A 55,405-nucleotide genomic window follows, 5' to 3' on the forward strand; every position below is an offset into this window, starting at 1 on the left:
TGGCCAGGTCACTTCTGCAAAAGAGCTACATAGCTCAGTGGGGCCTTACCTGGTTAAATAAAACATTGTTTAGTTTAGTTCTTAGGGGGGTTCTCCGCTGATCAATATACGAGCGGGGGCGGTTGTGGTCGTGGTGGTGGGGGGGACTGGAAGATGGTGTGCGTGGAGGGTTGGGGAGGCGATTAGCATGAGAGGCGTCGTGTGGGGTGCCCAGCGCGAGATAGCAGCTCGTTTACAACACGACCGACTGGTTTTACAAAAAAAACAATGGGGTTTTACATATAAACTAAAGAATAAATAACCAGATTAGAGTCCGTCTTGACGTTTCGTAGTTCCATTGGCCTTCTTGGAGGCTGTACCAATGTCCTTGGAACCCGTGTCCCGTGTTGACCAAGGGAATTGGAAATTATTGTTCCATGAGTCTCATATGGGACGACGGTCTAACATGTTAAAACGTGATGGGCAAAGACAAACCTTCGTCTCAAATTTTAATATTTTTTTACGCCAATAATTCCCCACGGCAGCGCACACATAATGGATAATCGTATTGTATTAGAAAAACAAAGTTTGGCTGGCTGGTTGGCTGGCGGGTGTGGGACGGACGGACGGTCGGTCACATCCAAAGGACCGTTCAGGTTGCTCGCTGTAATGATGTACGTTGAACTTCTTTCGCACCGTACGTAGCCAACCGTGCTAACGTCGTCAGGCGCGGGGAATTAACATATAGACTTAAGACAAATTCCAACTTGGTCAATTACATTGAGTTGCTTACTATGTTACGTAAGTTTTAGTTTGTTGTACTGCCCCCGCTCCTCCGATTTGCACGGTTGGCTGCATACGGTGATATTTAGACCGGTCACCGGACATACAATACCCCTTCAACCAACCCGCACTGACCACAGTGTGGTGAAGTATTGTCAGTGGATTTGCGAGCTGTACACGAATGTATGTGTGATGTGCTGGATGCTGTAACGTGGCGGCCTGCCTAGATGCGAGCTCACAGCACTTGACCCCAAGAGTCTGTCGGGCGTCATGGGGGGTCGTTGTCTTTATTGTGTTTGCGTGGTCAGTGTACGGCCTCTATCTGAACGTCTATGTCAGTCTGTTGTTTGTTTGATTCTCTATGCGTGTGTTGTTGTTGTGTTGTTGTTTTGTTGTTGTGGGTGAGTGGTAGTGCAGCGGTCAGCTTGCTGCGCTACGAACCCGGAGTTCGATTCCCGCTCAGGGCCAACACCAGTGGCAATTAACTGAACCGGTCCAGGGCCTCTCCTAGGTCGACTCAACCTTAACTTAATACCCGGTGCGATGTGTAAACAATCGCCACTGGGGAGACAAAGGCGGCCGGGCGTGGTGTTGGCCACCCACCCCCTCGTGTGCCATGCCGGCTTTCGTAGGTGCTGACTCGCCAACAACACTTGCCCCAACGGTCTGTTCAGGCTATACGGGGGACCTTTTTCTTTGTTTGTGTTGTTATTGTGTTCCTGTTATTGTCGTGCCACTCTACCTGTGACTGAACCGCCCGGAATGCGACCGCTGTCGTCAGAATTGGAAGTCGTGTAAAGTTAGAGCCTGCCCAGTGCTCGGATGGGTACCACCATCACCACCACACCATTCACCACCACACCATGCACCACCATCACCACCACACCATGCACCACCATCACCACCACACCATGCACCACCATCACCACCATGCATCACCACCACACCATGCACCACCACCACACCATACATCACCACCACACATCATTCACCACCACCACACTATGCACCACCACCACATCATTCACCACCACCACACCATGCATCACCACCACCACACTATGCACCACCACCACACCATGCACCACCACACCATGCACCACCACCCCATGCACCACCACCATACCACCACCACACCATGAACCACCATCAACACCATGAACCACCACCACACCATGCACCACCACCACACCATGCACCACCACACCATACATCACCACCACACCATGCACCACCACCACATCACCACCACACCATGTACCACCACACCATGCACCACCACCCCATGCACCACCACCATACCACCACCACACCATGCACCACCACCACACCATGCCCCACCACCACCACACCATGCACCACCACCACACCACCACCACACCATGTACCACCACCACATCACCACCACACCATGCACCACCACCACACTATGCCCCACCACCACACCACCACCACACCACCGCACCACCACCACACCATGCACCACCACCACACCATGCCCCACCACACATTGTGTTAGAAGCTGCTGCTGCTGCTGATGTGGGGCTGCGCGTGGCGAGTGGCAGAGGGCACTGACCAACCAGGGTGAAGTATGGTCAAATACACCCCACGACCCGTAACAGTGTGAGGATGCCCCCACCCAGCAGGGGATTGCACATGCCGTGCCACTGAATGGTTGCGAGGATGTTTGTCTCGAAACTCGTTGGTTCTTTCGGTAAAGTCACGTAGGTAGAAAATAAAATAAATCACGACGTTTCGGGCGCAACACAAGCGTCCGTCATCAGGTGGGAAAGCACGGTCTGCTGCAGAGGCAGACTGTTTTAAAAAGCTTTTAAAGCAAACTGTTTTAATAGCTGCACCTGATGATGGACGCTTGTGTTGCGCCCGAAACGTCGTGATTTATTTTATTTTCTACCTATGTGACTTTACCGAAAGAACGAAAGAGTATGGATTCCTGCAGCCACGAAACTTCAAATAAATTTGTTTTGTCTCTGTGAGTGGTGCGCACCAACTGTGTCTGTGTGAGTGTGTCTGTCTGTCTGCGTGCGTGTATGTCTATGTGTGAGTGAGTGTCTGTCTACGTGCGTGTATGTCTATGTGTGAGTGAGTGTCTGTCTGCGTGCGTGTATGTCTATGTGTGAGTGTATGTCTATGTGAGTGTATGGCTATGTGTGACTGGGGTGTATGTCTGTGTGAGTGAGTGAGTGTATGTCTATGTGAGTGTCTGTGTGAGTGAGTGTCTGTGTGAGTGTCTGTGTGAGTGTCTGTGTGTGTGTCTGTGTGAGTGTCTGTGTGTGTGTCTGTGTGAGTGTCTGTGTGAGTGTCTGTGCGAGTGTATATCTATGTGAGTATGTCTGTGTGAGTACCTGTGTGAGTGTCTGTGTGAGTGTATGTCTATGTGAGTATGAGTGTCTGTGTGAGTGTCTGTGTGAGTGTCTGTGTGAGTGTCTGTGTGAGTGTCTGTGTGAGTGTCTGAGTGAGTGTCTGTGTGTGAGTGTATATCTATGTGAGTGTCTGTGTGAGTGTGAGAGTGTATGTGTCTGAGTGAGTGTCTGTGTGAGTGTTTATGTGAGTGTCTGTGTGAGTGTCGAGACACACACCCACGCCACTGCTCGAGCAGTGACGCATCCGTGACGAGCGCTTCCCGCTCGTGATGCTGCCTGCAGCTGGGTCAGTGACGCGCTACCACAGGGGTGATGGGGGGGCTATGGGAGAGGAAGATGATGATGGTGGTGGTGATGATGGTGGTGGTGGTGATGGTGGTGGTGATGGTGGTGGTGATGATGGTGGTGATGATGATGATGGTGGTGGTGGTGATGGTGGTGGTGATGATGGTGGTGGTGATGATGGTGGTGGTGATGATGGTGGTGGTGGTGATGGTGGTGGTGATGATGGTGGTGGTGATGGTGGTGGTGATGATGATGATGGTGGTGATGATGATGATGGTGGTGATGATGGTGGTGGTGATGATGGTGGTGGTGTTGATGGTGGAGGTGATGATGGTGGTGGTGGTGATGATGATGGTGGTGATGATGGTGGTGGTGTTGATGGTGGAGGTGATGATGGTGGTGGTGATGATGATGGTGGTGGTGATGATGTGGTGGTGATGATGGTGGTGGTGATGATGGTGGTGGTGATGATGATGGTGGTGGTGATGATGGTGGGTGATGATGATGGTGGTGGTGATGATGGTGGTGGTGATGATGATGATGATGGTGGTGGTGTTGATGGTGAGCGGTAAGCCTAAGGGGTTAGCACGCCGCGCTACGAACCCGGCGCCCGAGAACCTCGTCCTGGGTTTCCCCTAGGGTCGACTCGGCTCAAATGGTGCGGTGCGTAAAAACATCGTCACTGGGAGACAAGGCGGCCGGGCGTGGTGTTTGCCCCCCCTCCCTCGTGTGTGCCACAGTGCCGGCCTGCATATGTGCTACACGCTAGCAGCACTTGCCCCAACAGTCTGTTACAGCCTACACGGGGATCTTTGTCTTTGCTGCTGCTGGTGATGTTGGTGGTGACCTCCTGCCAGCGGGCTTTCGACACTTCACGTGGCCTCAAGGTGCAACTTGGCCTGGCACAAGCATCGTGGTGACGTCACCGCCACTTAGTGGCGAATGGCGGTTGTTGTTGTTGTTGTTGTTGTTTGTCTCTGGGGGGGGCGGTGCATGGGAGGAGCTGGGCGAGGGGGGAGGGGCGAGGTGGGAGGGAGGGGGGAGGGGCGAGGTGGGAGGGAGGGGGGAGGGGCGAGGTGGGAGGGAGGGGGGAGGAGCTGGGCGAGGTGGGAGGGGGGGAGGGAGGGAGGGGGGGAGGAGCTGGGCGAGGTGGGAGGGAGGGGGGAGGGGCGAGGAGGGAGGGGGGGGGAGCTGGGCGAGGGGGGAGGGAGGGGGACGCGTGCGTGTGCCGGGGGAGGGCAATGTCCCGAGACCACTCGGGGCCGGGCGTTCAACCGGGGAGGACGCACGTCACTGGCCACTCGGTCGCCCCGGGATTCCCCCCCACCATCATCATCACCACCACCACATCACCACCATCATCACCAACACCACATCACCACCAACACCACCACATCACCACCATCACCACCACATCACCAACACCACCACATCACCACCACCACCACATCACCACATCACCACCACACCACATCATCACCACCACCACATCACCACCACACCACCACCACATCACCACCACCACATCACCACCACCACCACACCACATCATCACCACACCACCACCACATCACCACCACCACCACACCACCACCACCACATCACCATCCCCGCCGGCTTGGCGTGAAGCTCGCCCGAGCTCCTTCAGCAGAAGCGACGACTCCGGCGCCAACGCGGCTGCCGCACAGACCTGCGAACAGGCAGGTAACCCGGGACTTTGATACACACACACACCACCATGAACACTCACACAGACACACACGTGTGTGTGAGAGTGTTCATGGTAGGACTCGGAGGTGCTTGGGGCTCATAGGAACCATAGGAACCTGGGACTCGGATGTGCTTGGGATTCATAGGTTTACTGGGACTCGGAGGTTGAGCGAGACTCATGGGTACATGGAACTCGTAGGTGCTTAAGACTCCTAGGGACCTGGGTCTCGTAGGTACTTAAGACTCATAGGTACTTCAGACTCTCGTAGACACTTGGGACTCATCGGTCCATGGAACTCGTAGGTACTTGAGACTTGTGGGTTACATGGTGCTCAAGTACTTGAGTCTCATAGGAACCTGGGTCTCGTAAGTGCTTGAGACTCATAGGGACCTGGGTCTCGTAGGTACTTGAGACTTGTGGGTTACACGGTGGTCAAGTACATGAGACTCATAGGAACCTGGGTCTCGTAGGTGCTTGAGACTCATAGGGATCTGGGTCTCGTAGGCGCTTGGGACTTGTGTAGGTGCTTGGGACTCATGGGTCCATGGAACTCAAGTACTTGAGACTCATAGGTACTTGTGGATTCACAGGTAATTGAGGATCAGATGTACTTTCGACTTAAACGTTCTTTAGAGCCTGGTACACTTGGAACCCACGGGTACCGAGTGCCTCGAAGAGAACTCAAATGTGCCAGCGACTCGATATACATCGTGATCATCGTGCTTGACGGGACCTGCGGTGCTCGAGACGACGAACGAGGCACTCGAGACTTTTGATTTAAAGCTTTCGTGACTGCAGGGATTCATATTCTTGGTTCATCCGGTAAAGTCACGTAGAAGGAAATAATAAAATAATATAAATATGAAACAATATTTTATATGTAATTTATATTTATTTTCTTATTTCCCTTCTACGTTACTTTACCAAAAGAACCAAGAATATAATCGAGACTTTTTTTGACCGCTTGCCAACTCAAAAGGGGGGAACTTTGGAAACTTTCCTGGCTGAATGAGTGGGTGACGATCTCCATGGAGAAGGGGGGGGGCGGTGGTGTTGGTGTTGAGGGGGGGGTACTACTCCATTGGGGGGCTGCCTAAGGAGGAGGAGGAGGGGGGGCTCCGAACAGGGGGGGGGGGGCGAGAGGCGCCGCCGATCAAGGGACTCGTTCGGACCCCACGGGGCTGGAGGTCAGTGGGGGGGGGGTGGGGGTCAAAGTTTCCAGGTATATTTATTGAATCCTAAAACCGGGCGCAACTCTTTATTTTATATTATTTGGATCTTTCGGTAAAGTCACGTAGATAGGTTCAAAGGAAATAAAATAATAATAATAAAAATTACCAAACAAATATGAATTCCAGCAGTCACGAAAGCTTTAAGTCAAGATTTAACTCCTTTGTTACCGCCCCCCCCATCTGAAAAGTTAGAAGGTTGTCGCCTGTGGGGAGGGGAGGTGTGCGAGAGTTCCACCACGGGCTTTTGTTTTGAAAAAACTCAATTGAGGCCACTGTCAAGGGGGAGGCGGGGGGGTCGTCAAATTCGCCACCGCCCGTGATTGATTGACAGGCCCTGTTGTTGTTGTTGTTGCTGCTGCTGTTGTTGTTGTTGCAAAGGGTACGTGTGCGTGTCACACGTGTCGTGTGTGCAGCAGCCCTTCCTTCAATCCACTGCCGGATGGGGACGGGGTTATCTCTTGCTTTGACCATACTTCACCGCGCCGGTCGCAATGCGCGAGGGTTATTTTGTTGAACGTGACCGGCGTGGTGAAGTATGGTGAAGTCAACCCTCGCGCCAATCGAGAGAAGGGTGTCTGGCTTGCTGTGCTGTGTGTGTGTTTATGCTGTTTCTATCCGTTTTACTGTGATACTATTTGTTTAATAGTTTGTGTATTGTTTTCTGTGTTGTTCGTTATTGCACGTTGTGTGTTGTGCTGTGTGTTTATGCTGTACACGTGTTGTGCCATTTGATGTGTGTGTGTTATGCTGTGCGTTGCAGTGCTGTTGTAGAGCATTCTCTTGTGTGCTGTGTGCTCGTACTGTGTTTGTTGTGTACGTGTGTTTGCTAAGGGCGTTATGTCTGTTTCATGCTTTGCCTGTATGCGTGTTGCTTGTGCACGTGTGGTGTAACTTGTGTTGTGTATGCTGTGTGAAGTGTGTGTGCGTTGTATGCTGTATGTTAGGGTACATGATGCAGTGTGTATAGTGTAGGTATGCGTATGTTATGCTGTGTTGTTATTTGTGTCATTCTGTGTTACGCTCGGTGTTTGATGTTGTGTTTATTGTCCATTGTTATGTTACTTGCGTTATGCCGTGCGTTAAGTCTATGGAATGCAATGTTTACATATGGGTCACTGTAAGTTCTTTACGGGGGCCTGTATATTGGCCTCTGTATGAGTCTCTTGTAAGTGTGTGGATCTGTTTGTCAGTGGGTGTCTTTGTGTGGATATATGTGCAAGTCTCCATAGATCTTCTAGTCTGGGTATCTGGGTCTTTCTCAGTATGTGGATTCTTATGTATATAAGGCTATGGTCAGTCTGTGGGTACTGTGAAAGTCTCTGGGCGAAAAATCTACAATTCTCATTGTAATGATATGGATTTGTTTTAAGTCTGGTTTAATATTTGGCTGTGACTATTTAAACCCACGTCTACCTTTAACAATATACATTCTGGGCTCAGTGGGTTAACTGACTGTAACTGAAGCTCATATCTCTGTCTGTCTGTCTGCACCATCTGTGTCTGTTACAACGGTGGATATTTGGCTTGACATTTGCTCGGTATTGCAGAGAGAAAACCCCGTTTTGAAAATAACAAGGAAGTTCACTGCAATTTCAGCTGTAAATCATTCATCCAGGAGGCGCTTGTGCTTGTAGATTAGCTTATTATAACCCAAGAACATTTGCGTCTTAAAAGTCTGCTGATGGGACTCATAATGTCAAAAAAAGTCCCGGTGTTTACTGCTTCAATCAAATGCTGCTGTGGAAATCTTTGGTTCAGAGGGCACGTAGGGTGATGGACTAAACAAACATTATTTCGATATTACTTTAAACCCAAGGAACCTATGTTTTATACTTTCTGGTGAGACATACCACGAAAAAAACCCTGCCCAGGTTTTGCCCGTATAAACACACACGTCCGCTGAAGCAAAACTATTTGTTTGGAAAGCTCGTAGGCTGATGGGGGACGTAAGTTGTATTTCCGTGGTTGCGGTGAAACAGCCACCAACCCGTGTGTGTGTGTGTGTTGGCATTCGTTGTTGTGCGGTTCGACAACGGACACAGGGTCCGAGTTCGACAATCGTTGCGGCGACGAGAGCTTTTCTTCGCGGACGTATCGGGAAAAGTGAAATCCCGCGGCCCAATTTCCCACGCGTGGTCAAAAAGGAATTTAAGGGGGTGTCCTGTGGCAGCCGGTAGCGGTGAGGTCACCCCGACCAGCTCTGCGGGGAGGGGGGGGGAGATCCCTGTGTGAAGGGGATCTCCCCTATACCGAGGGGAAAACTCGCATGGTGACTGCTGAGAGCACTGGGAAGTTTTTGGGCACTGACAGAGGAGGGGGAGTTGATGGTTACCTGCTGAGTGCCCCCCTCCCACCCTGATTTCAAGGTGCCGATTCGGGCATCAATTGTGTTTTTGTAGTGTCCTTTGTGGTGTTGTTAAGTGTGCGTTGCGTCTCCTCTGCGTTGCATCTCTGTGTTGTCGCCTCTGCGTTGCGTCTCATTTGTGTATTTTCATTCGCTCTGTCTCGTTTGTATCGTCTCATTGCTCTGTGCTCATCTATGCCATCTGGTTGTGTTTTGTTTTACCGCATTAGTCTGAGCGTGTGACAGCGTTATCATATCATTGGCAAACATCCCTTGGCATCGTTTTTACGCTTTCGATTTGTTACACTTTATCATCGGCGTGAGAGTTTTTTGTTTATGAATCGCAGCATTTGCACTGTTCTTAATCAACATCCTCCCCTTGACACGGTCGTCTTCTTGCGAGTGACTGCATGAATGGCAACCCACAATGCTACGTCCAGATTAGCTCGGCCAGAAAACGGCTTCGGCTGATGTGGGGGGGGGGGGGATTTACTTTCGTGCCTCCGTTGAATGGTTGGAAGTTTATGGAGGTTCGCTACCACCCTGCGGTCGGTGTTTCTGCAGTCGCACGCGCCGCTCTGTCTTTCGCCACGGAGGTGGCTACGCAACGTGGCCTGCAATGCAGCGCTGCGGAGTTAGTGAGGGTCGGTGGCTCGCACGATTCTTTGTGGAACTCCCTCCCCAGGTGGGTGTCGGGGACGTGCAATACCCTGGCTCGCCAGGAGACGGCGGCACAGTGTTGCCCTCTGGCACGCGTGGGTTTTGCGCGACCGCTCCAGTTTCCTCCAACATGTATAAACGCTCATGCATAGGCTAAAGACATCTTGATATATAGTGAGCCGCAGAGCTTTGGGGGGGATTTGGCACTGGTTCACCCGCCTCGCTGTGGCTCCTCCTCGCACCTGAGTCGTCCCTTCATGAGCGATTAAATACCGTTTGGCACGTTATTGTGATAAACTGTGACGTGGTGGCGAGACGCCTATCGCGACGTTGAATCTGACCCCGGCATCCCTCTGACCGCCTCTTCATCGCCTGTCCACCTGTCCCCGCCCCCGCTGCTTGTCACGCAGGCCATCGAGGCAAAGCTGCTGAGCCGCTTTGCCAAACGCAAGCGCGCCGGGGACTCCTGGACCCGCGACGATCGCGGCCCGGGCCCCGCGGCGATGACGACATCGGCAGCGGATGACGACGACGACAACGACGACAACGAGATGGAGAACACCGAGGCGATGGAGGAGGAGGAAGAGGAGTGGTGGACGGTGGGCGAGGACTGGGCCGAGCAAGAGAGCCCCCCCCCGAAGCGGTGTCGCTTTGGGGGCGGCAGCGGCAGTGGGGGGGACCGCCCCCCGGACTCGGAGCTGATGCAGGGCGCCCTGTGCCTGTCGATCGCCAAGATGAACGCGTACCGCGCCCACCGCGAGCCCTGCCTCCGGCGCTCGGTGCTCGTAGCCAACATGACGCACCGGCTGAAGAAGGACATGCGTGCCAAACGGCGGAGGCGCCGCTGTGCCGTGACGGCGCCGACGGCGACGACGACGCCGGCGCAGTTCCTCGACGCGAGAGTGACGACACCGCCGATCGACCTCGCGACCCGCGGGCCGCTCGTGCCCGACACTCCGTCGAGGGCTGCGCCTGCCGAGATTGATGCCGCGGCAGCCGTGCGGTCACCGGCGCCGTGGAGCGGTGGCGAAGAGTCGCGGCGCGGCGCGTCGGCGGCGGCGGCAGCTGCGTCCGCTGCAGCGCCAGCAGAAGCGGCGGCACCTTTCGCGTGGCCTACAGAAGAGCTCTTCTGGAAGCCAAGTTGCAGCTGGGACGAGGGCACGGAGCTGTCGACGGTGTCGCTGACAGATTCCCTGCTGCAGGCGGCCGGGCTCAGCGGCCCTGATCCCACGTACCTCGCCATGGACCTCTCGCACACGCTCGACGACATCTTTGCCGAGATCGACACGGCGCTCTACGACTTTGACCTCTTCTCTCCGGGAGTGCTCGCGAGCTGCGCCGCTGGCAGCACCGGCGATGGCGGCGCAGCGCCGGTCTTGGCGGGCGGTTACGGCGGCGGAGAAAGCGATGGAAGCGGAGACCCGTGGCTGCGGTGCTTCCCGGTGGCGTGTGGCAGCGAGGCGTCGGGGACGCCCGCATCACAGTGGAAAGCGGAGCTCTCCGATTTGGAACACATCATGGAGGTGCTCGTGGGGTCATGACACCAGGCACAGGAGTTGTGACCCCCAGGCCCAATAAGTTCCGTCTTATTTATTAAATATGGAAGGTGTACTTTTTGCAGAAGAGAAACCCGAACCATTGACGGAAAACGCAGACGTTTGTGTGCGCGCGCCTGAAATGCGTTTTTTTATTTTATTGTTTTGTTACCGTAAACGTCGTTATTTTAAACCTACAAAGGCAAACGTAGGTAGACACTTTTAAACGGTGGCGCGAGATGATGGAACCTCAAGCAACGGAACTGAAGCCTGACCCAACATGCAACAGCACAACTTACTCCATTGCCATGTGATGTCAACAATGAGTTTTAATACACAAACCCCAAACTTGACGACAAATGCACTCGGGGCCGGCTTGTCAAGGGTTTAGCCGACACGAGCCGGGCTGTTGGGCCGAAGTGTTGGCAGCATTGCTGTCTTGTAACCCCCTCTCGCTGAAAATATTCCCCGTTGCCGCGTGCGTCTGCAATGCACGCTAATTTCGACTGTCAAAGAAACGCCAGTCTCAACAGATTTTATTGTTTGCGTGCACGATACACGATGTTACCTTCAGGGAAAAGGTAGAGGAGTCGAGCGCGATAACAACGATGCGAAGAATATTACACTAAAATCTCGAATATTGAGTTGAATTGTAGCCCCCGAATTTTAAAGATTCTTTGCGGACCTGTGGGAGTGCGAATCGCTCCACGCCTTCTTGCGGACCTGCTTGTGGACCTGCTTGTGGGAGTGCGAATCGCTCCACGCCTAGGTCACACAGTTGGCAAGGGATTCATCTTTTGCTGAAATTTTTTTCTGGGGTCCTCCAGAGGACTAGATTAAACCAGCGGGGGTGGCACGTGGTTAGCAATAGTAGCCGTAGCCAGACGTGTGTCTGTAGGTATATATTCTGGGTGTGGTGTGCCAGGGTACCGAAATGTTTTCTGGGTCGCCAACCTGAACCCTGGTCACGCACGGACGTGCACACATGGTAACCCGTGTTCATCGTCCTTGCACGGGTTCGACAAATGAACTGCAAGGGGTGCCAATGCCACCCGACTGAAAGTTTCCTGGAACCGTTGCCCGTGTGCGTGTTCACGCCGGCTGAGTGGGTGGGGGGCGTACTTACCCCCCCCCCCCCGCCCGATGAAGAGTGACTTTAACAGCCGGAATGTTGATCAAAATATGTATTTATACCGGAGGAATCGGATGAGCGATAAGGCTCTTTTTTCACTGATGTCCAGTAGATTTGTATAGTCCTGACCAAGAATGTAGTCGTGGTTGTGGGTGGATCTGGAGCGCAAAGGGGAAGGGAAGTGGGGCGAGTAGTTTTTGTGGTTGGTGGTAAAAACATCAGCACGACAGCGATTAATTTAATTGTCTTGAATTGAAGCTTTCATGACTGCAGGAATCCATACTCTTTGGTTATTTCGGTAAAGTCACGTAGGTAGAAAAAATAATAGATCACGACGTTTCGATCGCAACGCAACCAATCGTCGTCAGGCGGAAGAAAGAGGAGGTAAGCTGCTGATGCAGGCTGCTTGTAAAGGTTAGAGATTTGCGTAGCCCCAGAGTCATAAACGAAGTGGGGGGGGGGGGGGGGGCTAGTGATGTTAAAATGAGACATTTGCATGTAAATGTACTGTGTAAATGTGATTGGCATGTCAATGTAAGCTCGCAGCGCGTCGTCTACCTACCTGATGTTTCATTAATTAAAACAAAAATTCCAAATTTAGAACCCAGTCATAACTCGGTTATTGGCAGCTGTTTAACTGCAGCTAAGAGATGTGGTTCCCTGTCGATGTGTAGGAGTTAATCTACAGGTCTCGCGGCAAAACAAGTGTTCCCGCCATGCGTGCTTTGCGTTTTGGTATAAAACTGAACTGAATTAAAATGGCGACCAAGCCACCACATTCCTCTGGCTGCTAATCCAATGCCGTGGTGAGAGCAGCTATGAGGTCATCTACCATTATAATGGTTTATCTAACAGGCCTTGGTGTGGCCAGGTTGCCATGGGCCATTCATGCAAAGAGTGAAATGTGGGGCCTCCTGCAATATCTCACCCTCACCCCCCACCTCCTGACTACGTAGGCCGGAGCTTGGTGCTTCTGGTCCAGTTACACCTTCTGCACACTCGAAAGCTGCACCTCTGGTTCCCAATAATGATAGTTTCACACGGGGCGGTTGGGAAGAGGACACAGCGAGGAGATCTTGGGTCAACGGGAGTCTGAAATTTCACTCCACTGTCGCCTCGAAGTAAATTTGGCATGGAACCCATCAATGGGAGCCAGGGCGAAGATAACTGGGGGTATGGACAGTTCTTTATGCAGCTCAATTTCCAATCTGTCCCATAGCCCCTTCTTGCGGCTCCTAAGTGGATTATTATTTTGTTGATGATTACTGTCAACCCAATGGTTTCACAGGTGTTAAGTAAAATGCCATCCATCACACATTTAGAAAAAGTGTATACCCTTTTCATGGGATCTGTTAGCCCACTACCTTTTACGTATTACATTCGAAGCTATGTTAAGATGTGTATTCTAAAAGCCAACAAAAATGCATTGTGTATGTCTGAACATAATTTAGTAGTGTGTATGCATGTAAAGGTTGATCCATTTATAGATATGGGGAGATTCCAGATAAAGCTAAATTTTATTTAAAAGCCTCTACTCGCGTCTCACCAGTTTCAACACACTTGATAAATTGTGTAACACCTCCACCCCCCCCCCCCTCTCTAAGATACCGAGCCATCACTTTCACATTGCCCCTTGAGAAGCAGGAAGTAAGTGATCATCGTAAATCAGTAAGGCGTCTTTATATTTGAAAATAAGCGGACAATGTCTCTTTCACAAACGTGTGCACAGAGCCTTCCGGGGGCGCATAATTTCGGCAGCATTGATACAAAAATAGGCAAACTCTGGGCCAGTTTTGATAAACAGTTGTCCCATCAGCAGCAGAGTCGGGCTTGCTTGTGGTGACGCTGGTGAGCCAGATCTTACAGGCAAGGGGCTCACTGTACGACGCAAAATTCTAAAGCAATCCATAACTTGAAATAATCTTGAGCTTCGCTGTGGAGAACAATCTTACTAAATGTTCTCCACAACGACGCTGTCATTTTGAGTTATTATCTATAAATGGATCACCCTGTGTCGTGTGGAATTGAGGACACATTTTAAAGACTTTTTTTAACAACAAAAACTGAATCGTCGTAATTAATCGGGGATAGTTTTTTATCGCGCGTTTAGTTGGAAATTAGTGATCGACCAGTTTTGAATGTTTCTATTTTTTTATAAAAATTACGTGATTTTGGTACTGTGGCCTGCAATATAGATGTTTGCGTGTGTCGCGGCCGTTTATTGGTTCGTGGCCAGCAATAGTTAATATCGTTCTTATTATCGCCGTTTAATTATTAGGAGGTACGGTGCATGCGTTGAGAGTATTTGACTCCTACGTGATAAGCCACTTCACTGAGCTATCATTTGTGGCCAGGTCGCTTCTGAAAAGAAATATTTATCTCAGTGGGCCTTACCTGGTAAAATAAAAAAAAATGGTTTAGTATGTGGCCCAGGACCAAAATTGCAACGGCGCCAAATGCCCTCGAAACATGTTACCCTCACAAAACACCCAATAACTGTCGTACCCAAACCTGGCAGTGGTGTCACCCTACGGAGTGATTGGGCCCCCCGTCATAGCATTATGGAATTTCCAGTGCTGTGCTCGGGATCGTTTTAATGGTTGAGACTCGTTGGGTCCGATTTGATATCTTGATGAGACCTGCTTGCTTATGGATCATGGAATTCAAGGATGTAACTTCTAACAAAAAAAACAGTGGCATAAACGTGCAGCCATTTTGTCAATCCACTGCTGGATGAGAAGCCTTCTGCCAACGTCGTGCGAGTCCCGGGGGCCAGTGTGGGTTAGTGAAGGTGGGGGAGATAGACGTTGGAGCAAAGTACAGTACAACACTATGAGACATCTCCTTTACCAGTGGCAAAATATAGTAATAGGTTTTTACCCTTTCAACTGGTACAAAAACTGACACCTTTGTACAAGGCATCATGTTTGCAATAACCACAACACAAGCAGTCAAAATGCAAACAAAAAGAAACAACTCTGATAATGATATGCACTGTCCTTGAAGTTGATTGGTCCACACCCGAGACAGCTTTTATTAGAGCCTAGTCTCCATTGGGGTTGGACTATTGGTGTTGGACCATATGACGCCTTTTGGCGTCCAACACCAATGGAGACGAGGCTCTAAGAAAAGCTATCTCGGGTGTGGAAAAATCAACTTCAAGGACAGTGCATATCATTATCAGAGTTTTTTCTTTTTGTTTGCATTTTGACTGCTTGTGTTGTGGTTATTGCAAACATGATGCCTTGTATAAAGGTGTCAGTTTTTGTACCAGTTGAAAGGGTAAAAACCTATTACTACAGTACAATAATCACGTGTTTTTTTAATGCACGGCTCTCTGCTGACAACGTAGCCCCACATGGATCTCTTGTTCGAAACAAATTTGTGAAGTTTAATTTTTTTCAGATGATTCCTGAAAACATGATCTGTTATGACACTTTACTCAGACAATAACCTTTTAATGACCTATTTGAACCTATTTAAAAAAGACACGTTCATAATTCATCACATGTTTACAGGCCAAGGCAGGCCTCGCATCCTTGCAAAGAGCAACCCTTGCCGACCTTAACACCTCCTGTGTCTGATAGTTGCAATGATCATACTCTCCGGATTACAGGAGGAACGGTATTATGTTTTAAATATTCCTGGGTTATAATTGTAAGTTATTGGGGGTGTATTTGCGTGCACACTACACGGGTTGGTTTCCTTAAAAATTTAAAGGTTTACAGGAGGGATCTGCAAAATTACAGTTGGTTCTCTCGGATTTTGCCCGGTGCGGGATTAACCGTGGCACGTTCTCCTTGCTGTTGTCTTCTGGCACGAGCGCGAGTTTTAATATCAGATCCTCCTCCTATCTCGTCAGAGACTGTGCCCACGTGACACACTGCGCGTCACATTCGATGTCTTCAACTGTGGAGGAATACGCTTTGCTTGACGCTTTTTATTTTATTTTACTTTTATTCGAGCCCTATACCCACCTCCCAATTACCCGATTCCCCCAATCGCCCAGGATAATTGGGAGAGTATACTTTTTTGATAAAGTTGGTTTAAAACTAATCTCAGAAACTGGCTTTAAAAAAGAATTATCCCGACCTGCTTTTTAAAAGAAGTTTTCTCTCGACAAAAAAATATGATGTTATTACGACTACTACTGCGTGTTACCGTATCCGTGTAATGTTTAAAGTTTAAAGCCATGAAGATTGTGAATGTAAAAATGACTCGAGATGAATGTTGGGCCGGCGAATTTTGATTGTTCATTTGCAATAGTACCCGGGTGTTTTTTTTATTTTATTAAAGCCGTGTTTGATTTTCTTTTTTACCACTGGTGCACAGTTGTACTTTTTATTTAATAAAAAAATTCGAAATATTTAAAGGCATACAAATGTGGTGTCCATTGTTGACTGTTTGGGTGCGATGTACAGTGTGTATGCACTATCACTAAGGTTGAGTGGACCTAGGGAAAGGACAGACCTCGACAAACGCACTTCTACAATACATGCCAGTCACGGTGACAGACACCAGGGCACGAACTCCCACCCGGCCAGGTACGCAGTCTCACTTGCTTAGCAGCTTCCGGCCTGATAATTGTTTTTTTACCCTTTAATCTGGCAACAAAACTGACACCTTTTTTACGAGGAGTCATGTTTGCATTGACCACAATACCTGCAGTCATAATGCAAAAAAAAACACAACTCTGATCATGTATGCACTGTCCTTTAAGTTGATTGGTCCACACCCGAGACAGCTTTCCTTAGAGCCTAGTCTCACATGGGTTGGACCAGATGACGCCAAAAGGCGCACAACTCTTTTGGCGTCATCTGGTCCAACCCATGCAATTCTCGGAACAGCGTTCGGGGACTGTTCCGGCTGAAATTAAGATGAAGAACTGGAAAGCCGGTTGTGTTTAGTTCGACATTAGCCATTGGACAGGATACAAAGAGCGACCGCACCCGTGAGTGTTAACATCTCGAATAAGCAGGTGAGGGCTCATTGAGACTACCCTTGTCCGTTTTCATTGGAGGACCCTGGAGTGTGTTGGTTGGCCAAATGTTCACTCCCCTCGCCAGGAGGGTGGAGTAGCGATCCCGACCTTGACGCCTGCTGCTGTATATTTGGAGTTTGCGTGTTCTGCCCGTGGTCGCGTGGCTCTTTCTCTGGGTCCTCCGGTTTTTCCCTCCACATTTAGAATCAACACGCATTTAGAATATTTAGCTGCTATACATTTCCACGTGATAAGCCACTTCGTTGAGGTATCATTTGTGGCCAGGTTGCTTCGGAAAAATAGCTGTATAGCTCAGTGGGCCTTACCTAATAAAAAAAAATAGTAACTTTTATGTATGCCTATTACGTGCTGACGACCTGAGTTTGATTCCCCAGGCCAAGGCGAACAACATCAGTGGGTGAGTGATCTCTCAACCGATCCCGGGCGCACACCTTCACCAAGCCGCGCTGACACCAGCGTAGCGGAGTTCAAACAACCCCAACCAGCCGTGTGGGTCTTCATCCAGCAGTAGATTTGCAAACGGCGAGGGGAGGGAGGGGGGCATTACGTGTGCAAGTACACCCAGACATACAAAGTATACAGCCGAATACACATTGTTGATTCGTGACAATGGATCAACTATTGGCATTCACCTGATTAAATAAGGATTGTCTCAGTAAATCACTCATTGACGAAGCAACTCAACAGTCACCTGTTCGAATCATCGAATCAACGGACTGACGTAAGTGATGGACGGTGTCTGGGCCCGCACAGACGGCGGCAGTAACGAGGACCCTGGTGACGAAAATCTTGGTGACGATGATCCTGGTGACGGTGATCCTGGTGACGGTGATCCTGGTAACAAAGATCCTGGTGACGAAGATCCTGGTGACGATCCTGGTCAGGATGATCCTGGTGACGATGACCCTGGTGACGATGATTCTGGTGATGATGACCCTGGTGACGATGATTCTGGTGATGATTCTGGTGATGATGACCCTGGTGACGATGATCCTGGTGACGATGACCCTGGGCACGAGGACATTGACGAGGGTCACAACAAGAGACAACGACGACGAAAGTAGCCGCCTCTCGCTCGAGAAAATTCGGAGACTGCAGCTAATCAGCCTGGAACTCCCAACCACCACCACCATCAACCACCACCATCAACCACCACCACTATCAACCACCACCACCATCATCCACCACCACCACCATCATCAACCACCATCAACCACCACCACCATCAACCACCACCACCATCAACCTCCCCCACCACCACCCACCACCACCATCAACCACCACCATCATCAACCACCACCACCACCATCAACCACCACCACCATCATCCACCACCACCATCAACCACCACCATCATCAACCACCACCACCACCACCATCAACCACCACCATCATCAACCACCACCATCAACCACCACCACCATCATCCACCACCACGACAACGAACTTCTGTCTGTTCTATGGCCTCATTAAGGTGGCATCGAGCAGTTGGGGGGGTGACTTGGTGGGGTGTTGAAGGGAAGCAGGATGGACAATCGTGCCTACAGCCCAATCCACAATCCACCACGTCCTCGTCACATTCTCTCCACCTGCGTACGGATTGACATTGTTGGTACAGTACTGTGCATCCATTGACCCGTAGAGGCGTCGCCGAGTCTCAAGCCCTCTTTTCAGGAGGGTCCTGCTAAGTTTTTGGTAAATACAGTACAACATTTTTGCTAATTAATTTGGCCTAACCCATATTTATTTTAATAACGCCACGGGGTCTTGAAACGTCTGCGGTGAGGTGGAAGGCAGGTAGTATGTACGGATGTATGTATGTATTAGGAGTACGTTGAACTTCTTTCGCACCGTACGTAGCCGACCGTGCTCATGGGAGGTGCTGTTGTTCACACACCGGGGATCAAACAGCGAACCGCTCTGCTAAGAGCTTCGGCTTGGCCACGTCACCGCCGCCAATGCCACCTTACAACAATCCTCGACTCAATCTACATCAGTGGTTCTGAAACCCTTAAGTGCAAGCCTTGCACCCCTTTGGTTCTCAATTGTAACAAAAACAATTACGATGTTAATAAATACACAAGGTTTGATTAAACAAAGTAGTTGTACTTACTTACTGCTTACTTTGTGTTTCGATGATTTATCTTCGAAATAAAATCTGCCCACGTCTCGCACCCCCAGGTTAAGAACCACTGATCGACAGAGTGGTCCAGATGTCTTGTGACACCCCCCCCCCACCCCATTGGACTCTATAAAACGTATTATATTTTAAAAGTAAGGTTTATTTAAAACAGAAATTAATACTCAAGGTAGAAACCATCACACTTTACAGGCCTACCTACAAGTCAACACGCAGATCACAAACTACCAGTCGACACGTTCATCTGTAGGCAGGAGGATAATAGAACACGACGTCTGAAACGCTCTTCCTTCCCATACTATGAGGCCACTGGAGCTCTGCAATTTAAAATTGAAATTTAAAACTCATTTCTTTAGAACTGCTATTTGTGTTGAGTTTGTTGTCCTTCCCCCACACCTCCGATTAACACGGTTGGGTACGTACGGTGCGAAAGAAGTTCAACACACGGTACATACAGTATTTCGGGCCGTATCTACGGTTGTCCACCTCACCATAGTCCACTTAAGCTCACGGTGATGTTGGAGGGTTTGGAGCCGATGGTGACCGTGATCTCCTCGCTGTAGTTGAGTCCCAGCCGCGTTTCCCAGAGCACCGCACTGGTACCGCAGCCACAGTCATGCGAAATAATTCCACGGCTTAAACCCCTCGCTAAATATTTTACAGGTCGCTGGTAAGTGGCGCGTGATTATTAGTAGCCCACAAACCGTAGCGAGAGGAGGCATACTGGACGCGGTGTGCCGGGTTGCGCGAAAAAGACGTTTCCCGGGTCACCGAACCGGACTGACGGACATCCCTGCCAATGGCGGAGCCAGGATTTTCAGGTACGGGAGGCAACCCCTCCAGCAATGAAAAATGATAGAGGAGTTGTTAGTAAGTAAGGACTTGTCCCTTGCTTTTTATTCGACGCGTGTGCGGCGATGGCGCAGCCATCGATCGAGGGTCGAATTCGAACCGCGTGGTGTGATCGGCATCGTGCTCGCTGAAGGTGTTGATGCCTTCAGGGAAGTCGTGTACTATCTACGCAACTGCGCACAATTCTGAGTCACTTATAACTGCTTTGCCGTTACTTAATGCCAATTATAGACTCAGACTATTGTCATCTCATAGAGTCCCTGGCAAGTAATAATATGCTACACAGTGGCAGTGGGGGTCGCAAAATGCCTATTTATTACTAATAAACCCCAATGATCCGATCGAAATTAGGGATTTCGAACGCATCATTGGGGGGGCACGTGCCACCCCCCCCCCCCCCCCCCCCCACTGGTGATCACTCCCCTCGCTCGAGCCAGGCGTCGATGGCCTCGAGGTTTCCCCGCGGGTCCTCGGCCCAGTCGCGGTACCAGCGCAGGCCCGCGATGGCCTCACGGTAGCGCGGCCCGGCGGCGGCGCGCCACTCGAGGAAGGCGTCGCGGTCGTAGCGGCGCGCGGTGCGCGTCACCGCCGGGTAGTCGATCAGCGAGCGGAGCGCCGCTTCGAGGCGAGAGGTCAGGTGGGGTCGCGACGCCGACAGGTCGAGCAGCTCCTCGGGGTCGGCGACGAGGTCGAAGAGCTGCGGCCGCGTCGCGGAAGAGGAGGGCCCCTCGCCGTAGGCCACGAGCTTCCAGCGCGACACGCGCAGCATATACGCCGACTCGTTGAGGTCGCTGCCGTGGAACTGGCTCAGCGCCCAGCGGTGGCCGCGGGACAGTTTGACGAGGTCACGGCGAGTGGAGGAGGTCGCCTCGTCGTCCTGCTCGTTTTCATCGGCGTCGTTTTGAAGGTTGCAGTTGGTTGCGTTATGAATGCGGTGCTGGCGACGATGAGGACGACGACGGCGATGTTGAGTTTGGTGTCGCTGTTGGTTGCCATCAGCGGCATGCTCACTACCGACGGTGATGGTATTTTGGGCAGCGTGATGGCGGTGATGACGGTGGTAATTATTTCGATGCCGTTGAAGAGATTGAGGTGCGTGAAAATTTCTATCACCGACGCCGTCATGAAAAACGCCACCGACATCATTATCACGAACGCCGTCACCGCCGCCCTTCCGTGCGCGTGCCGTGCGTCCCCGTCGCTCCAGCAGCTTGAGCAGAGACGTCCCATTGAGACGCGGGTCCACGGGCAGCCCCGCTATATCCATCATGGTCGGGTAGATGTCCACGAGGGACACCAACGTCTGCTCGAGGACTGACCTCGTCGTCCACTCACCACCGCCACGACTGCCAGCAACACCAACACCAGCACCACCAACACCAGCACCACCACCAACACCACCAACACCAGCACCACCACCACCAGCACCACCACCAGCACCACCAACACCAGCACCACCAACACCAGCACCACCAACACCAGCACCACCACCACCAACACCACCAACACCAGCACCACCACCACCAGCACCACCAACACCAGCACCACCAACACCAGCACCACCAACACCAGCACCACCAACACCAGCACCACCAACACCAACACCACCAACACCAGCACCACCAACACCAGCACCACCAGCACCACCAACACCAGCACCACCAACACCAGCACCACCAACATCAGCACCACCAACACCAACACCACCAACACCAGCACCACCAACACCAGCACCACCAACACCAGCACCACCACCACCAACACCACCAACACCAGCACCACCAACACCAGCACCACCAACACCAGCACCACCATGACCACCACCAGCAGCACCTTGACCACCAGCATAGCTGCAAGTGCCACCTCGACCACCACCGGTACTTTCGCCACCATCACGACCACCACGACCACCACCTTTACTGCCACCGCCACCGCCACGATCGCCACTACTGCCACCAGCACTACCGCTAAAACCACTGCCGCCATCACCACCACCATGCTCACCATCACCGTCATTGCCACCACCACCAGCAACACTACCGTCACCACAACCACCGCGACCACCACGATCGCCACCACGGTGCTGCGTCCGCGGCCGCACCCTGGGCCCGGCGATGACGAGCGGCACGCGCGCGCTGCCCTCGTACATGCTCATCTTGTAGTACTGCCGGTGCTCCAGCGCCAGCTCGCCGTGGTCGCACGTGAACGCCACGTAGGTGTCGCCATGCAGGTGGAAGCCCGCGGCGCCCAGCGCGCGCACCACCGCACCCAGCATGGCGTCCGTCTCGGCGCACATGGCGTAGTAGGCGGCGCGCACCGCGATGACCTCGTCGTCGGCGAAGGGGCCCGAGCAGTTCTTGACGAAGGTGGCGTACGCGTCGGAGGGGTGGGTCTCGTCGGGCGGCAGCCAGCGCGGCACCACGACGGCGCCGCGGCGCACGCGGCGCAGCCAGAATGGCGACGTGCGGAAGGTGGAGGCGCCGGCGTTGGGGCCGGCGGACGGGGTCTTGTACGGGTGCGGCAGGTTGAGGCCCAGGTAGAGCGCGAAGGGAGCTGCGGATGGTGGAGGAGGTAGAGGAGGAGGAGGAGACGGGGGTGGTAGAGGGGATGGAGGAGGGAGGGGGATGGAGGAGAAGGTGGAGGAGGAGGAGGCGGGGGAGGGGATGAAGGAGGGTGGGGGATGGAGGAGGAGGTGGAGGAGGAGGAGGCGGGGGTGGTGGAGGGGATGGAGGAGGCGGGGGAAGGGATGAAGGAGGGAGGGGGATGGAGGAGGTGGAGGAGGAGGAGGAGGTGGGGGTGGTGGAGGGGATGGAGGAGGAAGAGGCGTGGGAGGGGATGAAGGAGGGAGGGGGATGGAGGAGGAGGTGGAGGAGGAGGAGGAAATGTCACCGGTTTCCAAAATGTTATGAGTTTGGAAATATTGGTGGACTATATATAACCAGCATAGAATATACAAATATGGTACGATCTAAATTGGAGTACAGTAAATAAATGGTGTGTCGTATACAATTCGCGTACTATGTACCATAAGTGTAAAATGTATTACCAGTGTACATTGTTCAAATATAGCATACGATGTATAATCAGTGCACAATTATCCAACAGCGTACAAAGTGCGATTAGCGCAGAATGTGCGTCCAAATACTGTGTGCAACGTGTTCTCTGCATCGTTGTGTCGAATAATGACCACGTTCTTAAGATTTCCACCCCAATGCCACGCATTTAAACAATACATTTTGCTCAACCCCAACTCACATTATAGCCACGTCTTTATTTAATCCGTTCCCCAGCCCTCCCCATCATCTCCCCCCGGGACAACCGAGAGAGTTGATGACTGTCCAAGGGTGGCACAGTCGGGTTTTTTACAATCGGGTTTAATTGTATTTTTATATTAAACCCGATCATCTGAGAATGGGAGAAATCCGGTTTAATTGGTTCTAATTGCAGAACCGCACTTCTCAACGATGGGCTTCATACATTCCAAGCTAAGGAACTCACTGGCGCCCACGATTGTGGAGAAGCTCGTGTTCATCAAGACCAACCTGCCCGCCGCATTCTACGACTACCCCGTGCCCGACGGCCCCGAGTACAATAGCAGCACCGACGAGGAAGCAGCCTAAGCCTTGGATCAGAGTTTCGTATTCATTAAACCAGGTCTTAATTCCCCGAAATCGGGTTTAATTGTAATAAAGAAAAAACCCGATGCCTGCCGCTGGAAAAATCGGGTTTTTTCCACCCGTGTGACTGTCACCGTCATCATCGTTAACTCTCGGCGATCACCGTCTCCAGCTGGATGCCCGAGGTGATTCCCCACGGCCCGCCACGCGGGGGCTGGCGCCCACCTTTCCCGGGCGCCACGTCGCGGATCCAGCGGACCGCGCGGTCCGTGTTGTTCCAGTCGCGGAGCTGCACCCTCCGCGTGCGCTCGCCCCCCACGAGCTGCGCGCGGGGCCTCGGCTCCTGGCGCAGCAGCAGCCCCGGCACGCCGCGCGTCCACGCCTCCACGCGGTTGCTCAGCGAGTGTCCGCCCGACGTGAAGTCCGTCTTGCCGAACACGGCCGTGGTGTAGCCGGCCTCGGCACGCAGGCGGTCGAGCCACGTCGGGTAGCCTGGCGCGGGTCAGGGGTCACCGCCGCGACATCGTTTACCGTGACACGACAGCAATGTGCAAGATACGGTGTTGACGTTGGGTTTCGCGATACGGTGTGCGCATCGCGTTGCTCCTGTCACCCTGCACTGCAGGTCGTGGTGGAGCTCTGCAGCAGCAGCTGCAGCTGTACGACTTGCAAGAGCCGCTCACTCCACCACTCACTCGCTCCACCACTCGCACCACCACTCACTCGCTCCACCACTCGCACCACCACTCACTCTCTAACGCTCGCTCGCTCCACCACTCACTCGCACCATCATTCGCACCAACACGCACTCTCTCCACCGCTCGCTCCACCACTCACTCACTCCCCTGTCCACTCTCTCCACCGGTCGCTCCACCACTCGCTCGCTCGACCGCTCGCTCCACCGCTGAGCCACGTGGCCGCTTCGCGTTGACGGCCAACGACGCGACATCCCCCCCACCCCCATGCACCTGGCGGCAGACACTTGTGGTTGTTCCACGCGGCGGTGACGTGGGTGTGAAGTCCGCTCCAGAGGGCGGCGCGGGACGGGCAGCACACGGGCGAGTTGGTGTACGCCGTGGCGAAGGCCGCCCCGGCCGCCGCCAGGCGCGCAATCCACGGCAGCGGCACCGGCGACCGCGGCGCCGTCACGAGCCGCCCGTCCATAGAGTCGCAGACGACGAGCACAATGTTGGGCCGAGCTGGGGTGGAGGGAGACGAGGAGGAGGAGGAGGAGTTGGACGGAGACGAAGACGATGATGGCGCCGGACGAGACGCCAGCACCAGCGTGAGCGCGAGCGTGGCAGCAGCGCCGGCCGCTGTGAACATCGCTGGGCTGCACGGCTGCAATCGAGAGAGGATTGGTGGGCAGCGTCGAGTGACCGGGTGAGGTTTCCACCGATGGATGATCCTCACGCCGGGTGCTTCAACATGCTCGAGAGGAGGTCGCTGATTTCGGATCAACTCGAATGCGTAGAAGAGAAGCAATGTTGTTAAATGGATGTCGCCACGTAAACCAGGGGTGGGGAACGTCCGGCCCGCGGGCCTCATGAGACCCACGAAATCATTTGGTGTGGCCCTGCCAAGGCAACCGCAGGCGGGACTCGAAATTCAATAAATCTCGGAGCAAACCTGGAAAATCAGTTGCGAGTAGCAACAACATCATAAATACCAGCTAACATCACACGCCTCGCCAATGAGAAGCAGTTCCAGCCATCGCATTAGGAGTGAGTTAATTAAATGTTTGACCAAATATAACAGGCTAATTTTTAAGTTGATAATTTTGTATGGCCCGCGAATTATGTTATAAATATCCAAATGGCCCTTGGTGGAAAAAAGGTTCCCCACCCCTGACTTAAAATAATGCATTGAGTAGTTTAACAACTTATTGGGTGATCCTGCTGTTGCGTTGGCAGTGATACACAAGCACAAACTCTCAACACATTCCTTCATAACACCGTGGCCTTAAGCCAACAAATATATAATCATCGACGTTTCTAGTATTGGCCCTTCTTTATGTGCCTTTATATATTAACTGGCATAACGACGGATCGCACATTAATAGTTGCAGGGGACACCCCTACGAACAGGACAAATTGTCCTGGAGCCGCAAAGGGCTCGTTGGGCAAGAGGAGCGATCAACGGAGATGCGCAAAAGTGAAGCTTGAAAACACGTGATTCTGTGAGAGAAACAAAAAATAGGTTGGGAAAACAAAAATGAGACTGAAAGAATCGGGGGACACAAACACAAGCTGCGATCGACGATGTCGTCGCAAGCAGTGGGCGCGTGGAACCAGCGGCAAACATAAATAAATCGGCGTAGTGTAGATTGGCAACTCACAAAATGTCAGCCTTTTAAGAGGAACATGGAACCATAATGCATATATAATAACATTGGTGGAGGATTTTTCTGCGGATCTCAAACTGTGTTGCCGACGAAGAGGAGGTCGTTTCAGATGTCACACCTGAAGGAGGAGGAGGATCAATTGTCCTTCACAGGGTGTGAACATGGGGAAAGCTTCTGGGACACGTGGGGCGTACAACAACTGCAGATATCATCAAAACGGAGTGGGACCCGATCTGCAAATGTTTGCAACATACCTGGAGGCCCAAGTCACCCACGTGTTTACACGGGAACTAAAAACCCGCATTCATGGAATGATGGCTGCATCGGCTATACTTCTTATGGCCACGGAGGTAGTTCACACTTGAATTAGAGACTCGTTCGCATCTTCTCCCTGTGTGTAACCACGAATGTTTCAGGAAGGTAACTGGGATCAGAAATAATGGTAACATTCAGAGGCCGACCCAACACGTTATAGGCAAGAGCTACATTGTAGAGGATATTTGGCCTACTCTTCCTCGCTGGGCCAGACATCGTATCTGGGAAGACACACTTTACTCCACCAACACGCACGAGACACCTGCCGATCGACTCACTGTGGTGTGCCCATTTATATACTGCCGGGTGGACAGAGGCGGGAAGAGGGAAAAAACAAACTTGACCCTCGTTCTAACTTAAGGTGTTTTCTTGTTCATGTTTTTTGCGGTTGCGGTTGCACCCGATTCAAGAGCCGAATGGCTCACAGGGCTATACCTAATACATGAAAATTAACCCGTAAAAAAAAAAAGTTTTTCACTATAAATCCTTTATATGCGTGGCGGCTAGAGTCCTCTCGTCCTCTGGCTTGAGATGGCTGCCGCCTATGGGTCAGATGATTGCCTGCCACCATTAAGCAATTGGTAATTAAATATAAAAACATTTTCCTAAAAAGTGTAAAAAAATTTAAAAAAATTTCACGAAAAAAAATTGTCACGCACGAGTCTGTGTGCAAAATGTCAGCTCGATTGGATCACGGGAAGTGGGTTAAAAACGACCGAAAGATTTGCACGGTCGTAAGCGCGCAAGCAAGCAAGTGAACTTAATATAAAGGATTTAAAAACTGAAACTGTGGCGCCAAGAGATCGAATGGGCAAATGCTAAAACCGTTCCAGCACGCACAGCTCTGCGTTGATGCAAACATGCACGTGCGGTGCGTGGTCATTTTAATGAAAACCCCGTACGCGAAACTAGAGAAGACAACGATATACCCACGCCTGGGAAAGTCGCCTGAACGGACTATTGGGGCAAGTGCACACAGCACAAGGGTGGCACAGTCGGGTTTTTTTACAATCGGGTTAAATTGTCTTTTTATATTAAACCCGATCGTCTGAGATTGGGAGAAATCCGGTTTAACTGGTTCTAATTGCAGAACCGCACTTCGCCAACTTCTCAACGATGAGCTTCATCCATTCCAAGCTTAGGAACTCACTGGCGCCCACGATTGTGGAGGAGAAGCTCGTGTTCATCAAGACCAACCTGCCCGCCGCATTCTACGACTACACCGTGCCCGACGCCCCCCCCCCCCCCGAGTACGATAGCAGCATGGAGGAGGAAGCAGCCTAAGCCTTGGATCAGAGTTTCGTATTCATTAAACCAGGTTTCAATTCCCCGAAATCGGGTTTAATTATATTAAAGAAAAAACCCGATGCCTGCCGCTGGAAAAATCGGGGGTTTTCCACCCATGACACAGCATTCTCACGCTCTCACGAATGCGTTGCGTGCATTCAATAGCCGTCGATGTCCACCAGGCGGCAGGGACGTCACCACGATGCTGGTGCCAGGAGAGGTGCACCTTGAGGCGTTGTTTGCATGCACAGGTATGTGCACAAAGACAAACATCCCCCGTGTAGCCTTCAGAGACCGTTGGGGCAAGTGCGTTAGCGAGTTGCACCTATAAAGACCGGCACGGCGCACGAGGGGGTGGGTGGCCAGCACCACGCCCGGCCGCCTTTGTCTCCCCAGTGGTGATTTACACACCGCACCAGGTACTCATTTGAGGCTGAGTCGACCTAGGGGAAGGCCCAGGGCCAGTTCAGATACATACACGCATATATGACGAATACGTACACATGCAGAAGCACGTACAAAGCACAGTGTGCACAGAGACAGAGGCGTGCTGGGAATGAAGTGCCATGAGCGAGCACCTGTGAAAGCCAAGACTGCTCACGACAGCGTGGTGGCGTGTGGGCCAGGACCACGCCCGGCCGCCTTTGTCTTCCCAGTGCCGATGAGTTGACCACGAAGCGAACGACCAGCACATGCGCATATATGGGACAGGCACATAACCACAAATATGTGGTTTAAAAAAAACACATACAGTACGGTACAGATATATAATGAATAACTTTTATACAAACGTTTGAACACCAGACATTCGGGAACGACAGCTTGGCATTCGCCAAAGCGCATGTGCCAGGCTAGGTGCACAATTCGAGTGCCACGTGAAGTGTGAAAGGCTCGTTGGCATGAGCATTTATACAAACAAACATAATGATCCCCCGTGTAGCCTATACAGACTTTAGGGGCAAGTGCTGTTAGCGAGCACATATCAAGGTCGGCACTGTGGAACACGAGGTGGTGGGTGGTCAGTGCCACGCCCGGCCGCCTTTGTCTCCCCAGTGGCGATGTTTACACATTTGAGGCCGAGTCGACCTAAGGGAGGGCCCAGCACCGGTTCAGATATAATCGTCACTGATGTCGATGGCCGTGAGCCAGGTTCGTAGCGCTACATTACCGCTCCCCACAACACGTAAACTATTGTGTGTGTGTGTAAATGTGTGTGTGTAAATGTGTGTGGATGTGTAAATGTGTGTGTAAATGTGTGTGTGTAAATGTGTGTATGCGGGCGTGGTGCTGGCCACCCACCCTCTCGTGTGCCGTGCCGGCCTTTGACAGCACTTGCCCCAACAGCCTGTTAAGGTTCATACGGGGGATATGTGTCTTTGTGTGTGTGTATGTGTGTGTGTATGTGTGTGTAAATGTGTTTAAAGTTTAGAGATGTGAGAGAGAGTGCACGCGTATCTCGCGCTCTCACCGCGAACAGAGTGCAGCTTTCTTCTCGAGATCAAATCTCTCTCCCTCCCTCTCCTCTCGCTCTCCTCTCGCTCTCAGATACACAGAGATACACACACGGGCTGGTGCGTCACAACCACACAGACACACACAAATACAAAGATCCCCCGTAAAGCCTGAACAGACTGATGGGGCAAGTGCTGTGAGCGAGCAGCACTGTGGCACACGAGGGGGCGGGTGGCCAGCAACCACGCCCGGCCGCCTTCGTCTCTCTTTGTTGCGATGTTTACACACCGCACCGGGTACTCATTTGAGGCTGAGTCGGCCTAGGGGAGGCCCAGGACCCGTTCAGATAATCGTCACTGGTGTCGGCCGTGAGCGGGCCGCCGGGTTCATAGCGCATTGCGCTAACCGCTACACCACCGCTCCCCACCACTATACAGACACACCCACGCACACACAAAGACAAAGATCCCCCATATAGCCTCAACAGACTGTTGGGGCAAGTGCTGTTAGCGAGCACCTATGAAGGCCGGGACTGTGGCACACGAGGGGGTGGGTGGCCAGCACCACGCCCGGTCGCCTTTGTCTCCCTAGTGGCGATTTTTTTACACACCGCACCAGGTACTCATTTGAGGCTGAGTTGACCGAGGAGAGACCCACAACAACCGCCATTCGCCACTAAGTGGCTGTGACGTCACCACGGCGCTCGTGCCAGGCTATGTGCACGTTTAGGCCACGTGAAGTGTCGAATGCCCGCTGGCAGGAGGTCACGGGACAGACCCATGTGCCATGGGTTGACTGACTGAGATAACTGGCCTGTGGCCGCTACTGTGCCAACTTCCTGCGTTTTATCCGCCCGGCGAACCACTCGTTGTTGTGAGCGTCGCTCCTCTGCCCTCCGTTGTTGCTGGAGGGCGATTTCCTCCAACTGCCCAGTAGCAGCAGCAGCGTCCTTCACGAGCCTCCTCCACAGAGGCCGATCTTGACACCGCAACGGCGAGTCCACTCAGCTTCACATCCATCTGTACCGCATCAGCTCCATCTCTTCTCGAGCCCGTGTCGTTCAACCCCCTCCCCTATACGGCCAAACAGAAGCTGCTTGGACACGCGGTGGCTGGGCATGCAGGCGACGTGACCCAGTCAACGCAAGCCTCCTCTGCTGGAGGAGCTCACCAATGATGGGATTCTGTGTCCAGATATTTCAAGTATCTAGGAGCCTCTCACACACAGAGACACACAGAGACACACAAAGACACGCACACAGGGTGGTGCCTCACATACACACACACAGACACGCACATGGTGGAAATGAATAAACAAGACTTGGCCTGTTCCCCGTTTATTTAAATGGAAAATGTCAAATGCCACCGAGAGGGGGAGAGAGAGAGACGTGGGGATGTGCACATACGCAACAAAGTAAAAGTTGCCCCCCACCCATATAGCCTACATAGACCTTTCGGGCAAGTGCTATTAGCGAGCACTTTAAGATGTTTTCTTGTTCATGTTTTTGTTTCATGTTTAAGTTTTTTGTTTGTTGCGGTTGCACCCGATTCAAGAGCCGAATGGCTCACAGGGCTACACCAAATAAATACAACTGAAACCTTTGTCTCCCGATTGGCGATGTTTACGCATCGTACCAGATACTTATTTGAGGCTGAATCGACCTAGGGGCAGCCCAGGACCGGTTTAGATATTGGCTGTCACTGGGAATCTTAGCGCAGTGCGTTAACCGCTGCGCCACCGCTCCCCCATACTCAGCACACAACAATGACACACACACATGAGCGCACACAATGACACACACACAACGAAAACACACAACAATAAACTCGTGCTTCTAAAAGGCCACACAAATTAGACGCGATGTGTGGCTCTTTGACTTGCTAAAGCGATTTGTAAAAAAAAAAAAAATCCAGAAATCCAAAATGTTTTTCAGTCGGGAATGCGAGGGTCAGGGTGGAGTGGTGGCGCAGTGGTTAGCGCACTCCACTTTTGAACCCGGCGATAGTGAGTTCGATAACGCGAGTGGCGAGTGGTATCTGAACCCTTACTGTGTGACGACCTTCAACCTGCATTGACCAGCGTGGTGAAGTATGGTCAAACACGTCTCACGACCGACGCGTGTGGGGAGGCCTTTATCCAGCAGTGGCTTGATTACTCGGCACTATCACTGGGTGAGTGTAACGCGAAAATATGCCGTCGCCAATCTTAAAAAAAATAAACACGTACCACACACATATATCATACACACACACGTACACACAAACACAGTAACACACACATACAAAGATCCCCTTATAGCCTGATCAGACTGGTGAAGGCCGGCACGTGGCACACGAGGGGGTGAGTGGCCAGCAACCACGCCCGGCCGCCTTTGTCTCCCCAGTGGCGATGTTCTCACATCGCACCAGGTACTCATTTCGAGGCTGATGATCACGGCAATGGAAATGATTATAAATATAATCATTGACGATTGAGAGCTCATCCTCGTTCATATTTTTAAGTTAAAATGTGATTCTCTTTTTTGTTGAAATCACGGCTGCGACAACCTCCAATCTAAAATTGATGACGACGAGGGACGGGACAGAAATCACGAACGCGCGCGCGCGCTGTGCGGCTGATGGGAGGGGGGTGGAGAGAAAAACAAAAATCGATTGCGTAAAAACAGCTCCGCACACCCTGCAGAGTTGGACCCCTGCCAAAGGGGTCGGTTTCACCACCTCGGCTTTTTTGGCCGCTGAGTTAGGACTCCAATAATGTGTGACTGTTCGTCGAGGTGGCAAAGAGGGGGGTTGTCTGTGGGAGGTAGTTGGGTCTGGCGGCAGCGGGAGCGTACTGGTGGTGGCTACTGAGATGACCAACGCTGATTTATATAATTAGGGGTGGGGGGGGGGGGTCAGTGAGGGCCGGGAGCAGTGAGGCTACGGCTGCTCACTAAGATGACCGACGGAGATTCATTCGTCTGGTGGGCACTTTCTGTTTGTTCGTAGCGGTTTTCTGCTCGAACACATTTTTTTGGGGTTGCTTGTATTTTCTTATTCTTCACCTTCTCTCACTCTGCTCAACACGTTTACGGCTGTCCGTGTCTGTATACTTGTGGGGGGTGGGGTAGTAGTAGGAGGAGGAGGAGGGGAGGAGGGGTCAGGTAAGGATTTCAACGTTAGAAGGTGTTCATTATGTATCCCGTAATTGGTGGCGGTCGAGAGCGTAGTGCGCGCAACGTGAGCCGCCCGCGTGATTAGCCGTGACGCGCGTGGCAGTGTGGCAATGTGTGCAACGATGTTGACGTTGGCCGCAGGGCCCTCCTCGTCTCTCGATATTTTACGAAACGCCGCTCGACTCGAGGTTGGCTTGGAATTTGGGAGAATTATATTATCGGTCGTAAGGCGCCACAGTGAACATGAATTATGATTATTATTTTTATTATCATAGCCGCTACATTGCTGTAGTTTTGCGAACACGTGTGTACTTATTCGGAGGTCAGGATAAGGCGAGATGGATCTGGCCTGGTCGAAATAATAAAAAAACAGCGTTCCGGACTATTCCGGCTGAGATTAAGAATTATATATATATATGCGGGCGGTAGGTTGTTTGACCATACTTCACCACGCTGGTCAGTGTGGATTGGTGAAGGGAGCACAGTTTGTCTCACCTCACACTGCGTACTGGTTTGGGATTTATTATCCAAGTAGAGCTTCTCAGGCCATCATTCAGCAGTGGATCGATCATGGCCGATGATCCAAAATTATACAGGGGGTGGGGGGGTCAATCACATTCGCCTTCTTCGTGATTCGATCCCAGAATGTTTTTTTCTTCAAATAGTTGGTGAATGTAGCTGCCTCTCGCGGCTGGGGAAGATCACGTGGCATCCATTATACATACAAAATATGTATACAGATGTAGTGACATTGAATGAGTCACTGTAGCGCGTGGCGCTGGGAGATTGGTAGACAATGGAATTATGGGTAGCAGCGCGTTCTACCAGTTGGACCCGTGGGCCAAGCCCGGAGCCTTCTGGGGGATCCAGAAGGGGGCGTGGCCGAGGGCGGAGCCTGGCCACGCTGGGGAGAATAAAAGGCGAGTTCCGACTCACAGTCGGGGCTGCTGCCATCGGGAATGGAACTCGCCGTGTTGCCGTCGTCACGGTCTTCGCTTCTTCAAGCTGTGGGTCTGGAAGCATGTTGGCTGTCCCGACCCGGTGTCCCGACCTGGTATGGAGTTATCCCCTATGGCTGTGATAACGCCTCCTACTAGTGTCTCTAAATTAGTACACTACACATGTGTAGCGTCCTCCTCGGTGTGTGTGTGTGGTGCACACACTCAGTCGGAGACGAGGTAGTTGCAGTAGGCATCGTCTCTCTCTCTCTCATTATTCCGTTATACCAACTCCGGCCTCCTCTCCCATGACCACGCTGCCATACAGCCCGGCCTAGACATCGACGGCGTCGACCGAGACGGCCAACAACTGTCCGGCCACGCAATGATCAGGCGAAGGCGGCGACGACGACGGTGAAGACGAGACGAGTCCACTCCCAGAACCGGCAGTCCGGAGCTCTCGGGCTCTCCGCTGCTTTTATTCCCTTCTCGAACCCACCAGAGGGTTCCAGGGGGCTTCCCGATGAGGTCTTCCGTGACCCTTGCCCCAGTTCCTCCGCCCTGCCGGCACACACACCGTGTATTTGCTCGGCGGCGTGTGCACTCACTGTCCACCGCAGTTGCCGCTGCTGGACGGCAGTCGGCGCTGTATCGCTACACATGTACCACTACGTGCACTTGTTCGACCTCCACGCGTTATTAGCGCTCATGTTTGGATCTCGCCCCGAGGCCCCACGAGGACCCTCTATAATAGCGGCACTTGTTGTTGTTGGTATTGTTGTTGTTGTTGTCAGGTCGCACAGGTGGCTTGCTCGGGGGTAGAGCGAGCGGCTCGCAATCAAAAGGTTGAGATTTCATATCCTGGTTGGAGGGTTGACTCAGCCCATCATTCTTCCGAGGGGGGGTCGATAAAATCACGAAATAGGTACCACTTTCTGGGGAATTCAACAGTGGTTGGTTGACATACTGGTTCCCGTCATAGGAATATGAAATCGGCACTAGTTCAGGGCTATAAACATGAGATGAGCACCACATCGACGCTCATGTGAGCAGGAAATCACATGTGGATATGAACACTGGACGGCTCTCCCGCTCATGGGTGCGATGTCTCGGCTCGTAGTGGCCTACGGGCGACTTTTTGATTCGTAGGTAATCAGTCATTATGGTCATTATCATCACCACGATCATCATCATCACAACAATCATCAGGGCAGTGACGCGACCTAATGGTAGCGCGCTCGCTGCTTGTTCACAGTTCAATGCCATCGGCCGCCCTGATCAAATCGGAGCAATACTACACGCCGTCTGCTTCACATTGGACGTTAAAGATCTCTTGACGTCATTCGTAAAAGTAGGCCATTTGTGTGCCGGCGTCAGGGTCCAAATTTGCCAAATTCGAAAATGACACCGCAAATTACTCCATTGGGTATTCTACACAAAGACAAAGATCCCCCGTGTAGCCTTAACAGACTGTTGTGGCAAGTGCTGTTAGCGAGCACCTATGAAGGCCGGCACGGCACACGAGGGGGTTGGTGGCCAACACCACGCCCGGCCGAGTAGTGATGTTTTACACACCGCACCAGGTCGAAGACCTGTTCGTCACTGTTGTTGGCCGTGAGCGGGAATCGAACTCGGGTCGCCGGGTTCGTAGCGCAGTGAGCTGACCGCTATACCACCGCTCCCCATGCACACACACATACACACAGCAGCAAACATCGCCCCCTACTGGCAGATTAATGCCCCATGTCACTCTTGCAAATTGGACTCACCCTGGTTTCTTGAGTTCTCGCCACCTGGTTAAAAAACAATAAACTTGGGCTTGATAATTTTTAACCACTGTCACCTTTTCACCATCGTCACCACCACCACCACCAGCCTGAACAGTCATCACGGTCGTCTTTACCACCACCACGACAATTATCATGTTAAGCACCATCGTGTATTCATCATCATCATCATCGTGAATTCCGAATCGAGGGTCAACAAGTGGTGAAGTCACTGAAAATCAACATTGCTGCGTTTAATTATATACGGGCGAACTGGGCCTCGTCATAGGAACGTGGCGTTTCCACGAGCTGACTCGAGACCGAGCGTTAACACCAGAACCTCGTGGCTCGTGCAAGGGCGCAACTCATCTTGTACACGTGACACGCACTAAAATAACCTAAATCACACACATAAGCAATTCTGCAAAGATCAAGTTACAAAGACATTCATAACAAGGACACATTCCAGTGCGTATAACCTTTATATCGGGACAAGTGCTCTTCGTTAGCGAGCACCTATTAAGGCTATAATACTACGCCTGGCCGCCTTTGTATATAGAGTGCTGATGTTTATATACACAACAGCAAATCGTTTAAGGCTCAATCGACCTAAGTCCGATGCGATGAAGCTTGTGGTATGCCCAGGACCCGTGCTGATATCACCCGCCACTAATTGTTGGCCGTGGCCGGGAATTTAATTCGTAGCGCAGTGCGCTAACCACTGCGTCTCCGCTCCAACCCGCACGCAAAGACAAAGATCCCCCGTGTAGCCTTAACAGACTGTTGGGGCAAGTGCTGTTAGCGAGCACCCATGAGAGCCGGCACGGCACACGAGGGGGTGGGTGGCCAGCACCACGCCCGGTCGCCTTTGTCTCCCTAGTGGCGATGTTTACACACCACGTACTCATTTGAGGTTGAGTCGACCTAGGGGAGGCCCATGACCTGTTCAGATTATCGTCACTGGTGTTGGCCGTGAGCGAGAATCGAACTCGGGTCACCGGATTTGTAGCGCAGTGCACTAATCGCTGCACTACCGCTCCCCACTCACGCATACTCTCACACACGTACACACACACGCATACTCACACACACGTACACACACACGCATATTCTCACACACACGCACACACTCACACACACACACGTACACACACACGCATACTCTCACACACACGCACACACTCACACACACACACGTACACACACACGCATACTCACACACACGTACACACTCACGCATACTCTCACACACGTACACACACACTCACACACGTACACACTCACGCACACACTCACACGTACACACACACACGTACACACACTCACGCTTACACACACAGGTACACACTCACACACACACGTACACACACACGCACACACACACGTACACACTCACACACACTCACACACACTCACACGTACACACTCACACGTACACACTCACACACACGTACACACTCACACCCGCATACAGCAGCAGCAGCAGTGCGCGTGTGGGGGGTGGCTCCGCTCGGTGCTGCATGCGGCAGCAGCGCGACGCGTCACTGCACCAACCTCGACCGCCTCTCTCGCCTCCTCCTCCTCCTCCTCTGCTGCTGCTGGGGGTGAATGCGGTCAGCGGTGGAGGAGGAGGGGGGTGCGTGGACCGTGGAGGAGGGGAGGGGGGGGGGCTGGTGGTGAGTTTGCAAGGAAAGTGCAGGGAGAGTGAAAAAGAGCGAGGGTGGGGAGTGATGGAGATGTGGTGGGGAGAGAGAAACACGCAGCAGAGATGCAGAACATTTCTGGGGAGGGGAGGGGGGATGCAGGGATGGGAGATGCAGGGCGGCAAGGGGAGATTGAGCAGGGAGGCCTGGGAGCCAGGCAGAAAGAGAATGAACTATGGAATGGGCAGGGGTGAGATGCAGGGAGGCCTGGGAGCCAGGCAGAAAGAGAATGAACTATGGAATGGGCAGGGCTGAGATGCAGGGAGGCCTGGGAGCCAGGCAGAAAGAGAATGAACTATGGAATGAGCAGGGCTGAGATGCAGGGAGGCCTGGGAGCCAGGCAGAAAGAGAATGAACTATGGAATGGGCAGGGCTGAGATGCAGGGAGGCCTGGGAGCCAGGCAGAAAGAGAATGAACTATGGAATGGGCAGGGCTGAGATGCAGGGAGGCTGCGGGGTGATGCCAATGGGGGTAGTTGCACGACGTCTCGCAGGAGGCAAAGATTGAGCAGGGAGGCCTGGGAGCCTGGCAGAAAGACACTGAACTATGGAATGGGCAGGGGTGAGATGCAGGGAGGCTGCGGGGTGATACCAATGGGGGTAGTTGCACGACGTCTCGCAGGAGGCAAAGATTGAGCAGGGAGGCGTGCAGGGAAGTTGGGAATTGGAGATGGGAAAATTAAGCGGGGGCAGGGAGTGCGAGCGATGGGAAAAGAGACGCGTTGAATAGCTGGCAAGGCGACATGCGGGGAGGCAGAAAGACGCATGAGTGTATTGGTCAGGGAGAGCCCTGCTGAGGCTGATCTGGTGAGATAGGAAGAGATTTTGACAAATATTAAAGAGGGTGAGATGTAGGGATGTAGCGATTTATGGAGATGTGTTACGTGGAAAGCGAGATCTCAACGTTGCCAGATATACAAGTACGGAGGATGGGCAGGGAGGCAGGGGATCACGTGGAAAGATCAGGCAGGGTGAGACGCAGGGGGATGGAGAGATCCAGAGCCAGGCCAAGCAGGGTGGGGCGATGGGAGGGAGGAGGGGGGAGATAGTGGGAGACTTGGCACAGGGAAGGATGGAGAGATGTAGGGAGAGATGGAGGGAGGAGGAGGAGAGGGGGGGGGAGGAGAGGGGGAGGAGGAGGTTCGAGCCCAGGATATAGACGCTCAACTCGAGGCCGCTGCAGCAGAAGGAGGAACCTCGCCTTGGCACCATGGAGACCTGCACAGTCATGGAGAACCCGGTGAGACTCCGAACCTGGGCGCACGCATTCATCCCGCCAGACAAACTCCACTCTTCATCACCAGCTACCACCACGCATCGCCATAGCACGGCGCAAAGAGACAAGCGCTTTCGCCACCGATATTGTTCATAATTCCGGCAAATGGCCTGATGAAGCTGGTTGTAATCACCAGCGAAACGTCGTAGTCGAATGGTAAATGTAGTGGATTTACTCTGCAACACACGGCCGTGCTGATTGGTTTTTTACCCTTCTATCTGGCAACAAAAAAAAAAACAATTATCATATTTTTACTGGCAAATGAGGTTCCCATGGTAGTCACTATTCCTCACGTTTTGTTTTCGTGACGGACCTTGCTAATTGGCTGTGTCGGGTGGTGGTGGGGTTAACGACACATTTATATTTACGCAATCTCACCCCTTATTACGAGGCAAGCGCTGTTCGCGATCAGCTACTGAGGGCCGCACGACAACGCAACTGCAGGGGTAGTGTGACTAGGCATGACGACCGACCGCCTTTGTATCCCCCAGTGCTGATGTTGAGACACTGCCGCCAGGCAAAGCGCTCACTTGCAATGCTGGGTGGACTTAAGGGAGATAGAGGCCGAGGACTGGGTCGGGAAATCGAACCCAGACACCCGCATAGAGCCCCTCCGATTAGCACGGTGGGCTACGTACGGTGCGAAAGAAGTTCAACGGTCATACACAGACGCTTGCTGGTACAAGACTTGCCGGCTTTAATAGGTGCTCGCAAACAGCGCTTTCCTCTGCGGTCTATGAAGTGCAACACACACACAAAGATAAATGCATACTCACATTTCTATTCTATACAGTATTCAATTGCTGTTGCAATATTGATTGTACATTTTCATGCATATACAGAACGTATTTTAAACACGAAATTTAATGGAAGATGTTTATTATTTTGTAAGTTAGACCTCTTGGGTCAATGATACAATTCATACAGAGCATCTGCGTATTAGCTATTAGTAATACGTGTACGTGTGTATGATAATATTGACATTAAACAAATATAACGTATTATCTGGATTGCGTGACGCTCTAATTCCCCTTTTATTTTAAAGCAAAAGTCGTGCGGCGTCTTACAATCCGGCAGCTTTGTGTGAGAGCGATGTCATTTGTGTAACTTTATTGACACCTGGCACAGGTGATTACGAACGACATCGTGTTTCAGCACAAATATGAAATAAGATTTCCACAAATTTTTGTTAACGTATAAATCAAGTTTCACTTGATAATGGCTCTCATCTGGCTAACATACATCAGTGACAGTAGTGATTATGGGGGGGTGGGGGGCTTAATGGTAGCTGGAGCTATCCGGGGCCGAGTTCCAGAAAATATTTCCCCTCTCCCCTCCCGCCAACGCTGTCGGAGAGGGGAGGTGGCGGCATTCCGGATCGAGCCCAGATCGTGATGATTGCAAAACTTCAGACGTTGCTGAAGTCAATTCTAGCCACTTTCGGTACTTGCGCTGTGATCGGTGATGGAAATTCCATGTTTCTATGGCGGGATCAAGTATGTCCTTTACCTTATTCTCCGCCACCCCCTGTATTTTAAAGATAAAAGTTGAATGTGCGTTGTATAATCAAACTGCTTGTGTAATATCACATTCGTATAACTTTCTTGACAGCGCGCACACGTTTGGGTTAAAGGGGTTGTTTTCCGGTGCATCCGATAAATCCCGTGGATACGGCCGTCGTGAAACACGGCGAGACGCGCCGATGCTGTTGTGTGAACGAGCCTAGGATCCGTCGCTCACCCCCACACTCCTCACCCATCATCTCGGCTCACCTACCCCACGCCGCCCCACCTGTAAACCCCCTTCTTCCACCTCCCCCCCCTCTGGCCGCCAGATCCTGCCCGTGTCGCTCCCGATTCGTCTGTACCCGGGCTACGTGATCAGCGTGGAGGGCCGCGTGCCGGAGGACTCGGAACGGTTCGTATCGTTCGTGACTAATTCATCGATTGATCGGATATCGTTTTTGTATTGTTTGATCGCGATTGTCTTCGATAACGTCAACCGTCAGCTGTCGGTGGCGACCTTTCAGCGGAACCGTTCATTTTGCCGCAACGGATCGATGAGTGGCCGTGCAATCCACGATGTCATCCTCCCCTGCTCGCCTTGTCCAAAGCGGTGACGCCACGCGTCACGATCTCACACCCACGCCCTCGTCGGGAATGCGCACAGGGCATGATGCGGTGCAACATCCCATCCGATATATGCTCTGGAATCTCAGACTCGTGCACGATCCGATCTTGGACCGATCGCGTCTAATGCATCCTGTCCTGATTCTCAGAAGCGCACGCCAATCCCATTCACTCTGGTGCGACGGGATCCGATTCCGATTCGATATGATCCCATCTGGTTCTCAGACTCGTAAATACATGTATTCAATTTCATCTGATACAAATCCAATCACAGGTAATTGGATCTCATCGGATTATTAGATATGTACACGCTCTGATTAACTCTAAATTTATTTAATCTCTTCTAATTGTCAGAAATGTACGCCATCCAATTAAATCAGATCATTAAGCTCCTGCAACGATTTTATCCATCCATTGTGATTTGATCTCATAAAAATTGTATCCCATTCCGATCCCCAGGCTCGTGCACGATCCGATACAAATCGTATCCGATCAAGCAACAGATCTGCGAAACCTGTTACAAATTCCATGAGACCGGGCCGGGTCCCATCTCAAACTCGCGATCATCTTTTTTTCTTTCGATGCGAGTCCAGACCCGATGCCACTCCTCGTGTTCCACACAAACCGCGCAGGTGCGAATTAATTCACCCGCGCGTGACTTCTCGCAGGGACCCATTAGCTTCAACTTGTTAATTAAAGACGCCGGGAGACAACTGGGCCAGGGTCAACGACGCGGTCCTGGGTCGCATGGCACCCCCTCGTGATACGCGGGGCGCGGCGCGAGGCCCGTTACGGCGAACCCGAAACCACCCGCGCCGATCCAGCGCTTCATTAGATGCCAGGGTTGGTGGGTCACGGAAAGAGTTGCCAAACTCCTCCCTTTGACCGGGCCTGGCTGGGCTGCGTGCGAAGCGGCCACGGGGGGTGAACGAGGCGACACGGCAAGTAGTGGGATCGTGAGCCCGTTGTGTGTAGGCGACCTCTTTGTGAGTGCCCTCTCCTCGTATGTATAGCAATGCGTGGTGGGGTTTTCTCCGGGTACTTCGACTTAACTCCTACACTGAAAAAAATAATCGTAATAATAATGATAGATTGTTGTTATTATTTCAAACAATCGGCCAACATACCCAGGGTAACAAGACCCTCCTTAAAACGAGTCTTGAAACTCAAGCGATGCTTTCCTGGATAAATGCCATTCTTAGGACTGCATTACTAATTATAATAATCATGTTACATGCGTGAGGCCTTCATCCAGCAGTGGATTGACCGTGGCTAACAATGGCGATGATGACATGCGCGTGCACTGTAACATCTTCTGGTGTCCGTCAATTTCAATGCTGCCCGAGGACTTGCGCACGCCTTGCGAATCGTGGTGGTTATTTCGAACATACTTCACAATGCGGTTCAGTGCGGGGTTGGTGAAGGGTGGTGGTGGTGGGGGGGTTACATTTTGGCATGTGAAGGAACACAGGAGTAGAGTACAATTATTCGTTTTGCCACACTATCCACTGTTGCCAATAACGTACTGTAACAATACACAGTACACGTGAGTAATTATTGATTAGCGTAGCGTTCTTGACGCAAGCATGGCGGTTTTACTCTGACCACAGGATGCAGGATTCACGTTTATTGAGCATCTCACGTTCAGGCCACGTTCAGAACGTTTGACAGCTTGCCATTCATCTGCAATAATACACGACGGGTATGTGGAGCGGTGGCGCAATGGTTAGCGCGCTGCGCTATGAACCCGGCGACATTTGAGTTCGATTCCCAGCCGTGGCGAGTGATCTCTGTGAACCGGTCCTGTTCTGGGGTTCCCCATCCTACTTCTTCACCAACGCACTCTGCCCAGCGTGGTGAAGTATGGTCAATCAAACCCCTCTTCCCCCGTGACCGACACGGGCGGAGGCCTTCATCCAGCAGTGGATTGGCACGCGACTAGACGCAGTTCGCTCCCCGCCTTGGCAGCGCTGCTCAAAGCGCAATTAACAACGCACTGCACACACCCGTCAACGAGCCTGTGGTCTTAAAAGGCTAAATATATGCGGCATATAACAGGCGACGCTTCAAGCAAACGGCGCTTTTTAAACCGTGCCACATTAGATCGTTCCACGTCGTTTGGTTCGAGTCGAGTGCTTATTCTGTACCCACTCCGCCCTAGACCAAGGGGAGTGGGCAACCGAAATAGCGAGAAGAGACAATTTTTTGTTTGTTTCGAATATGGTAATAGAAGAAGAAGAAGAAAAAAAATCCAAACTCGATATTTCAAGATCCGTGCTGCGTGTGAATACGAGACGGTGGGTCCCTTGGTAAAGTAACGTCACGGAGCGGTCCTTGGAGAGAGCTCGCACGCGGCGCCCGAGTCGCAGGTTGACCGAGACGTGCCCTGGACGAAATCTTGGTGAAGTATAATAAGTTCAAGTTCATTGATTAGGTATAGCCCTGTGAGCCATTCGGCTCTTGAATCGGGTGCAACCGCAACAAACAAAAAATAAAAACATGAACAAGAAAACATATTAACGTGAATATGTGACTAAGTGCAAACAGAAAATCCAAGAAAAGACAGCTAAATATTGCAGAAAAAACACCGTACACCAACGCTGTGTGCAAAAATCCCAGTGGGATGCAAGTCAAACAACAACAACAACAACCACAAGACAACTGAGATTAAGGCCATCACTCTAACTCTGTACTACAACAAACAAATATGGCTAAACCAATACACTTTTCGAAATCACCAAAATAAAGCTATGAAAGCAATGAAAAAGCAATCATAGGAACTGTGACGGAATTTTCACAATAAATGGCATAAACAACATGTACTACCAAAACCCTGCAGCCATAGCTGGCTGCATGAGTCACTCCACAACAGCAGGAGCATCAATCGGAGTATTATAAGTACAGTCAAATAACCCCCACGACGCGCGTGGCGTAGAGCAAAACTGCCACGATTTACGACGATGGACGGGCCATCGCTCACCGCCACAAATGGCAAAGAGATCATCAACTCTGAGCACTGGTGACTAACAAGGGGCGAAATCGCTCTGACTGACGCCTCTCTGTCTCGCTGCTTGCATCGGTCACAGCAATTGCTCACGGCGTATCTAAAGGGCGATCTCGGGACGAGAGATAGTACCGCGATGCAGTTCCTCGGGAACTCTTGATGGCCTGTTGCGCTATGCGCAAAAGGGCTGTTATTGTGTTTTATTTTGTATTTGCTGGGTGGGGGGCAGAACCGGCCCTAGACCTTGGGGGGCCCTAAGCAAAATTTGGTTGGAGGCCCCTTTGATGTATGATTTTTTTCACCCACTAGCTAGCAGTGACTCTAGGGAGCCCTCTGCTGGCCACGGGGCCCTTTGCAATTGCAAGGGTCGCTTAGTGGCTGGGCCGGCTCTGGTGGGGGCAGGACGAGTGGTGATGGTTCGATCCCGTGTGTCCCCCCGTGTGCCCCCCCCCCGCACCCAGTGCCGGATTATCCTCGTAGCAAAAGAAGCTACTACACATGTCGTAGCTACGGGCCCCACACTTTCAAGGGCCCCGCGCTAAATGTTTTCAAGCTATCAATTCCGGTTCAGTGACTCTGTACTTGCTCTATTACTATAGTCCTATACCGCCTTCAACTTTTACGAACGACTGGGTGTTTAAGGTCAGCGATTTGTCGTATCATCTGACTGTATAGCAAACGAAAACATCCAATTTCTTTACTATGCAAGTAAAAAAATGTGTGTTTTAATATTTACGTGTTTTTTATTTATGTAGAGCCCCGCAGCAGCTTAATCCGGCACTGCCCCCCCCACCCCCACGCGCCTGCCCCAGGTTCGCTGTGAACCTGTGCGCCGCTGAGGACGTGGCTCTGCACGTGAACCCCCGGTGGGGTGCCGACTCGGGCTCCCAGTGCCTCCTGGTGCTCAATTCGCGCGCGGGCGGCGCGTGGGGACGCGAAGAGCGACTCGCGGCCGCCCCGTGGTGCCGCGAGACCGACTTCAAGTTGTCCATCGCCGTGGACGACGAGGGCTACAAGGTGAGCGGTGGAGCCGTGGGGGGTAATGGAGCGCTCTGAACGCAAGCTGCGGGCATGGATACCGTGCAGGAGGAAAAACAATCAATGTGTCCATCGATGTTGCATGGTTACGCTGTGAGGGGATGTATATAGTGGTGATTGTAGCCTAGCGCAGTGTTCCTCAATAATTTTCAGAGGGGGGTGGGGGGTCGGGCACTTTCGCCGATAAGACATCATCAGTGTGAGGACCGCCACACATTGGACATCATTTCTGGGTTTGACATCAGCACGATGATGATGATGGGGTGATGTTCTCACGTGTTGTGTACTGTCGGGGGCTGCACGTCAGGGGCCGCACTAAAGGTCACCAGGGGCTGCCAGTGCCCCGCGGGCCTTGCAATGAAGACCACGGGCCTAGCGGGTTTCAAGCCATTCAGGGGGGAGGGGGTGGGGGGTTGGGTGGACGCAGGCTGCGGCATGTATACCGTGCAGGTGAAGTTTCTCGAGCTGATGTTGGGCACTGGGGCCAGTGGTCTTGATTGGGTTGGGGTAGGAGGGGGGGCACCCTAACACACTCTTACACTCTCTCAAACAAATATAAAGAATCCCCGTATAGCCTTAACATACTTTGGGCCAAGTGCAGTTAGCTCGCAGCTATGAAGGCCGGCACTGCACACGAGGGGGTGGGTGGCCAGCATCCACGCCCAAGTGGCGATCTTTACACACCGCACCAGGTACTCATTTGAGGCTGAGTCGACCTAGGACCGATTCAGATAATCGATGGGTGCAGCGCGCGAACCCGCTACACTACTACTCCCCCCTCTCATACCCCCTCTCACATTCCCTCTCACACACCACACGTTCTCCCACTCGACACGCACACACGCACACTGCCTGTCACCCTCCCGACCTCTCCCACACGCAGGTCCTGCTGTGCGACTCGTCTCCCGTGCTGGAGTTCGCTCACCGCTGCGCCCTCCAGACCGTCGACCGCCTCGAGTTGAAACCCACGGCCCACGTGTCGCTCCTGCGAGTGCTCGCCCCCGCCTGTACGGACGTGAGTATAATATGGACACATTTTTATTTTTTTTAACCAACTAAGGTCCACTTGAGCTACCTATAGAGCTCTTTTTTCAGGAGCGACCTGGGCCACAAATGATAGCTCGACGAAGTGGCGGAATGGACAGTAGCCCAAATGCTCGAAATGCATGTTGATTGTAAATGTGGAGGGGGAAAAAAATTGGAGGACCCGGAGGAAAAATCTACGCAGCCAAGGGGAGAACATGCAAACTCCAAATATACAAGCGTCAGCTTCGGGATTGAACCTACGACCTCCTGTATACTTGGCGAGGTAGTTAACGTCTCGCCACCGTGGCACCCACCCACCGCCACTACTCACTCATCCCGGCCTCTCTGTTTCTCGTTTAGTGGGGGTGCCGGTGTATTTGAAATCACGGCGAATATCGGAATTCCACGGGACAGCCACTTGACAGTTTCGAAACGCGGCAACTTTTTTCGCTTTCCTCTCGGAGAGAGAGAGAAATTGCTCAAGAGGTGCGAGGAGGTGAGCTGGAAGGCAACAGCCACGCCGGTGAAGCCGGTGAAGCCGGTGTCCACAATTGGCCAAGCTCTGCGGTCCTGTGTATATGAAGGTGTTTTCGGCCAATTAGTGAGTATTTATACGTGGGCAAAAACCGGAAAACCCGGAAAGAACCCGCGCGCGATGGGGCAAGACTCAAACCAATAAAGTGTACTCACGAAACTGGCGAGGTCCTCATTTGCCGTACTGCCCTCCGTTGGCGAGCCAGGGTCTGGAACCTCGACGCCCTTGGGAAGGGAAATTCGCAGCATCTGTGCGATGATCCAGCAACACTCGCTGCCTTTACAGTGCTGGGTGACAGGCCGCACGGTGTATATAGTCACCACCGCCCGGACTTTTATAACTTTGTCTCTTTTAGAGATAAACGTGTTTGCACGCGAGAATGCTTGGGGTTAACACGCGTCATCTCTGCTTGTCTCCCTGTGTCCCCCGGTGTCTCTCCCTGTCTCCGTGTGTCTCTCTCCTCATCTCCCTGTGTGTCTCTGTGTCTCTCTGTATCTTGCTCTATTTGTGTGTCTCTCTGTGTGTCTCTCCTCATCTCCCTGTGTCTCGCTCTATTTTTCTGTCTCTTTCCCCGTCTCCGTGTGTCTCCCCGTGTGTCTCACGATGCCAGGAGGAACTCCCTCCGCCAGTGACTCCGGACAGCGGCGATTTATCGGTAACGGGATTGAACCGGGACTCTAAACATTTCATTACATTTTTCTTGGGTCTTTTGGTAAAGTCACGTAGATAGGTTCAAAGAAAATAATCAAATATAACACAAAACTACGACATTTCGATTGCAAGGCAAGCGGTCGTCTCCCTTTTCTTGAAGTCGACCGCTCGTGTTGCAATCGAAACGTCGTAGTTTTCTGTTATTTTTTATTATTTTCTTTGAACCTATCTACGTGACTTTACCGAAAGACCCAAGAATATGAATTCTTGCAGTCACGAAAGCTTTAAGTCAAGATTGTATTACATTGACACAGTTTATCTTGCATTGAACTGCATTGCTCTTCATAAACACACACAAATACAAAGACCCCCGTATAGCCTTTAACAGACTATTGGGGCAAGGGCGCAAGTGATCTTAAGTGAGCACCTATGAAGGTCGGCACGACGCACCCTGGGACGATGTGGCTAGCACCACGCCCGGCCGCCTTTGTCTCGCCAGTGGCGATGTTTTACACATCGCACCAGGTACTCATTTGAGGCTGAGTCGACCTAGAGGAGGCCCAGGATCGGTACAGATAATCGTCACTGGTGTTGGCCGTGAGCGAGAATTGAACTTTGGTCGCCGGGTTCGTAGCACAGCGCGATAACCGCTGCACTACCGCTCCTTCACCCACCTACTCACTCACCCACCCACCCGCCCATTCACCACATTGCAGGTCACTTACACTGCTCTTCAGTGTCCCTGCACTTGCACTGCTCCACTGTAAAATTCCATCCCAACATCATGAGCATCATCGTCTCTTTTGCAATAAATAATAACAATAATAACCGTGTTTAATTCAAGAAACGTGCTCATCCGTATCCGTCACGACTTCGAACGGTGCCGTTTATCTGCCGGCCCGCTTTTGGGCCCCGTGCTCGACAAACTGTTGCATCTCTCCGTTTCGCCCGCAGCTGCAGGATGCCGTGTCGAACTTGACTGTGGCTGACACGCCCGAGGAAGGAGGACCCGAAGCCAAGGAGGAGGAAGCCGGCGTCAAGCAGGAGGAGGAACCTGCGAAGGAGGAAGAGGCACCCGCGGTGGAGGAGAAGGGATCCGCGCCAGAGGAAGGTGGAGCTGGGCAGGAGGCAGAACAGGAGCCGGTGCCCGAGGAGGAGAAACCCGGACCGGAGGCAGCGCCAGAGGAACAGGGACCTGGCGAGCAGGGGGGCGAGGGAAGTGGAGCCGCAGAGGGAGACCTGGGCGAGGAGGCTGGAGGGGAGGTCGCTGCGGATGCGGAGGGAGAGAAGAGCGCGGATGCTGCTGCTGCTGTAGAGTTGGTGGGTCACGTGGAGAGCTGTGAGCACCTACTCGTTGTAGCTCCGTGTGTCGACGCAACTCTCTCGGCCTCGTGCCTTAAATCAAACTGTGAACTATTTTTTTTATTTTACCGTATTGGGTTAGGCCCACTGAGCTGTATAGAGTTTTTTTTTTTACAGAAGCGACCTTTATAGATGTCTTGCTTAGCGCGTCACGTGGAACTCAACGCGAGCCCGGTACACAGCACCGATCACAAAACAAGAAGAGGGTTGGGGGGGGGGGGCCGGATTAAGATGTTGTAGTTCCCTGGGCTACATGCACTGTGAGGCCCCCAGTAATATTTTTCAAAGGAAAACAAAGTTCAAGAAAAATGAAAATTTATTTTCACAAGACTAACAACAAATAAAATTCAGCGTTCACAAATGAAATAACTTTTCACTCTAATCTCCGGAGGCCTCTCCAGCCGGCGCAGGCCCCTGGGCTGAAGCCCCCGCGACTCGATCCGGCCCTGGGAGGAGGGCAAACATTCCGCGAGCAAAATCGCGGGATCGGCGCGGCTGTGCTTGGTGCAGAGGGCTGCCGCATTGGGCTTTCTGCACCACGCAGGCGGGGAGAGCCTCTAGCAGAGAAGTGAAAGTTCACAATGGGGGAGGGAACGCTAAGGGGGGGGGGGATATAGCTGACGTCAAAGGGAGACGGGAAAAAGGAGCGGAGGGGGAGGGAACGAGGTGGATGGGTGGGTGGGGGTTGGAGGGGAAAGAAAAACCACGTGGGACGGGTTTAACAATCATCGGGTGCGCGCAGCGTGGAACGAGTTATTTTTTTAGTATTTGTCGGGGGGGGGGGGGTCTGGTCACTCGTTCCGTGTCGGGGGGGGGGCGGTCTGGTCACTCGTTTTCTTCCTCTCCCCCGCAGAGCGTCCCGCACGACGGCGTCATCGACGGAGGCCTCCACCCGGGATGGAGCCTCACCCTGGAAGGCTCCGTGCCGGCTGAAGCCAACAGGTGCACCGACGGAGCCCCCGGCGTTCCCACGCATGACCCTCCCCACCCCCCCAATTCCCCGCTCGTCTGTAGTGGCCTTTGACTTTTACCGGGGCTTGCAGGGCGACGCACAGCTTGTGCCTTGCAGCAGGAATCCCCTGGGTTCGATTCTTGACTCGGGCGCGCCTCTGCGTGGACTTAGGACGTTCTCCCCTTTTCTGCAGATTGTGTGAGTGAGTGTGTGTATAGTCTTTGGTTCTTTCGGTAAAGTCGCGTAGGTATAAAATAAAATAAATCACGACGTTTCGGGCACAATACAAGCGTCCATCATCATGCTTTCCCATCTGATGACGGACGTCGTGATTTATTTTATTTTCTACCTACGTGACTTTAGCGAAAGAACCAAAGAGTATGGATTCCTGCAGCCACGGAAGCTTCAAATCAAGAGTATATGTATGTAAATATGTTGAACTTCTTTCGCACCGTACGTGGCCAACCGTGCTAATCGGAGGTGTGGGAGAAGAACAACAAACTAAACACAAAAAGTAGTTCTCAAGAAATACGTTTTGAAACTAGATTTAAAAGTTGCACAGCTCCAAGGGCTTCCAAATATTGCAAGCAAGAGCATTGCAGACGGCTGCAGACGGCTGCAGCAAGCGCATCTGAAAGTGCGCGATGCAGTGACCGTCATTGTTCTGTGGTGTGTGAATGAGTGCCGTTGTGTGAGTGTGCTTGAGTTTGTATCTTCTCCCCCCTCTTGTACGTGGATTTCCTCCGTGTTCTCCGGTTTCTTCCCATAGCTGCAATATTCACAGTTTCAATGATATTGGCCAGAGCATCCATCCCATTGCTGAAAATGTAACCTGCATAGAACTCGGCACAGCGATATCGCCCCCTACTGCGAAAACCTGGCAGGACCATCCTGAAAAAAGTGTTGAGACTCAGTGAATCTTCCTGTGTCTCCGTATCCCCATGTTCCCATGTCCCTGTGTCCCCATGTCTCTGTCTGTGTCCCCATGTCTCTGTGTCCCCATGTCTCTGTGTCCCCATGTCCCTGTGTCTCCGCATCTCCGTGTCCCCGTGTCTGCGTGTCTGCGTGACTCCGTGTCCCGGTGTCTCTCCCCCAGGTTTGCCGTGAACCTCATTGGGGAAGGCGGACAGGACATCGCTCTGCACGTGAACCCGCGGTTCAGCGCCGACGGAGGAGGAGCCCTTGTGCGGAATGCCAAGATTGGGGGTGCGTGGGGGGCCGAGGAGCGAGAGGGGGTCAACCCCTTCACTCGTGGGGAGACATTCACGGTGAGCACGATGCCGCTGTCCTATATCACTGCCTCTCTCAGGTCTCTCTTGCTCTGTCTGGGGCGCCGCGGTGGCGAGGTGTTGTCTCCCTCGCCTGGTATGCAGGAGGTCGTGGGTTCGGTCCCGACCCTCTGACGCCAGCTGCTGTATATTTGGAGTTTGCATGTCTCTCTCCTCGTGATCGCGTGGATTTTTCTCTGGGTCCTCCAGTTTTTCCCTCCACATTTAGAATCAACAAACGTGCATTTAGAGTATTTGGCTGCTCTACATTTTCACGTGATGATAAGCCACTTCGTTGAGCTGTCATTTGTGGCCAGGTCGCTTCTGAAAAAGAGCTGTATAGCTCAGCGGGCTTTATCTGGTGAATAAAAAATAATTTATAAATTTTGAATAGTTTTGGTTTAGTCGGAATCTCTGTTTGTCTGTGTGTCTGCCTCTCCGTCTTCCCATTCTCTCTATCTATCCTGAATCTATGCCTGTCTGACCACCTGCCTGTCTATCTGCCGCTCTGTCTGTCTGTCTACAGCTGGAGTTGAGCTGCGGGGAGTCGAACCTTGCCTTGAAGGTTGGGGGCGAGCCCGTGTGCGAATTCGCGCACCGCGTGGGCGAGCTCGCCAGCATCACGGCGTTCCACGTGGAGGGCGACGTGACGCTCACAGCCGCGCGGCAGGGCGACCTCTAGGGCTCCCATCCCGCCCTGCACCTACAATCCCAAAACCTGAATTTCGACCCAAACCCGAACCGCCAACTCCAACACAATCCAAATGCCTTTCAACTCGTATCCAGAGCCCCGCCACCACTAACCCCCACCCCCCACCCCGCTCTCTCTTTATTTGGACTTCCAACCAGGGCCTTAATTTCACGTGTCCCGGGTTGGCGACCGAGAAATAATTGATGCACCCAGCACACCACATCCAGTATACCTCTTGTTACACCCGTGGGCATTATCGCAAACGAGATGCTGCATATGAAGGGATTATCCGGGTAAAATGTTTTAAGTGACAAGCAACACGAGGCCTTCGCTCGTCCCCCAGCGACCCAGAAATTAAGCCCTGCCTCCAATCATAGCAAGGGCATTCTGATCATTTCTTGATAAACAGACCCAAAGAGCCTTTTCCCTAAAACCTTGGATCGTCAACCCTCACTAGACCCTTCCTATCCCTCCCTGGTTCTCTAACCCTGACCCACAAATCATCACCACGCAGCTTTTTGCCTCCGGCCCATAATTCCCGAATGCCCCCCCCCCCGTCCCCTCCATGAAAGTCCAATTTGAATGTCGGATCCTATCACTGTTCAAGAAGACGATCATCCCTTTAGCGAAGCATGAGTGCCCCCTGAACCTGCGGTCACTGCGAAACAACTGACTGGGTTACCACCACCGTGGAGATGGAGCGACGAATTAATTGGTGCAAAATGGATCGTTGCACCGTTAGCGTCGCAGGGGACGGTGACGGCTTGGGGGAGGCCTTCATCCAGCAGTAGAGTGAGCATGGCTGATGATGATGAGTTAATGTGGTTGAGGACCTCCCCAATTTTGTACTGCACATGTGGGGTTGTTGTGGTTGACCATACTTCACCATGCTGGTCATCGCGGGTTGGTAAAGGTGGGGCACATTGGCGTTGATGCATAGCTACGCGGGACAACAATTTAATTTGCCGAACTGCCCTCTGCCGCCAACCGCGTGGCCCCCGTGGCAGCCTATAGCACCTGTTATGCACGGTGGTGGTCGCCCATTCAAGCGCCGGCACTATCCAGGCTCAGCCATGCTTAGCTTCGGAGATCTGACGAGATCGGGCGCATTCCGGAGTGACCTGGTCATCAGCCGAGTGGGTGGATGTTGCTGCTGTGCTTGGCAACCACGGTGAGACAAATATGGAGACTCGATTTGTCGCAGCGTCTCGTTTTCACGCCAGTGTGGTTTGCGACGGTACCCCGAATGACAACAACAGATGCTCTGTGTTCACCTGGGAATGCCTCGCCGAGTCTCGAGAGGCGTTGTCAGGAGGGTCCTGCCGCACTGGGATCTTTGGATAATTCCTTTAATGAGAGTTTGGCTTCGTGCGGGAGGAAACCAACCGGAGAAAACCCCATCACAAATACGAGGGCACAACACTCAAAAGCTCCACACAGAAACGGATTCTCGAATCCGTTTCTGTGCTACTATCTCTTGGCCGCCTCACAACCCAAGCTGACAACACCTGGTGTTCTCAGGCAGAGTCTCTCATCCCCGTACAAACCAGGCTGAGTCACAGCTTAGCTTCCAAACAAGTAACGAGTATCTGGCGCACGCGTGGTTTGTAAGACGCTCCGGCAAGTAAGACTCATCCTCGCCATCCTCGTGCCTGGTGTCAATAAACTCGCACAAATCTGGTCACACACATGAAGACAAAGATCACGGAGGGGTTAGTGCGTCTCATAACACTGGTCAACACACTTTTTCTGGCATAAGGTATTCCAACGGTTTCTAATGTAATTTTGGGGTGCCGATTCCAAATCTGGCATCAGTTTTTGTCTATCACATCAGGTTTTTGAGATATCAAATAGTGCATTTTCAATAAAAACTGCAGAAGAAAAATATTAAATAAATGTGGATATCTACATAAAATGATATTATAAACACACTATCCTAAAAATGCAGCACCATATTTTAACACTAAAGCAGTCACTGACTCGCAACAACTTGCAATCATAAGTGACAGAGTTAATTTCGGGTAAAATCAATGAAAATGGGGTATGCCGATAGCATAAAAATGAGATGCGATAGAGCAAATCTGAGATCAGATTTGGAATCAGCACCCTGCCATTAGTCTAAAACAGCTGCAAAAGTCCAGGCCAGAATTTTTTTTGTGTTGACCAGTGAATCGGGAGAATGCGGCACACGCGATGGGTTTTCTCCGGGCATTCGTGTTTTCTCCAAAGTTGAACAAAAAAATGATACCCCGGCAAGAAATTGCCCCAAAACTTCTCAAGTAGTTTATTCTCATAGAAACCCCCCCCCCACCCCCCCCCCGAGTCTCTTCAACGAGGTGGTTCCTGCGATTGTGCTACAAAGCAGTTGTTACACAGTGCCGGGACGAGCACGTGTTCTCGTGTAAAGGGATGACGTCTCGAACTGTCACATTGAATGGCAATGAGCTGTGATCGCCTTTGGTGATGAGAGAATGGCAGCTTGATTGCTTGAATAAACCCATTACAGTGATCCCGCTCCAAGTGTCCGTGAGAATGGATGCTGACACAGCAGCATTGATGAGCTCGTTAAACGTCACACACACCCACACTGATCACTTAGCACCCAGTGTCACGGGCAAGAGTGTCGAATGGATAAATATGCATCACAGATTAAGGTACGGATCGTGTGTGTGTGTGTACCTGGTGAGGTGGTCTAAACATCGCCACTAGGGAAACAAAGGCGGCCGGGCGTGGTGCTGGCCACCCACCCCCTCGTGTGCTGTCATAGGCGCTCGCTAACAGCACTTGCCCCAACAGTCTGTTAAGGCTACACGGGGGATCTGCGTCTTTGTATGTGTCACACGTGACGAACAGAGCGCCGAGTCAAACGCTAGGCAGAGATATTGTGCGCGTGAGTGTCTGTTGAGAGGAGCGGTGGCGCAGAGGTTAGCGCACTGCGTTCCGAAACCGGCGAGTCGAATTCGATTCCCATTGACGATTATCTGAATCGACGCTTTGCCTTCCCCTAGGTAGACTCAGCCTCAAGTGAGTACTTGATGCGTTGTGCAAACATCGCCACTGGGGAGACAAAGGCGGCTGGGCGTGGTTCCCGCCACCCACCCCCCTCGTGTTCTGTCCCGGCCTTTATAGATGCTACTCGCTAAGGGGCCGCCCATAAATGACGTCACGCACCTAGAGGGGGGGGTCAGACATTTGTAATGATGTGTGACGAGGGGGGGGGGGCGTTGAGAAATGTGACGTCACATCAAAATGCGCAACTTTAAATAAATATAGAACTATGTTCTTGGTTCTTTCGGTAAAGTCACGTAGAAGGGAAAAAATAAAATAATAAAAATATAAAACAATAAAATTCTCACGATGTTTCGACTGCAACACAAGCAATCATCATCAGGTGAGCAATCATCATCAGGTGATGATTGCTTGTGTTGCAGTCGAAACGTCGTGAGAATTTGATTGTTTTATATTTGTATTATTTTATTGTTTCCATTCTACGTGACTTTACCGAAAGAACCATGACTATGAATCCCTGCAGTCACGAAAGCTTTAAATCAAAATATAGAATTGTTATAACACTCATACAACATCAGAGTGCAGCGCCACATTCAATACGCACTACAATGACAATAGTTTAAAGCGATTATTTGAAGCATGGTTTATTTTCAAAATGGAAATATGGTTTTGGGGGGGGGGGCAGAGCTTTGTGACGTCATATTTGAGGGGGGGTCTGACTTTTTGTGACGCCGTGTGACGAGGGGAGGGTGTCTAAAATCGTCCAAAATCGCGTGACGTCATTTATGGACGGCCCCTAAGAGCACTTTCCCCAACAGTCTGTTAAGGCTATACGAGGGAGAACTTTGTCCGTGCATAGTCGTGCATTTAGCGGACATTTGAACTGATGAGCTGAGTGAATAACGACGCGTTCCCGTGGCGGCTGCTTGTTGTTGGCCTGAGCAAAAGAAAAAAACTCCACGTGGCTTCTCTCACTGCCCCCACCTTAGCCCACCCAACACACGCCGTGAGCGAGTTCCGAGTCGGCTGGCATCGCCACCATCGGCACCTCGTGCCATCGTTACCGCGCGCCCACTCAGCCGCGCTCTAAACACGAAGCCAACACAGACGCTGATTGAACTCGCGTCTCCAGGAGATGCCACACCGAGTCCCAAGACTCGTCGATATTATGCACTACAGGACTAGGGAAAGAATAAATGTCGGGCAGGTCACCGGCATTTGTTCAAGCAAGCGTGACTGCTGAAGAGCCACTGAATGTCGAAACAGGTCCCAAAGTTGGCTCGCATCGCTGCTGCTCAGATGCACTCCCAGAAGGCCGTGCAGTCGATGGGATGTGTTAATAATTTGTTTTCTTTTTCATGAATTATTTTTTTTTATGCGGAGAGACAGATACGGGGTAAAGGTTAAGATATTTGTTTTTATTAACATTCTCCAGAACGAATGTTGAGTTCGTGTTTATTATACGGTACTGTATTCAATTCACGTGTGGGGTTTCCACGCCAATTATTAATTACAACCACCACCTGAAGGAGTCGCATTACAACTGGAAATGGCGCGGACAGAAATGTCCCATGCAGACCTCGCTTTGCGCGGCCCCGTAGTACGCTGATTCGATGAGCGTTCACATATCCAGGGACGTATATTGGAGCGTTAAGCGAGGCCTGCCTGTAAGTGTATTCTGCCGCTTCCTCCAGCAGAGAGAGACATTTCCCAACACTCTCTCCGTGGGCCACGGGCTCAGAGGAAAACAAGAACATTATTTTACTAATAGGGGGTTTCCCCTTTTTTCTGGCAACAAAACTGACACCTTTTGCAAGGAATCATGCTTACATTAACCACAATACTTGCA

The 55,405-nt window shown here is 51.9% G+C and overlaps 3 protein-coding genes across 6 annotated transcripts; 2 read left to right on the forward strand and 1 right to left on the reverse strand.

The window, feature by feature from the left end:
* Window positions 1–4,702: 4,702 nt before the first annotated feature.
* LOC133341374 (SERTA domain-containing protein 2-like) lies at window positions 4,703–14,096 on the forward strand. 2 transcript variants are annotated; one of them, XM_061549927.1, is made up of 2 exons: window positions 4,703–5,135; window positions 9,789–14,096. In XM_061549927.1, the coding sequence occupies exon 2, from the start codon at window positions 9,882–9,884 to the stop codon at window positions 10,917–10,919; it is 1,038 nt and encodes a 345-aa protein (XP_061405911.1). In that variant the 5' UTR covers window positions 4,703–5,135; window positions 9,789–9,881; the 3' UTR covers window positions 10,920–14,096. The 2 variants fall into 2 exon arrangements, with proteins under 2 accessions (XP_061405911.1, XP_061405912.1); XM_061549928.1 differs by having other exon boundaries at window positions 4,703–5,131.
* A 5,204-nt stretch (window positions 14,097–19,300) lies between these two features.
* LOC133341375 (uncharacterized) lies at window positions 19,301–31,224 on the reverse strand. Of its 3 annotated transcripts, none has more exons than XM_061549929.1 (5): window positions 29,071–31,224; window positions 28,181–28,250; window positions 24,625–24,997; window positions 23,882–24,148; window positions 19,301–22,592 (listed from the first exon to the last, which is right to left on the reverse strand). In XM_061549929.1, the coding sequence occupies exons 3-5, from the start codon at window positions 24,980–24,982 to the stop codon at window positions 20,455–20,457; spliced, it is 2,763 nt and encodes a 920-aa protein (XP_061405913.1). In that variant the 5' UTR covers window positions 24,983–24,997; window positions 28,181–28,250; window positions 29,071–31,224; the 3' UTR covers window positions 19,301–20,454. The 3 variants fall into 3 exon arrangements, with proteins under 3 accessions (XP_061405913.1, XP_061405915.1, XP_061405914.1); XM_061549931.1 differs by lacking the exon at window positions 29,071–31,224 and adding an exon at window positions 28,902–29,056; XM_061549930.1 differs by lacking the exon at window positions 28,181–28,250.
* A 6,517-nt stretch (window positions 31,225–37,741) lies between these two features.
* LOC133341377 (galectin-3-like) lies at window positions 37,742–53,056 on the forward strand. The gene is made up of 9 exons (XM_061549932.1): window positions 37,742–37,855; window positions 39,726–39,808; window positions 43,837–44,041; window positions 44,946–45,077; window positions 46,234–46,278; window positions 47,229–47,594; window positions 48,490–48,578; window positions 49,685–49,856; window positions 50,383–53,056. Exons 1-9 carry the CDS (start codon window positions 37,826–37,828, stop codon window positions 50,536–50,538), a joined length of 1,278 nt encoding a protein of 425 aa, XP_061405916.1. The 5' UTR covers window positions 37,742–37,825; the 3' UTR covers window positions 50,539–53,056.
* Window positions 53,057–55,405: the final 2,349 nt, after the last annotated feature.

Source organism: Lethenteron reissneri, chromosome 11 (assembly GCF_015708825.2).
Source record: "Lethenteron reissneri isolate LAM-NWPU_2019-01 chromosome 11, ASM1570882v1, whole genome shotgun sequence".
Lineage (NCBI taxonomy): Eukaryota > Metazoa > Chordata > Hyperoartia > Petromyzontiformes > Petromyzontidae > Lethenteron > Lethenteron reissneri.

What these genes read in the sequence shown, in the direction of transcription:
- LOC133341377 (XM_061549932.1), top strand. Translation starts at nt 37,826, where the DNA reads ATGGAGACCTGCACAGTCATGGAGAACCCG. An exon ending in CGGACAGCGGCGATTTATCG is followed by an intron (nt 46,279 to 47,228) that starts GTAACGGGATTG and finishes TTTCGCCCGCAG; the next exon opens with CTGCAGGATGCCGTGTCGAA. An exon ending in CTGCTGCTGCTGTAGAGTTG is followed by an intron (nt 47,595 to 48,489) that starts GTGGGTCACGTG and finishes TCTCCCCCGCAG; the next exon opens with AGCGTCCCGCACGACGGCGT.
- LOC133341374 (XM_061549927.1), top strand. Translation starts at nt 9,882, where the DNA reads ATGACGACATCGGCAGCGGATGACGACGACGACAACGACGACAACGAG.
- LOC133341375 (XM_061549930.1), bottom strand. Translation starts at nt 24,982, where the DNA reads ATGTTCACAGCGGCCGGCGCTGCTGCCACGCTCGCGCTCACGCTGGTG. An exon ending in CCACAAGTGTCTGCCGCCAG is followed by an intron (nt 24,149 to 24,624) that starts GTGCATGGGGGT and finishes GACCCGCGCCAG; the next exon opens with GCTACCCGACGTGGCTCGAC. An exon ending in CGACGTGGCGCCCGGGAAAG is followed by an intron (nt 22,593 to 23,881) that starts GTGGGCGCCAGC and finishes CACCATCCGCAG; the next exon opens with CTCCCTTCGCGCTCTACCTG.